Here is a 50,651-nt window from a genome sequence, read left to right as displayed (position 1 = left end):
GGCAAGATGGAGCAGGTCCCTTCCCCCACTGGGTTTCTCTTCCAGCAGGGGATCTGGATATTGCATAAACAATGATGCAGATAAGCATTTAATTGCAGCTGTGATCACTTCTATGTAGGAAATGAAACTGAAAGAAATTGCAAAGAAAAATTTCTAATCCTGAAATGCGGGCCTCCTCTGGCCCCAAAGTCCATGTCACTGGACCGGCTGAGCGTCCCTATCACTTCCTATTTTTTCCCTTGAACACAACATTTTCTTGTCTCTAGTCCACTATGTAAAAAACATTTGGGACTAGTCAACTCCCCTTTGGTCTTGATGTGCAGCCCCCCCCACTCCTTCCACTTCAGCACCCAGCAGCACCCAAGGGACCCACTGAAAAGCTTGGTTTCTTCAGTCTGGGCCTTGTCTCCTGCAAGGGACAAGGTGCATCAGGATTCTGCTTTTTCCAGCACCTCCCACCCCGGCTTCCCTCTCTCAGCACTGGCTGCTGCCTGGCTCACTGACAATCCGGAATCTTCTGAGGATCACATCCACACTGTGCACTTTCCCATCAATTTGCCCTTACTCCTGTGATTCTCTGTCCTGAATGATTATCTATACCTAGCAAACTCCTAACCTTCCCTCAAAACCCCAGTGCAGATGTACTGCTTCCTGGCAACCTTCTCCGCCTCCAGAATGAGCCCTCTCACCCTACCTCTCAGATTCCTCCAGGTTGGACATCCTTCCCACCTTCCAATCACCAGTGCCCACGGACTGGGAGTGTCTGTTCCTAACTTCACCTCTATTCCTACTCCAAGGCCAGGGACAGGGTACTCTGGATCCCCAGAATCTGAGCAACACCCAGAATGGAGGGGAACAAATTGAAGCCAGGGGTGCCTTACTAAGCTACCTCTCCAACTCCCCCCCTTTTTGAGACAGGGTCTCACTACTTTGCCGAGGCTCGCCTCAAACTTCTGATCCTTCTGCCTCAGTCTCCCAGTACCTGGGATTTCAGGCCCATACCACTGTACCCGAATAGAGTAAAAAAATAAAATGTTTAATTGTCAAACATAAGAATCCTGGTTGGCATTGTTTGTTTTTCTTCTTCCTCTTCCTCCTCTTCATCTTTTGGTACAGGGCATTATACCCAGGGGCTCTCTACCACTGAGTTACACCCAGTCTTTTTTATTTTGTGGCAGGGTCTCCCTGAGTCTCCCAGGCTGATCTAGACCTTGTGATCCTCCTCTTTCAGCCTCCTGAGTCACCGGGATTAGAGGCCTGTGCCACCATGACTGGCCAATCATTGAATGTGGCAAAACGTGGGAACTTTACCTACAGTTTACTGAGGGCTTATCTCATGGCTTAACCTTGTTGTAAGGATTTCACTGCGTGATTCATAAGGTGAAGCCGCTTGCTCAAGGCCATGCAGCTAGGATGTGATAGACCTGGAATTAGAATGCAGATAAGTCTAATTCCAGGATTTTTAAACAGTCTTTCATGTGCCTGAGAACGGTTTTTTTGTTGTTGTTTTTTCAGTACTGTTCAGTACTGGGAATTCAACTGAGGGGCGCTATGCCACTGAGCTACATCTCCAGGCCTTTTAATGATGGACCTTTTATTTACTTATATGTGCTAGTGCTATGAATCAAATTCAGTGCTCATGCACGCCAGGCAAGCACTCCACCACTGAGCCACAACCCCAGCCCAGGCCTTTTTATTTTCGAGACAAGCTCTCACTAAATTTCCCAGGGTAATCCTTGAACTTGGGATCCTCCTGCCTCAGTCTTCCAAAAACCTGGGGTTATAGGTGTGCACCACCATGTCCAGCTGCAGTAGTTTTTATTCTCTACAGTTGGCCCTCCACATCTGGTGGTTCTGTATCCTCGGATTCAAGCAACCTTGGAATAAAAATATTATTTCTTTGCAGAGGGCAGGGGTACTTCTGGGGATCCAGCCCAGTTGCACTCTACCACTGAGCTACATTCCCAGTCCTATTTATTTATTAATTTATTTTTGAGACAAGGTCTTGCTAAATTGTCCAGGCTGACCTTAAATTTGGGATACTCTTGGGCTATGGATGTGGCTCAAGCGGTAGCGCGCTTGCCTGGCATGCGTGCGGCCCAGGTTGGATCCTCAGCACCACATACAAACAAAGATGTTGTGTCCACCGAAAACTAAAAATAAATAAATAAATAAATATAAAAAAAAAAAATTTGGGATACTCCTACCACAGCCTTCTGAGTCACTGAGATTACAGGCATGATCAGAAGGCGGAAACAGGAGTATCTACAAGGTCTGCACCAGCCTGGGAGACTTAGGGAGACCCCGCCACTGTGCCAAGCTGGAACAAAAATATTCTAGAAGAAACTGCATCTGTACTAAACATGTGCAGACTCTTTTGTTGTTATTATTCCCTAAATCACAACAACTCTATGTACACAGCACTTACAATGTATTAGGATTCTAAATCATCTAGATATTATATAAACTCTGCAGGAGGATGTGCAAGGTTCTATGCAAAACTCTCCCATTTTCTATAAAGGACTTGAGGATCCTAGGATTTTGGTATTCATGGTCCTAAAACCAATCCCTCACAGATATTGAGGGATGACTGTACACATTCAGATACAAAAGTAAATATGTGTGTATTGGTTAGTAGATATACATGTACATTTTCTAGCTCTGACTGCTAGTAGGGTCTAGAGGTATTGACAATACAATACAATTGCACTGAGCACACCAAGCACCTAGATCTTTATTTCTAAATACCCCCTTCAAGCAAAGTAACCAAGCTCCTTGGAGAAAGGGTTGATTCTAGGGTTATTTTCACTGCATGGAATATTTTGTGGTACCCATAGTAAAGAAGCACTCATAAACAATACAGACTTGGGCTGGGGATGTGGCTCAAGCAGTAGCGCGCTCGCCAGGCATGCGTGCGGCCGGTTTGATCCTCAGCACCATATACAAACAAAGATGTTGTGTCCACCAAAAACTAAATAATAATAATAAAAAAAAATAAAATTCTCTAAAAAAAAAAAGTAAAGGTATTGTGTCCATCTACAACTTAAAAAGTCTGTATCTTATTTATTTATTTATTTATTTATTTTAGTACCAGGGATTGAACCCAGGGGGGCTTAACCACGGAGCCACATCCCCAGCCATTTTTTTTAATATATATATTTTATTCAGAGACCTTATTCAGAGACAGGGTCTCGTTAAGTTGCTGAGTCTGGCTTTGAACTGGTGATCCTCCTATCTCTGCCTCCTGAGCTGCTGGGATTACAGGAATGTGTCACAACCCCCAGCTGATGGGGATGTATTAAAAGAACACAGGAAGGGCTGGGGATGTGGCTCAAGCGGTAGCGCGCTCGCCTGGCATGTGTGCGGCCCGGGTTCGATCCTCAGCACCACATACAAATAAAGATGTTGTGTCCACCAACAACTGAAAAATAAATATTAAAAAAAAAAAAAAAAAAAAAAACAACACAGGAAAGAACTTAAAGGGGCAGCAAAATAAACAATACTTGATTAATGGTAATCCACAAAATAAAGTACCCGTGAGTTCAGTCATATTAATATTTGAATAAATACATAATCAGAGAAGAATAGACAGCTTCGCTTACGGAATTCCAATTAGTAATCAAGTTAATAAATAGAAAACCACTATGAGGCAAACACCACTACAAGTAAATGTTGCCAGCAAGAACCACAGATGGATGTTAAAATTAGTAGCCAGGAAGAAAAAAAAAAAAAAAAAGCCAAAAAGCCTTCCAAAACAACAAAATAAAACCCACAGGGCATTTGCATGGTCTCCTTTATTCTCCTCATTTTCCTTTCCTTTCCCCCCCTCCCCCCTCCCTCTCCTCCCTCTCCTCCTGGCATGGTCTCTTAAGTTACTAATTGCAAAGGAGAAATCAGCAACTTTACAGAAGAGAAAGTGGCAGACACTGTTTCAAGCAAATAATCAAGTTCAATATCACCAGCAATGAAACACATCCACACCCTGCGCCTCCAAAATACGGTCTGTCTAATCATGAGAGGAAATATCGGACAAACACACAGATGGACGTTCTGCGAAACCAGTACTCTTCAGAAATAATACGGTGAGGAAAGACAAGGAAAGGCTGAGAACTGTCACACATTAAGGGAGACTAAGAAGACGAGACTGGATTCAACGCAGAATCCTGGATGGAACTCCGGACCAGTCACCAAAAGCGGAGCAGAGATTTATGAACCCGGATGAGACCGATTTCCAGCCTTGGGAAGCAGAACACCTGGGTCTGATTCGGCTACAGCTCACTTAAGACCTTGGGGGTACTTTCTACAGCTCTTGGGCCTCAGCCTTGCCATCTATATAATGGGATGTCTCTCTCAGGTTTCCCCTTTTGGGGCTGCTTTCGATCTCAGACTTTGAACAACTGAGCAGGCGCGACAGGAACTGTTTGATTGGCTATTCTATGTGACGCACCAGCGAACAGAAATTACGTATCAGCCCCACCACTTCCTGCCGCGCCTGCACGCACGCATGTCGGTCCCAGAATACGGCGCCGCCACGCGCGCTCTCACGCACGGTGCGTGGTGACGTAGAGGCGGCGAGGGCGCCATCCCGGAAGCGCGAGCAAGGCTGCCAGATGTGCAGGTGCCGCCGCCACCGACGCCGGGGCTGAGTTTGGGGTGGGGGCTGGGGACACCGGGGCCGCGGGGGAGCCGGGCCGGGTCGGGCGCAGCACCCGGGCTGCCGTGGGGTGGGGCGCGCCGCTGGCCACATCTGGGCACTCCTGCTGCGCACAGGCCTCAGTTTCCCCAGCTGCGCAGTGGAAGCGCGGGGCAGTGCCACGGGCCGGAGCTGGATTCGGAACCCGGGCGCGGGAGTTGGGGCCTGCGCCCACTTTGTGCGGTGTCATCCGGAGCCGCGCGTTGCTGTGCTCGTACCTCCAGTGTCCCCAGTTTGCCGGGGGCGGGGAGTGAGTGCAGAGTGGAGCCCCGCCCCACTTGGGGTAATTTTGTTAGCTTGGGAGGCGAGTTAAAAGTTTGGGCTGGAACCGCGGCGTGTCTCTGCTGAGCTTGTGACCTTGGGCCACTGAGTCCGCCCCTGTGAGCGTAAGCTTCCCTCCGAGAGGATATTATCTGCCTCGTAGTGGTGTTTTAGAAAAATTCATTGAAGTGTTTTATCATATGAAGAATCAAATATAAGTGATCGCTCCTGTGGAAGCACCTGGGAGGCTCTTGTTAAACTGATGATTCCCGGGACTTCACATTCCAGCTGGAGGAAATAGCCTGCTCAGAGATCTGTTTTTTTCTTTTTTCCCCTTGCTTTTTGTTTTGTTTTGTTTAAAGAAATGGGGTCTCCTTGTTGCCCAGGCTGGCCCCGAACTCCTGCGCTCAAGCAGTCCTCCAGTCTGGCCTCCGGAGTAGCAGCCGCTAGAGGTGTGCGCATTGGCGACCTGCTGGAGCTCTCTTTATCGCACTGTGAGATCTTGAGTCTATTCTCATTTTCTGAGACTCAGGTGGAACCACACAGCCTCCTCCTGTGCGTGGCGGCTCCATCATCCCATAATGTATTTGGAGCTGAGCAGATCCCTTGCTGGATCCATTCTGCTGTGTAGTAGCGGTCGGGGAAGGTTTCCTGAGGCAGCTGTGGGTGAGGGGGAGGTTGCTGCAAACCCCTCAGTCTCACTTCTGGGAGCCAGAAAGACAGGGGGGGATAAAAACGCTGAATTTCTTTCTTTGTGGTACTGGGGATTGAACACCGGGGCATTCTACCCTTGAGCTACATCCCCAGCGCTCTTTATTTTGAGAGCAGTTTAAGTTACCCAGGCTGGCCTGGAACTTGCTATCCTCCTGCCTCAGCCTCCCAAGTATATGGGATCGCAGGCATGTGCTGTGGCGCCCAGTTAGAGCCCCGCTTTGAAGCAGAATCATCTCTCTGGAGGTCTAAATCCTGGCTTGACAGGGGCTAGATGTGGTCCTCTCCCCCACGAGTGCTCTTTAAGCATTGCTCTTTTAAATGTTCTTTATACATGGTCATGTTTCTGGAAATGTGGCAGCGTGGTGACCTTGCCTGACACATAATAAAAGCCCAGTGAACAGATGGGAGGAAGCTTACACCTGATGTGGTAGCTTATTATTTTTTAAATTTATTTATTTTGCAGTATTGAGGAATGGAACCCAGGGCCTTCGACATATTAGGCAAGCATTCTACCACTGAGCTGTGTCTCCAGCCCCAGCAGCTTATTTCTAGAAGAAAAGCAGGGCCTGTAAACTACTAGCCAGATTCAAGGCACAAATAAATATTCTTGGCCTCCGTGATTTTTTTTTTTTTTCTGAAAAAAGTATTTGTTGCTAACATTTGGAAGTGAGAAAATTTCACAGAGGAAAAAAGAAGAAGACCCTATTAGCATTTTTTCCCATAAAAATATCTGAAGTCAGGCCAAAATCAGCTGCTGCTTTAAGAGGCAGCCTTCTGGGCTGGGGTTGTGGCTTGGCAGTGAAGTCTTGCCTAGCACATGTGAGGTACGGGGTTTGAGTCCCAGAACCACATAAAAACAAAGTAATTTCTTTTTTTCTTTTTTTTAAGAGGCAGCCTTTTTGTAGCAGGTGGATACTGACCTCCTATTCAGATTCCCACCTTTGTGGAACCTGCAGACTGTGCATTTGAGTTAGGACTCAGGTTCACTGGCTGTGTGGCCAGTTCCATGGCCCAGTTCCTCAGTCTCTCTGAGCCTCAGTTTCCTCATTTGTAAATAAAGATGATAATAGTTCCAAGTATTTGAGCTTGGTGCCTTAGGATATAGTAACTACTCAGTAAATTGGAAGGTAGCCAGATATGGTGGCTTAGCCTGTGATCCCAGTGACTCTGGAGGCTGAGATGGGAGGATCACAAGTTTGAGGTCAACCTGGGCAATTTAGTGAGATCCTGTTTCAAAATAAAAAGCTGAGCTGTAGCTCAGTGGTAGAGGATTTCCCTACCATGTGTAAGGACCTGTATTCAGTCTCCAGTACCACAAATAAATAATGAAATGGGAAGATAGATTAAATGGATTCAAACATTTTGCTGATCCTGTGTAAATTTTTCCCCCCTTTTTTGAGATTCTGGGGATAGAGCCTAGAGCCTTCTGTGTGCTAGGCAAGCACTCTACCATTGAGCCATACCCATAGCTCCTACGTGTGACAATTAATCAATCAGAAGTAAACCTTCTGTTGTTCTTTATTATTATTATTTATTGGTACTGAGGATTGAACCCAGGGGCACTACAACTGAGTTGCACCCATAGAACATAGAACTCCCAGACTGAGGGTGGTCAGAAGCAGATACTGGCCCTTCTGGCCCCATGGAGTCAGGGCCAGAGTAACTTTTTTTTTTTTTTTTAATGTGGTGCTGAGGATCGAACCCAGCGCCCCACGCATGCCAGGCGAGCGCACTACCACTTGAGCCACATCCCCAGCCCAGGAACATATTTTTTGAGAAAGGGTTTCACCAAGTTCCCAAAGCTTGTCTTGAACTTGGGATCCTCCTGCCTCAGCCTCCACAGTAATGGCTGTTACAGGCATGCACCACCACGCCTGGCTCTGTTGGTCTTCAAATGTGTGATCCAAAAAGTCAAGCTATCTCAAGGTTCTAGATTTTTCCCAAGTCCCTCGGAAGGGTCAGTTCTGTGTCCCCCTCCTACGTGGCCTGGAAAGCCCCCTCCCTCTGGATAGGGAAAGTCCTCGCATGCCAGGCAATCTGGGAGCCGCAGAGCCATCTGTGTTGCTGTGGCCACTCCCGGGCTGTGAATGCCTGAAATTCTTGGCTTTCATTTGCTCATAAAAGTCTAGTGTCAGAGCTGAGTTTCAAAATTCTGTTTGCCTGTCCAAAACAAAGCTCTGACAATCCCTTGCCAGGTTCTGGGCCTGGGTGACAGACAGCTCTCTCTTGGAGCTAACATTGGTATGGAGGGAGCTGTAGGCAAACGGGTCAACTGGGAACTCAGGTAATTTCAGAAAGGGTAATTTCACTGAGTGACCCAAGCTGGGTGTGTTAGCACAACTAATGTCAGTGATCTGGGAGGCTGAGGCAGGAGGATTGCAAAATTGAGGACAGGCTGGGCAACTTAGTAAGGTCTGTTTCAAAATCAAAACAGTTAGGGATGTAGCTCAGTGGCAGAGCACTTGCCTGGTATGTGCAAGGCCCTGGGTTCCATCTCTAATATGGCAAGAAAAGAAAGAAAAGAGTGACCCATGTGGGGTTGTCAGCAAAGACCTCTCGGAAAAGAGACACTGGAAGTGGTGATGTGATGAGGCAGCCATGGTGTTCTGCTAGTGGGGACAAGAAGGAGGCTGGCAGATCCGAAAGGGGCTGGGCCTTGGACAAATGAACAGCAGGTGCTCTGAAAGTTGGGGAGTGGGGGATTCCAAGGTGCTTGTGTGCTATTCACAAATAGGACCCCTTTTGGTTCCCAACACTCCAAGTTCTGGGATAATAACTCTGAGGCTCAGTTGGCATGGCTGAGTCACAATGCTTATCCCCACTCGGGGGCAATGGTTGAGTCAGAACCCAACCCATGAGGTTCCCAGTCCCACCTTAGGGCCCACGCCCCTGGTGCCTGGCATAGACCGCAGATTGTGGTTTCCTACCTGTGCCAGGCCGTGGAGGAGGAGGAAGAGATGGACCCCCCGGACTCGGCCTCGAGGGTCTTCTGCAGCAGAATCCTGAGCATGGTGAACACGGATGACGTCAATGCCATCATCCTGGCCCAGAAGAACATGTGAGTGTTGGCCGCAGGGCCCCAGGCGGGGAAGGAATCCACTCCTGGCCAGTCCCCACTCCAGACCCACACTGGTGATAAAATGAAGGAAATGAGCAAATCTGCCTGCTGGCTCCAGAGTCTGTCCCTTTGTGGCCTGGAGGCGAGGCCTTGGCATAGGAAGCAGGACTTTCAGAAGGTCTTGCAGCTGTGACTGGCTTGGCAGGGGTTGGAGAACTGGAGGGATTTTTTTTTCCTTTTAGTAACTGGGGATTGTACCCAGGGACACTCTACCACTGAGCTACATCCCCAACCCTTTTATTTATTTATTTTTTTAAGATAGGGTTTCATTAAATTGGTTAGAGCCTTGCTAAGTTGCTGAGGCTGGCCTTGAACTTGCAATCCTCCTACCTAGGCATGGTATTTCAGGCATGTACCACTGAACTGGCTGTGGCTTCTTTTGGTCCTTAACCCAAAGGCTTTCCCACACTGTATTGATGACCCGGCACAGACCTCATTTCCTGCAATTTCTCACTCTGTGCCTGGGCTCCTGGGTGAAGAATCTCAGCAATACCCATCTCACTTCTAGTTCTTGAGGGCAAATTCACACCTGACCTTTGGGAACTCCTGGACTGAGGGTGGTCAGAAGCAGATATGGAGTCAGGGCCAGAGGAACAACTTGGGGCTGCGGGAGTCTGCTTAAGGGAGAGATGAGAAAGTCTTAGCTTTCCGTCACTGTGACAAAATACCTGAGATAAACAACTCAGAGGAGGAAGGTTTATTTTTGATCACATGTTTTAGTGCATGGGTCCCTGGCGTATGGCAGCACAGTATATCATTGTGGAAAAGCACAGGAGAGTAGGCCTGTTGACTTCATTGTGGCCAAGTAGCAAAAAGATGACAGGAAGGTGCCAGGGTCCTGAAAGCCTCTTTGAGGGCATTCCCCCGGTGACCTGACTTTCTTCACGAGGCTCTGCCTTCCAAATATTCCATCACTTCCAGCAACACCAGTCTGGTGATCAGGCCTTTAGCACATGCCCTTTCAGGGACATTTAGGATCCAAACCCTAACAGAAGGGTACACTTCAGTAGGATTTTGAAGGTTGAACAGCAGTTTTAACTGGGCAGGCCAAAGAAACAGCACATACCCTGGTTGTGAAGCAAGTAAGGCCTTAGCATGGTCAGGCAGCAAGGGCCCTGGAGGCGGGGCAAAGAGCTTGTGCCCTTTCTCTGCATCAGGCTGGACCGTTTTGAGAAGACCAATGAGATGCTGCTGAATTTCAACAACCTGTCCAGCGCCCGCCTACAGCAGATGAGCGAGCGCTTCCTGCACCACACAAGGACGCTGGTGGAAATGAAACGGGACCTGGACAGCATCTTCCGCAGGATCAGGTATGTGCTTGACCCCTCTGTGGGATGGTCCTTTCGAACCCTGGAACTGGGAGGTTCTGCTGTTTTAATTGTTGTTGCTGTTTGGTACTGGAGACTGAACCTGGGTGCTCTCCTACTGCGCTCTACATCCAGCCCTTTTTGAGACAGGGCTTCACTAAGTTGCTGAGGTTGACCTCAGCCTCCTGAGTCACTGGGATTACAGGCATGAGCCATTGGGCCCAGCCCCAGCTCTTTTTGTTTTGTTTGGGTTCCAAGGATTGAACCCAGAGGCACTTGACCACTGAGCCACATCCCAGCCCTTTTTTATTTAGAGACAGGGTCTCACTGAGTTGCTTAGTGCCTTGCTTTTGTTGAGGCTGGCTTTGAACTCACAATCCTTCTGCCTTAGGTTCCTGAGCCGCTGGGATTACAGGCGTGCACCCGCCAGCCCCAGCCCTTTTTAATCTTGTTTTGACACTGTGTTTTGCTAAACTGTCCTGCTGGCCTCTAATTTGCCACCCTCTGGCTCCACCTTCCCAGGTAGATGGGATTACAGGCGGGTGTCTCTGTGCTAGTGCTAGTTCATTTCAAGAGGCTTTGTTGTGCACTTAAGTGTCCCAAGAAAATCTGAGCTGTGAGATAAAAACCTTGACTTCTTGAGGCTGGGCCCCAAGGCTAAGCTAGTAGAGCCCTAGCCTCCCTCCCTCACATAGCAGAAGAAAGAAAGGAGACAGAGCATTTGCCTAGCATGTGCGAGGCCCTGGGTTCAATCCCCAGTACGGGGGTGGGGGTGGGGCAACAACAAACAGGCAGAGGTAATCAATAGTTTTTGTGGGTCCTTCCCAAGCTGGTTTCTGTAAGGACAAGAAAAGACAATCTCCAGTCCCTGGGCACCTCATCCCTCTAGATGGCATCCAGAGCCACGTGATTGCCTTTTACAGCTGCAGCCAGCAAACTGGCTCCCAGGGAAGACAGTAACCTGTTGTATTTACATAAGACTATGTGCCACTTCCTCTGTTTCAGGGACAGCTGCACCTGCTGGTAGGCTCAGGGAGCAGGTGCCAAATATTGAGGAAAACATGTTTCATTTTTTATTTTATTTTTATTTTTTGAGGGGAGGTTTAGAGGATTGAACCCAGGGGCAGTTGACCACTGAGCCACACCCCAGCCCTGTTTTGTATTTTATTTAGAGACAGGGACTCACTGAGTTGCTTAGTGCCTCTCTTTTGCTGAGGCTGGCTTTGAACTTGCAAGCCTCCAAAGCCGCTGGGATTACAGGTGTGCACCACCGTGCCCTGCTGGAAAACACATTAAAAAATATATATATTTTTTGGGGGCTGGGGATGTGGCTCAAGCGGTAGCGCGCTCGCCTGGCATGCGTGCGGCCCGGGTTCGATTCTCAGCACCACATACAGACAAAGATGTTGTGTCCGCCAAATACTAAAAAATAAATATTAAAATTCTCTCTCTCTCTCTCTCCCTCTCTCTCACTCTTTCTTTAAAAAAAAAAAATATATATATATATATATATATATATTTTTTAGTTGTAAATGAATCTTTTATTTGTTTATTTTTATGTGGTGCTGAGGATTGAACCCAGGGTCTCACACATGCCAGGCAAGTGCTGTACCACTGAGCCACAACTCCAGCCCCACATTTCTTTCTTTTTTTTAGATGTTGATGGACTTTATTGTCTTTATTTTTATGTGGTGCTGAAGATCCAACCCAGTGCCTCATGCAGTTGGATACATTTATCTATTAATTTTTTATGTTGTGCCTAGGATCGAACCCAGGGCCTGGCACATGCTAGGTAAACACTCTACTGCTGAGCCACAACCCCAGCCTTGGAAAAAACATTTTTTTTTTAATATTTATTTTTTAGTTATAGGTAGACACAGTATCTTCATTTTTTATTTTTATATGGTTCTGAGGGTTGAACCCAGTGCCTCATGCATGGTAGGCCAGTGCTCTACCTCTGAGCCCCAGCCCCAGCCCCTGGAAAACACATTTTATTGACCAAACTCTAGGTCAAAATCATGAGTTACGCTGGTTAAGCCCCCCTTTTTTTCTGAGTCGGAGTCTCACTATGTTGCCCAGGCTGACGTTGAACTCCTGGACACAAGTGATCCTCCTGCTTTGGCTTCCTGAGTAGCTGGGACTGTCAGTGCCTAAGACGGCGCCTGACTCCTTATAATTTATAACAGCACATGTTTTCTGGGGCTTCATATCAGGTTTACTGCCCAGATGGTTTGGGGTGGGGGGAGCAGGGATCTTTTTTTTTTTTTTTTTAAAGAGAGTGGGAGAGAGAGAGAGAGAGAGAGAGAATTTTTTTTTTTTAATATTTATTTTCTAGTTCTCGGCGGACACAACATCTTTGTTTGTATGTGGTGCTGAGGATTGAACCCGGGCCGCACGCATGCCAGGCGAGCGCGCTACCGCTTGAGCCACATCCCCAGCCCCAGGGAGCAGGGATCTTGAGGGTTGATAACCACGGCTATGTGTCCCCGTCACCCAAGAAGGAGAAGAGGGGTTGCCACCTGGCCTGGAACCATCAACAGTAGTGGTACTTATAAGGCCACAAAGATAACCACCTACTTTGAAAACCTCCTTTCCATTCTCTGCAAACACAGCTGTGGTACTTTAGGAAAAAGAAGAACCAGCTAGGGGCTGGGGATATAGCTCAGTTGGTAGAGGGCTTGCCTTACATGCACAAGGCCCTGGGTTCAATCCCTAACTCCCAAACAAACAAACCCACCCACCAAACCAGCAGTTAAAAAAAGAAGAAAATTCTCTAAGCTTCATTTTGTCCAAAGGTAGAGGAGGCTAACATAAGGGGGCACTGCAGGGAGAGGGCCCCTCTGCCTGGGCTCAGGGACCAGACCCCAGGGTGCACGTCTGCCCAGGTGTTCCCAGGCCTGTTGGGCTGAGCATGGGGCAGAGAGAGGGAGGCTTGGTGAATGGTGAGGGCCAGGTTCCTACTGCCCACCCAGCAAGGGCTCCCTAGCGAGTGCCAGGCCCAGCCCATCTGATCAGCAGTTTCAGCCCCTGTGCCTTCCCTTCCCTGCAGGACCCTGAAGGGGAAACTGGCCAGGCAGCACCCGGAGGCCTTCAGCCGTAAGTGTCACCCAGGCTAGTGAGCCCGAGCATGCCAGCTTCCTCCACTCAGAGCTGGCTTCCCGAAGGTCACCTTGGGCTGAAATGCAGCCCAGGCCCTGGTGGGTGGAAGGTCCAGAGAGATGGGGGTGGGGGGCAAGGGCAGGGTGCTGGTGGGATGCAGTCTCCTTGTCCTGGGTTGTACCCATGTAGTACCATGAGCCAAGCTCCGCCCACAACCACCTGTGACCGGGGACTATGAATATCCTGATTTCAGAGGGGGAAAATGACGCCCAGAGAAGCACGATTGTGGGAGGAAGTGCAGCTGAAAAAGGAGGGGGATGGAATCAAGTTCACATCTGTCTAGTGACAGCCGTAGTGGCTCTGGGCCACCATTCTGTGTGGCCAGCACCTCAGAGGGTTCCCTGTTGCTGAGCCTTGGTTTACCCCATCTGCTCAATGGGCCAATAGCTAGCTCTTCATCCCAAAGCTGCCGACTACCATGGGCATAAATTCCCAGTTTACAGAGCAGGGTGGGCAAGAGGGGTGCATGGGCCAGGTGGCATAGTAGGGGTGAGGAAGGACAGAGCCAGCTCACCCAGCCTAACCTAGGAGGCTGAGGCAGCATCCCGACATCCCTTCGTGTGGAAGGGATTCCTCTTACCTACTGGGCCTTGGTTTCTTCCTCTTCCTCAGTAAAATAGGCTAAGTCATGTACCCACAGGGCAGGGAACCCGTCAGGTCACACACACAAAGTCCCCCATCTGAGTGTTTGACAAGGCAGCAGAGCAACTCCTGGGCCTCCTTCCCCAGACATCCCAGAGGCCTCCCTCCTGGAGGATGAAGACGAGGACCCCATCCCGCCCAGTGTCACCACCACCATTGCCACCTCGGAGCAGAGCACAGGCTCATGCGACACCAGCCCTGATACTGTCTCACCCTCCCTCAGCCCTGGCTTCGAAGACCTGTCCCACATGCAGCCTGGCTCTCCCACTGTCAACGGCCACAGCCAGACGGATGACGAGGGGAGGCCAGGAGAGTAGCCCTGCTCCAGGCACCCAGAGGTCTTGGGCAGCAGTAGCCATCCCCAGGTGTCTGAGGTGGCAGTGGGTAACCCCGCCTCACCATCTTCACCTTTGCCACCCTGTTCTGTCATCCGGGGCTCTCTCCTGGGGCTGTGGAATTCCTGGGGTCTCTAATTTCCTGCTCCTTCTCCTGGGAACATAACCTCATGCCAGGGCACAGCCATCCCAGCTGGAGTGGTGGGGCTGGGCACAAGGGATGTTTTCAGAGCCAGGCCTCAGATCTGCTCTGAACAACAGTTAAGAGGTGACCAGAGCCAGATGCCCCCTATCCCCTGGCTAGGACCTCCTGGAGGTGGACAAGATCGTCACATCATCCTCTCACCCTGCACCCACTAATTCTGGTTTCCCTGCCCCTTCTTCAGACTGAAGTACTGAGTACTTTCTCCAGTTAGTGTCTCCAGGAGGTTTCTGACACAGAGAAGGAAGTTAGAGATGGAGGCTGGATGGCCACTCAGCCCTGGGCCTGTGAGGCCTGTGTTTGAACAGAGGTGTGGACCTCAGAGGCCCCACAGGCATCTCCTGGGTTTCCTGGAGCAAGCCACGCCACCTTGGAAAACAGTTTAGTGGAATATTTTTGTACCCGATGTTTACAGATGCTGTTGGGAAGTTATCAATAAAAAGACTCTGTTGCTAAAAAGGGAAGAGCACATCTCCCTGGCTTCTTTCCATCCTTGGGTCTAGCAGCTGAGAAAGTGGACACGTGCTGGATGGAGGACATGGAGTCCTTTTGTCAGGGCCTGCAGACAAGCACACACCACTGACCTGGAAAGAGATGGAACTGACCACCAGGCTGCGTGGCTGTGCCTGCAACTCCAGCAACTTGGAAGGCTGAGGCAAGAGGATCTCGCAGGTTCCAGGCCAGCCTCAGCAACTTAGAGGGATTTGTCTTAAAAAAAAAAAAAAAAAAAGGCTGCAGCTGGCGGCAGAGCTCCCTGGTTAAATCCCTAGTTACCCCCCCCCCCCACACACACACACAAAAGAAAGATGGGGCTGTTCTTCGTGGAAGTCCCTGTGGTGGCAGTCCTAACAACCCAGGTTCACACTTCCCAGGTGATCACACCTTCTGTTGGTACTGCTACCAACACTTCCCTTTCCCCCTCGAATGACACCTTTAGATTGCAGTGTGTGTGCGTGTGGGGAGGGGCCTCAGGCAGCCAGATTGGACCCCATTCCCCGTTAGACTCTCCCAAAGTCGCCTCACCTTCGGAGCTCTTAGAATTTATGTTAAAGGAATCTGCTGGGTGCGGTAGTGGCTGAGGCAGGAGGATGGCTTGAGCCCACGAGTTTGAGATCAATCTGGGCAGCAAACAGCAACACATTGTCCCCAAGAAAAGGCACCTTCCCAGGTATGAAAGCTTCTCTGCCTCTGCGTGACACGCAGTAGACACTAGAAATGTTCCCAGGAATAACGAAGCACGTTGACAAACTCACACGTAACTTCTCAGTCCTCCCTTTTCCCTGGTCCGGTGCCATCCACAAGTTTCAGTCCCAATCCAGAACACGCCGGGTCCCACGGGGCACTTTTCGCCAGACCCTACTACCTTTTCCTGGAGAAGGCACTAGTTTCACCGGCTTTCCCTGCTCCCATAGACTCTGCCCTTAAGTCCGTCAGTGCACAGCGGCCAGAGCTTTCCAGCAACAGGTTCCGGATGTTGAGTGTCCGCGGTGGCTCCCATGGGTTTCCTGCCACTTCTACCTTCTCATTTCAACCCCTGCATCCTGCACACACTCTGCGTGACGTCTTTGCTTTAGCAGAAAAGTCTCTCCTCTGCTCTGTTCAACAAGCATTCCCAGAGCATCGGCCAAGCGCCAGGTAACGTCGGGGACCCGGAGACCGTGCGCCAACACCTGGAGGGGCGCGACCATCGTCACGTGACTCGACGGGCGCCGTCCACACCCGGAAGAAGGTGAGAGACGCTGGCCCACGTGCGCCGGGGCTTCGTTCGCCAGCACTCAACATGGTGTCGGGGCGGGGCCTGGGGCGGCACCCGATGCGAGACGCGAATTGTGACGCAGACGCGCGGCGTGCTCGGTGCGCAGGCGCTGTCGGTGGCGAATCGGCGGTTTCCGGTTCCGCCGCCCTCTTTTTCTTCAACGAGGCTCCAGAGCGGGTCGGTGGCCAAGGTTGTGCGGGTTGGCGCGGGGCGGCTTGCGGGCGGTGGGCGAGGTCTCGGGAGGCGAAGAGGGAGACCCCGAGCTCGCTCGGGCGGCGCAGCCTCGGGGGTGGCGAACGGGCGCGTGAGCCCAGGCTCCCAGCTGGGACGGGGCTCCCCGAGGCGGACGCGGCTCCGGAGAGGAGCCCGAGCGATCCCTCGAGGCGGGAATGGAGCCTCCTGGATGGCCCCGGGTGGATAGGGAAGGGGCAGTAGGCGGTGGCGCTGCTGTGTTGTGCGCCGGGCCTTTGGAAAGGATTGGATTTCTCAGGTTGGGTGCTCGTACTTCACTCTACGTCAATAGACGTTAATTTTCTAGAGTGTTTCCTAAACTTCTTTTAAAGTGAAGCGTTATCTAAACAGATACTTGGCACGTGTTTGGCAGATAATAAGTGGTAGCTTTTGTTGTTTTTGCTACTGGGGATGGAACCCGGGGCCTCACGCTTGTTAGGCAAGCCATCTGCTGCTGAACTCCATCCCCAGTCCTCCTCATTATTGCTTATCAGTTGGAGCAAAGGCAGTAAGTGGGATCTGGGGAGTTTAGGTCTGAGAAGGAAGCCAAGAGTGTTGGACATCTCATCTTTATGTTAAGAAAGGAGAAGGGGAGTGTGGCATGTTGGAGAGATGACTACTGGGATGGCATTCCCGTGTAGGTAGTAAAGGAAACCTGTAGGACAGTCCAGGAACTTGTCGAAACAGGGGTTGATGGCACCATCCTCAGGGAAGATATGCCTGGCAAAGAGAATGCCTCGGGGTACTTGTCATGCATATCAGCAAACACTGAAGGGGATACCTCCTCTGCCCAACTTGAAGGACACTCCTGCAGGCTTGTGGGTGTAGCTTAGTGGTAGAGCACTTTCCCAGCATGTGCAAAGCCTGGATAACATCTCCAGTACCTGGGGTTGTGGGGGAGGGCATGGCATCCAGAGTAGGGCGGAGGAATTGGTCCCTTGGTACAGGACGGTTTAGGCTAAAAACCAGAGTGTGTGAGAAGACAAGCCCAGAAAGGCCAGGGTAGATGGAAGACCAGCGCAAGGCACAGGCCTGAAATTGTGGTCAGTGCAGGTACAGGAGGGCTGTCAGGCCTGCTATGCTCACCACTCCATCCTGCCTTCCAGCAGACGCAGAAATGCAGATCTTTGTGAAGACCCTGACGGGCAAGACCATCACCCTCGAGGTCGAGCCCAGTGACACCATCGAGAATGTCAAAGCCAAAATTCAAGACAAGGAGGGTGAGTTGGGCTGGGTCAGTGGGGGCTCTGTCCTGTGAGCTAGGTGCTGGATTTGGACAGACCCCAGGTTTGCTATTGTTTCCCTGTGATCCCTTGGAAAGAAAGCTTCATCTTTAGCTCAGTTGTCCTTTTGAAAGATTGGGATTGGTACTAGAGCACCTCTGCAGGGGAGGGCCCACTAGTAAAGTGTTGGATAATTTTAGTAATTGAACTTCCTTCTTTTTCCAGGCATCCCACCTGATCAGCAGCGTCTGATATTTGCAGGCAAACAGCTGGAGGATGGCCGCACTCTCTCAGATTACAACATCCAGAAAGGTACTAGGGTGGGGCTGCTAGACCAGGCTCCATGAGCCCTCAGTCCCTGGACAGAGCATTAGTGGACTCAGTGGCACTTTAGAGGGAGGCAGTTCTTAAGACGAGGGGTCGGTACAGTGCCAGGTACTCCAGAGGATGAGGCAGGAGTGTTGATGCTCTAAGTTAGCCTGGGCAAGTATAAGCCCTATCTCAAAATTTAATATTAAAAAAGGGTGGAGGGTTAGGGTTGTAGCTCAGTGGTAGAGTGCACCTTGATTCCATCACTAAAAATGAAAATGGGTTGGGGAGAGAAATTGAGTACCGGAACTGGGATTGTGTGGTAGATAGCATACAGGAGGGCAGGAGGCCTTGGATTCTGTCCCCAGCACCCCCACCCCCCAAAAAAGTAATTAGGGAAATTTTTATTACTATTATAAAGAAAATTAGTGTCTCGGGCTGGGATTGTGGCTCAGTGGTAGAGTACTCTTCTAGCACGTGTGAGGCCCTGGGTTCCATCCTCAGCACCACATAAAAATAACTAAACATAGGTATTGTGTCCAATTTCTTCTAAAAAAAAATTAAATATTAAAAAAAAAAAGAAGAAGGGGTTGGGGTTGTGCCTCAGAGGTAGAGCGTTCGCCTGACATGCATGAGGCCCTGGGTTCCATCCTCAACACCACATAAAAATAAAGAAAGGTATTGTGTACAACTAAAAAATAAATATTAAAAAAAGAAGAAATTTAATGCCTCTTCACTGTAGTAGTTATAATGTTTAAACATCAGAGTTTCCCCGATTATTCTCCATGGAGTGTCTGTGGCAGGTCGGGCCAGCCCTTTGTGTCCATCTACACATAGACCACTTGGGATCCTGCTTGGAGTTCTCATTATATAGATATATGAGAAGCACCAGTCTACCCGGTGACAGAAAGCCTTGCTCAGTGACTGAGGTGCTAGGACTGGGCTCAGCTGATGTCCTCTGTCTCCTGCAGAGTCCACCCTGCACTTGGTGCTTCGCCTGCGAGGTGGCATCATTGAGCCTTCTCTGCGCCAGCTTGCCCAGAAGTACAACTGTGACAAGATGATCTGTCGCAAGTATGTGTGCTCAGATGCTTGGGTGGGGTGGCAAGAATAAGGGGTAGGGTGGGCCCTCATTAGCCACTCCTATCCCTTACACAGGTGTTATGCCCGCCTGCACCCCCGTGCTGTGAACTGCCGCAAGAAGAAGTGTGGCCACACCAACAACCTTCGCCCCAAGAAGAAGGTCAAATAAAGCCCCTCCACTGGCTCCTTTCCCCAAGGAGTGGCCTCCTGCCCAAGCCCCATGTATGGCCTTGGGACCTCAATAAAATTTCCCTTACATTGACTGGAGCAGTAACTGGTGTCCATGTGACTGTTTTGTCCAGGGAGGTGGCTGAAGAGTGGCCCATCTCCTTTGCCTCTCTGTTACCTTTGGATCCTCTTATCCTTCTGGAGACTAAAAGAATTGGTGGTTCCTGTCTCGTACATACAGCAGGTTTTGAAGCCAAAGCACTAGCAGGTTTCAATTAGGGCTCTGCCAAAGGTGTGCTTTGTCATCTAATATGGAAATTAGGACCTGATGGGGACCAAGGTCTGCTGTGTCATTCCCTGGGATCTAGTTGACATTTGGAGGTGTCCAGGTGTGGATGAGTAGACAGGTAGGTAGACCATTTACTGATAGTAAATGCTTCTTAGTGTTGAGTGGAAATTGTTAGCACATGTGAGACCAGTCCTTCCTCAAGGTTGGTTTTGCTGGGCGTGGACAGGGCCTCATGTGCGCTAGACAAGTGCTTTGCCACTGAGCTGCACCCACACAGCCTACCTTAAGTTTCGATTGGGACTCAATGTAGGTTATGTCAGACATGCCAATGACTCCCTCTCCTGCAATGCCATCTAAGGGCTACAGTCTTAGTCACCCCATTCTTCAGCTAGTCCAGTTGCCACCTTGTTGACTGCCCCTCCCTGGTCTAGGTCATCACCATCTGCTATGCTCCATCCTCCAGAGTCCCAGACCTATTATTTTGAGCCAGGGTCCTCACTAAGTTGCTGAGGCTAACCTCAAATTTGTGATCCTCCTGTCTGCCTCTAGAGTTAGTGGGATCACAGGTGTGGGCTGCCACACTTGGCCCATTTCTCCTTGGAAAGTTCCAAAACCACCTCAACACTTAAAAATGCTTTGCTATCCCTGTTCTTGCCTAAGGCTCCCACCTCGGGGCCTTTGCATAGGACCCCTAATTCAGCTCACTTTTTGGACACTTACCACAGTACCTGCCAGTAAATTATCTCAGTGGGCCCGGATGTTATTGGACAAGAAAGGTGTATGCAAAAACCTGAGTTAATATCCTTAGAGTATTTAGAGTACCGGATTCCAGTAAGTACAAACCAGGTGGGCGCCCGCAGGAACTAAGGAAGGATGGGACCTGCTGTCTGCGGCCTGGCCCGTCGCAGAATCGGAGTCCCTTGACCTCCGGACCTGCAGGGGGCGCCAGGCACAGTGGAGCGGCCTGTCTTGGCGTGGCCCCGACTGCGCAGTCATGATCACTACTGGGGCGGCAGCGGAGAATGCCGTTCCCGCGGTGCTTGACGTTGCGGATGCCACCGGAGCTGGGGCACTCGCGGAGCCGGTGTGGCCCTGGGTGAGTCGCGGCTCGAGCGAGGACGGGCGTGGGGCGGGCGGTGCAGGCCCAGGGCGCCGGCTTCATGCCCCAAACTTGCCCCCCCGCCCCGCAGAAAGATGCCCCGATCCGGACGCTGGTGCAGCGAATCCACCAGCTGCAGGATGAGCGCGCGCAGGGCTTCCGCAAACTGGAGGAGTGAGTGCGGGCGTGGGGCCGCGCCGGGCGCGCAGGGTTCAGTCTCGGGCCCAGTTCGGGTATGGGTATGTCAGTGGCCGGAGTGCCCGGAGGCAGAGCTGGGTCCCCACGAGGCTGCCCTATTCGAAGTGGGACGGAGTTTGAAGAGGGATCAGTTCGTAACTAACTTAAACTCTTAAGGACCCGGAGAGCGGTCCCCTCTTCCCTTGCTAGAGTCAGGAAGCGTCTTTACAGTTGGTCGTCCAGTCTCTGGGGTGCGGGTACGCCCCCTGCGGGTTGGTGCGGGTGCCTGGCCAGGGAGCGCGTACTCAGCATCCTCACCTGCTTCAGAGGCCACCGCCAGTACCTGCGGAGCGGCCCGCACTACGACTTCCCTGGCTACCGGAACACAGTGCACGAAGTGACCCAGGCCTTCGCTGCTGCCTCGCGGGAGGTGCTGGCGGTGGAGGCAGAGCTGGCTGGACCTCGCGCGCAGCCCCTGCTCGCGGGCCACGTGCGCAGCCTGCAACAGCTGGAGCAGAGGCGCCTGGCCACGGTGAGACCACGACCTCTTTCCTACGCTGTGTCTGTCACTCGCCTGATGTGCTCATTACCGCCCCTTAGGGAAGGGCCTCAGTCCCTGTCCCACACTCATTTCTGGGAGTCCCAGGCCCCACCCCTTCCTGCCACACCTCAAAACTCCCTAAGTCTTCACTGAGAGATTCTCCGTTGCCTCTTAGCCAACCCGTTTTATTCCAGGTTTTGTTCTTAGTTCAGGACGTGCTCACTTTAATCTAGCCCCGCCTAAACGCAGTTCCTAGAAGTGTGGACACTGCCTCACGACTGCATCCGCTCTGGCTTTTTCATTGCCTGAGGTCCCACCTTCAACTACTGCCCTGGAGAGCAGGGATTCCCAGGCCACACCCACTCCAGTATTCCTATCTCTACCTACTAGTTTTCAGGCCCCGCCTACACTTCTCCTGCAGCCAATCCTAGCCGAGAGAGCTACATCCACGTGTAGCCACGCTCATATTGCACAAGAAGTTTCCCTTCCAAAACCCCAGTATTTTCGACTTACCAAGTCCATTTCAAGTGCGGACTCTGGAGAAACGCTGATGCTGGACTCTTCACACACAAAGCTCCGCCCTTCATGGCCCTACCCTGCAGCTTTTTTGGGGGAGGGGATACCACCCCCGCCTTTTTTTTTTTTTAATTTAGAGACAGGGTTTCGCTGAGTTGCTTAGGGCCTCGCTAATTTGCTGAGGCTGTCTTTGAACTCGAGATCCTCCTGCCTCAGCCTCCAAGCCGCTGGAATTACAGGCGTTCGCCACCGCACCCGGCTGCAGTGTCTTTTAATACCTAATCTTTATTTTTAAGTAGCAGGGGAGGACAGAGTGGTTTCTGTTTTCTGTGACACCCTCCCCACTGCCCATTCTCCCACCAGGTGGCTCTGCTGCAGCTGATGGGGACACCAGAAGTGACTGGGCAGGAGGACACTGAACAGATGCAGCAGCTGAAGATGAAGTGAGCTTTGCTGCCCACTGGGCTGGCCTTGCCAGTTTTGCTGACACCCTTAGGCCCCCCCCAGCCTGCATTTCCTCAAGCTGGCCCAGACACATCTGGCCAGTTGAGCAGCCCCTCTGGACCCGTATACAACCTTTGGTATTTATACCAGTGTCCTAACCTGGTGGCCCCAGATGTACACATTCCACAGAATACATACCCTGTAACTTCACATCAGAGGCACCCTGAGCATTGCCAAGACACAGCCGCCCATCTCAGCACACGCCGAACTGTACTAGAGCTTGGACTAGGCCCCCATGCTCCACTGGCACATGCCTACAGGCTCCTTTTATCTTTTTTTGGTGGGGGATGGGGTGGCACTAGGGAACAACCCTAGGGAGCCTTACCACTGCTCTACACCCCCTGCCCTCTTTTTTTTTTTTTTAATGTTTTGAGATAGGCTTTCCTAAATTTACCAAGGCTGGACTTCAACTTTTGATATTCCCGCTTTAGCTTCCCTACTTGCTGGGAATAAGGACATGTGCCACTGTGCCCTGCACGTCTGCACATTGTCCCTGACCTCCAAACACATGCTCTCATGCACACATGCTAGACATTTGCCAAGTTGTCACTCTGTAACCTCTTGACGGCATGCTCGCCTCTCCCCCAAGAGAGCCCACTGTGACCCAAGGAGCCATCCCTCTTCAGGCCCCCTCCCAGGCTAGTGCTGCCTAGAAGTTTGGCGGCGGGCAGGAGGGCCCAGGGCCTGCCACAGCCCCCTCCGAGCTAGTTGCTCGGTGCCGGCTAATCCGCCCCATCTGGGTCTTATTTATAGTTTCCATCCGTTCTTGTAGGGTAATTAAAACCATGGAGGCCATCAGTGAGGTTCTCCAGGACCTCAGGTTTGATGCGGAATCTGCCGAGTGACGGTGGCTCTCCAGAGATGTTCAGAGGAGATGGGAAAGGAGACCAATGACTTCCAGCCCAACCCTGACCACCTGGCTGAGGTCATGCCCCTCTGGAACTGCGGACCCTGCTCCAGTTCAGCGTACCTCACAATAAAGAGTCCTTCCTCTGCTAACTCTGTGTCCTGCAGTACTGGGGTCCCTGTATCTGGGGAAGGGATTCCTCAGGCCAGAGAGGGCCGGGGAAACTCTCACCCTGCCCCAGAACTGGTGTTTTGTTTTTTGAGATGTGGTCTTGCTGGTCTTGAGCTTGTCAGTTTAAGCAATCCTCCTGCCTCAGCCTCCTGAGTAACTGGGACTATAGTCCCCACACCCCGCTTGAAACTGGTGTTTTGAATCACACCCTTGAGGAGTTCAGAACCAGAGACTGTGGATCCTGGAGAAAGTGTCTGAAATTCTGGGAGGTGGGACTTCTGGGGGGGGGGGGGCTTCTAGTGACCATGGGGTCATTAGGATGCCTCACAGATCTCCCCAAAGCCCACAGCCCCCACACCCAGGCTTCAAACTCACCTTCACAATCAGAGCACCTAAATAGCCCATTTATTTTAAAATATTCTTTTGGAGGGTTACCGGGGGGCAAAAGTAATGGCTTCTCTTTACTCCCAGCCCTGTAGGGGTGCTGGGTAGCTCAACCAGCTCATGTCCCAACATAACACCGGAGGTGCACCCAAGGGTGGCCTGACATGGGGGCCAGAGCTGTCCGAGCTCAGAGCACCTGCCCCAGCTCCTGCTGATGGTGCTCAGGTGCCCTAAGGTGAGAGTACAAAGGTGGCCCCAGTTTGAGTTCAGCCTCTGGGTCTCCACTTGGCCGTGAAGATAGCCCCATCCCTAGAGTTTATCTGGCAGGACCTGCAGACAAAAGGGAAGCCAGGTTAGACAGGTAGCCTGGGCAGGGTCAGCCTTCAGGTCCTGTCCCCTACGACTTTTAGCTGTGTGTCCCTGGGCAGAATATTGCACCTCTCTGTTCCTGTTTCCCCATCAGAGAAGTGAAACTGATCATCCTCTGGGCTATCCTGCCAGTAAAACCCTTGGCAGGGCCCAGCATGCAGTAGAAGCTCATATGTGTTAACTAGGGTGAGTATGTTCATTCCTGAGGATGGGATTCCACCTGCAACATTACCCGCCAGGCACACAGTAAGTGCTAAGTAAATGCAGATGAGTAAGAGGAGGAGGAAGGATTCCATTTGGGCGACTCAGGTTGAGTGTGCTGGGCAAGGCTCACAGTCACCCCAGATACTCCCACCCACCCGGGCCCACCTTACCTCTCGCCGCGCCCCGTCTGCCCGAGGGCAGGATCCCCTCGTCCTGTGCTTGGAAAGAAGACAGCAGTGTCGTGGCGGGTGCTGCAGAACTGGCCCCCAGCCCGCTCCCTCTCCTTCCGCCTTCCTCTCCGGCCGGTCCTCGCAGCTCCCAGCCTCCGCCCTCCTCCCGCCCACCCTCCGTGCCCGCAGGTCCCTCCTTCCTACCTGGTTGCGGGTCTTGTGCGACTTCTGCATCCAGGCTCGCCACTGGTCGTAGAGGCGGAAGCTAAGGTTCGAGCAGTACGCGTGCTTCTTGAGCCAACCCAGGAACTGCTTGAGCTCGCGCCGCACCGGCCCCGAGCTCGGCTCGCCACCCCGCGGCTCGCACGCGCCGCCGCCGGGGCCCGGGCGCTCTAATGGGAGCGAAGCATCAGGGTCGTGGCGCGGCCGGCAGGGGGCGTGCGCGGACCGGAGAGGGAGGGCCCGGCGCGCGGGACCGCGTGCCCCTCGAAACCCTCGGCTCCCCGGACCGCGTCCTCCCCGCCGCCCTGCACAGCAGCCCAGCTGCGCCCCTGGCCCAGCTGCACCCCTGGGGAGGCAGGGGGCAAGGAAGGGAGTCCTCCTCCACGTCTCCTCCAGGGACCCAATTCCTGTGGCCAGAGCCAGGTGTAAAGGGAAGGAGGGGGGAGGAGAGGGGGCCGAGGAGATGCCGAGCAGGCGGCGGGAAAGAAAGGGCGAGAAGCCGAGGAGACAGGGGGGTGGAGAGGCAGAAAGAGTGCGAGACGGGGACAGAGGCGAGATCCAGGGAGGGCGACATTTGGAGGGCGGAGTGATGGAAGAAAGGACAGGATGGGGACAGACTCGAGGGACACTGCCCAGGAAAGAATTCTCAAGGCAAAGCAAAAATTAAAGGGAGCAAAAAAAGGAAGAGAAGGAGAAAAAGAAAAGACACGGGGCAACAGTGACAAAAAGATGGAGGGAGGCAGAATGCAAGAGGATCCCAAGGGGACAGTCGCCAGGATGAGCCTGGGAGCATGAGCTAGTGCGGCAGGGAGTGGGCCCAGAAGGCCAGGTGGGAGGCGCTCCTGTGGGCCCAGCCGCCGGCCGCAGCCAGCCCCAAGCAGGCCGGCGGATAAGGACATCGGCCTCACGTCATAAATAAAGCCGGGGACCCGCTGACAGGCCCTGGCACGGCCCCGGCCCAGGCCGCCCCTGCTGGCCTCCCCCGGCCTCCCCAGCCTCCCCGGCGGACTCAGCCGCCTGCTGGCTCCCGTGCAAGAATCGCAGGTGCTGGGCACGAGCAGGGGCCAAGGCTCAGCCCCTCCCAGCTGTGCTTGCTCCCTCCCATCCCAGAACCTGGAGGGGCCCAGGGCTGGGGGCTGGGGAGCTAGCTGGAGCGTGGTTCTGCCCCTCCCTGAGTCCGGACGCTCTCTGTGTCTGGACCTCAGTTTCCCCACCATCCCACCAATGTGGGCCTGGAACTGAGTCTAGATCCCTATGTGCTCTTTTAGGGCCTCAGTGCCCTCACCTGAATAAAGGGGGCCTCCCTCGGGGTGAAATCAGGGGGGAGTGTGGGGGATGGGAGCTTCCTTACCTACTGGCAGCAAATACTAAGGTGGCAACTACCACCATGTGGGCACTTGTCATGAATTCTGTCACCTAACTCTTGCAACAGCTTGAGGCAGGTGTGGCTCTCAACCCCATTTTGCAGATAGGAATGCTGAGGCCAGACATTCCAAGTAACTGATTTTTATCCATTTCCAAAGGAGAGAATACAGGCTCAGAGAAACTCCCGATGACCCTGGATGTCAGACCCTAATCTCTCCAACACCCTCCTCACTTATTGATTAGAAAGGGACACCGAGGTCATTGGCCTCACAAGCAGGGATCTCTAACTCACTTGCTCTCAGGGCTGAAGATGGGGCAAATGCTGAGGGGCAGTGAAGGGGTGACCACTGCTGTGGGGGCCACTCAGCAATATGGGCTGTCGGGTTGCATTTTCTACAGAATTTCTTTTTTTAGGCAATCTAGGGTATTTGCGTAAAAACGTCCTGTTGGGTCAAACTTCCAGGTGGGTCAAACTCCCCCGCCTCCAAATGACAGACCAAATAGGTTCAGGGGCCACCTTGGGCCCTGAGGGCCAACAGTTGGAGACCTCTGCTATCTAGAAGAAAATGGGGAAACAGAGACCCAGATGCGGTCTGGTTTGGAGCAGCCCAAGGAGCACCCCGGCCCTGGGAGGGTGCTCACCGCTGCGGGGCGTGGAGGCGGCTGTGGGGTGGCTCCATTCACTCCATATCCCCGCCTTCTTGGAGCCGTAGATGCCAAAGGGGTTGCAGCGCACTTGCACGAAGTACACGGTGCCTGGCTTCAGCCCCGCCAGGCGGCACGAGGTCTGATTGCTCACGTCATCTACCACCTGGACAGTGAGGGTCAGGTCAGAGGGAGGGCCTGGGGCCCAGGGGCAGGGCTGGGGAAGGGTGGGCACCTTCCAGTCCACGCTGTCCTCCACGCGGTAGCGGATCTGGTACTTGGCTTGGAAGAGAAAATCCTTGAGAGCTGGCGGTGAGACCCAGCGCACGCTCAGCTGGTCCTCCAGGCCCCCAACTCGGCTCACATGCACGTCGGGTGGGGGGTCCGTGGTCACTGCGGGAAGGAGCAGGGTCTGGTCTTCTTGGTTGGTCCCATGAGAGCCTGGGCATGTCTGGGGTCCAATCCCCCAAGAGTGTAGTCCAGGACACGTGGCTTAGGTGGCACCTGCCTCAGGCCCCCCTCTTTCTCCCACTGCCAGGATGGATGGATTACATGATATAATATTCCAGAAACACTCAGCACCTAGGAAGGCTCAATTAATGTCAACTGTTATCACTTTTTTTTTTTTTTTTTGGTACTGGGAATTGAACCCAGAAATACTTAACCCCTGAGCCCCATCCCCAGGCCTTTTTGTTTTTATTTTGAGACAGGTTCTCACTAAGTTGCTTAGGGCCTTGCTAAATTGCTGAGGCTGGCCTCAAACTTGCAATCCTCCCACCTCAGCCTCCTAAGTAGCTGGGATGACAGGCATGCACCATGAAGCCCAGTTTGTTATCATCATTAGTATCTGATGGGGGGGGAAACATAATCCTGTCCTCAAAGGGCAGATAAGAGCAGACTCTTTGGGGCTGGAGGTGTAGAGAGTTTGCCTGGCATGTGTGGAAGCCCCAGGTTCCATTCCCAGCACACCCCAGGGGAAAAAATTAGACACTGCCTGGCTAATGACATTATCGTTTTCAGATCCAGGGGGCTGGTGCCCAGACAGACCCCTGGGACCCTCCTCCACCCACCTCCAGTTCCTTCCCATTTCAAGCTTGCTGGGTGCGCAGAGAAAACCGAGGTAGAACTTGCTCACTGGAGCTTAGAGTGTGAGGAGGGGGAAATAGGCTTGGGGGTGGGGCCACCAGCCAGGGGGTGCCCAGGCCTTCTTCTGCGGGCCCCGAGGGCAGTAGGCCAGGCTGGTGTCTCCCACTGAGGCCTGGGTGAGGGACAGAAAGGGTTAAAGCCCAGGCCTGCTTGGGGCTGAGAAACACCCTAATTAGATTAGGCCCAATTCTGCTGCAGATCATCCACTTCCTGCCTCCCACCCGCGCCCCCCAGCTCCAGGCCTTGGCTTCCTGGGGTGCCTCCAGACCTGGGAGCCTCCTCCCCGCTCCCCGGGGCCCTCTCCTGCACACCTGGGCTGCCGAGGGGGGGGGGCGACCAAGCCAGGTGTTCTCTGCAGAGCAGGGACATCCTGGCTGAATGAGCAGACTTTGAAATAAGACGTGGATGCCCCGCTGCGCCCCCAGCCAGCAGGGAGAGATCTAGAATTGGAACCACAGCTGGGGGGGGGGGTTCAGGGGGGACCTCAGGAGTGGGGACAGAGGCCATAGCTGTGGCATGCCTGGGGGCTCACCCACGTCCAGGATGTCCAGCGTGAGTACATCAGAGCGCGCTGAGCCCAGGCGATTGGTGGCCTCCACCCAGATCTCATAGGGTGTAAAGAGAGCCAGGTCCTTGGGGATGTGGCAGGAGTGAGGGCCCACTGTGTGGTACTCCTCACACGTGTTGTCCTGCCCGTACCACCTGCAGGGGCAGGAGGGGAGCCAGGACACATGAGGGTGGCTTCTGGTCCCCAGACCTCACCAGGGGAGCCCCAGGGTATAGATAGGGACATAGGGGCTCAGAGAAGGCAAGCATTGTTCCAGAGTCACACAGCAGTCGGGCACAGGCCCTCGGTGGGCCATCACCAACCTCAGCTTGTACTTGAGGGAGTAGTTGGTGTGAAGGAAAGTTTCCCCGTGGGCCCCTGGAGTCCAGCGGCACGTGAGGTCCTTCATGTTCTTGGACCAGCAGCTGATGTTGAAGGGCTTCTCTGGGGGCACTGGGGAAAAGGAAGGGTGCAGAAGGCTGAGGGTCTGAGCTAGCTGTGCAGGTGGCAGGGTCCTGATGGCTTGCTGGGCCCCTACCCTGAAGTGGAAAAAGGACAAGGAAGGCAATCTCAGCCCTGCTGCCAGAGAGGTGAGGATGACCACGCGCGTGGGCCCTCCCTCCCTCCCTCCTCTCTCATTCTAGAGATGGAACCCAGGACCTTGCATTTGCCTTGCATATTCTCTACCACTGAGCTGCACCTCCAGCCCCATGGGACCTGGAGAATGAGGGGTGGGGCCTCCAAGTTCTCCTCCCACCGGAGACATGCGCTTCTGAACCCACCCACTGCCCAGCCCCAAGCCAGAGGACCCAGGATTCGTGCTCCCCTTCTCCAGAGGGTGATGGTGCTCCTAGATCTGACCCTGGATGTCCTGGGGACCCACTTACAGCCAACATAGAGGCAGGAGCCAGCTAGGATGCTGCCGTCGCGGGCGTGGCACACAAGGTTGTCCCCAGACTGCTGTCTGGACCCGTTGAGGTTGGCCAGAACAAGGGCCAGGGTGGAGGCATTAAGCACCCGGGAGAGCTCAGGGGGCAGGCGACGCCCGTTGAGGGTCCAGTAGAGACCCTCGGCCGTGGTCCCAGGAGGGTCCCCGTGCAGCGAGCACGTGGCTTGCAGGGAGGAGCCGATGAGGAGCGTGGGGTCCTGAGGGCTGATCACTGCAGTGTCTGGGATCAAAGAGGAGTGTTTGTCAGCCGTGGGGAAAAGCCGACACGAATCCTCCACCAGGCCAGGACTTCCAGGGCCCGTGGGAGTCCTGAGACGTTGTTCACCCCCATACCCACACTCACACGTTTTACAGATAAGGAAACTGAGGAGTGATTAGGTCAAGTGCCCAGTCCAAGGTTGGTGGCAAAGCCAAGATCAACCCCCATCTGTCTGACTCCACAACTCAGGTCCTTGCAAGTCACATCATCACTGACTTGCTCAAGACTCTCTGAGCAGTGAAAAAGTCAGACAGAGCTGGGCACAGTGGCGCACGCCTGTAATGCCAGCAACTCCGGAGGCTGAGGCAGGAGGATCGAAAGTTTGAGGCCAGTCTCAGCAAATCAGTGAGGCCCTAAGTAACTTAGTGAGATGCTTATTCAAAATAAAAAAATAAAATGGGTTAGGGATGTGATTTAATGGTAAAGTGCCAATGGTAAAGTTTAATGGTAAAGTTCAATCCCCAGTACCAAAAAAGCAAGTCAGACAAAAAAGCCCCACAGATCCAAGTGATCTTGCTTTGCACATAGTCTGATAAACTTTCTTTTTCCTATTTTCTTCTTCTCCTTCTGCTCTTCTTCTTTCCCTCCCTCTCTCTCTCTCTCTCTCTTTTGCAACTAGAAACAAAATTTGTGAGTTCTATCTTTGACCTCCCAGAGCCTCACACATAGTAGGTATTTCTGTGGAGGGAAGGCACTTTTAAAAAGAGAGCCCTGTTCCTACTAGATGAACCATTAAGGGCACCGTTTATTGAGCACTGTTGACTTTTAAATACTGAGTGGGTCTGTAATCCCAGCTGACTTGGGAGACCAAGGCAGGAGGATCACAAGTTTGAGGCCAGTCTCAGCAACTTAGAAAAACCCTATCTCAAAATATAAAATAAAAAGGAGGGGCTGGGGCTGTAGCTCAGTGGTAGAGCCCTTGCCTGGCACGTGTGAGGCACTGGGTTGGATCCTCAGCACCACATAAAAATAAATAAATAAAATATAGGTATTGTGTCCATCTGCAACTAAAACAAATAAATACATAAAATAAAAAGGACTGGGAGGGGGTAGCTCAGTAGCAAAGTGCCCTCCACTTCTGCATAACACGCATGCACACCGGGCCAGGACTTTCCCTGCATTTTCTCATCAAATCCTGCTCATCTTAAGCAGAGGCTCTGAAAGTTCTCTTGCCCTAGTTCACCAACTGATGGAGGGATATACTAGTTAAACCCAGACTTGTCGGTCTCCAAAGTCCTGCTCTGCAGTCACTGGAGATGAAGGTGGCAGTGGCAAGCTCCAGGCCCTGACTCCCATCCAAAGGGACTTTACACTGTTGCTCTTTCCCTCGCCTCAGTTTCCCTAATCTGCAAAGGAGAAGGGAGAAAGGTCAGGTGGGAAGGAAGGCCCTCAGCTGGGTTGTGAGAGTTGGGGGCTGGGCAGGGTGCCTCTTTTCCTATCACACTAGGGCAGTCAGCAGTCTCCCTTTCTGGTGATCAGAACCTAAAAGGAACCTATTAGCCAATGGGAAACCGAGGCTCAGAGAAGGGAGAGGGGATGGGCAGGCCAAGCCCCTGACGCCTCTCTGAGTCTCAGTTTCTCCTTGTGGAAGTTCATCCTGGTATCAACCCCAGCGCGTTGTTTGAGGGAGTGAGAATACTGTCTGAGGGGACATCCCTGTGCCAGGCTGAGCTGGGCTTGAATGCTCCTAGCTCCTGAGGACCTCTGACTTGGTGGCTTTACTTCTCTGAGCCTTTGAGAAGGGCTTCTTAGCAGCTATGAGGGCCCGTCCAACTCACTGATTCATCCGTCATCTATTTACAGAGAACCTCCAGTGGTCTAGGAGCTGGAGACACCCTGAGGACTAAGACACAAAATTCCTGCCTTTGTGGGCCTTACATTCAAGAAAGCAAGGGGGGGGGGAACAGGAGGACGAGGAGAAAGAGGAAGAGGAGGAGGACGAAGAAATATCTAAGAGAAAGAAAAAGGGACAAGTGAAGCAGGGGCCATAGGGAGTCAAGTCAGTGAGGGCAGTTTGGATAGGCCAGGAGTCCGGTCTGGGGAGGAGACATTTGAGCTGAGACCAGAATGAAGAAAGGGAGGTAGATGTGAAAACGTCTAGGAGCCAGTGCCCTACAGGTGAGTGCAAAGGCCCTGGGGCAGGGGTGTGGGAAATGAAGTTTGGCAGGTGAGCAGGGATAGCGACCTGAGGGAAGGAAGGAAGTTATTCCAGGATTAGAAGCAGGGAGCCCTGCGGTTCCATTTATATTTTAAAAGGACTCCCCAGGGGGCTGTGAGGAGGGCTTGAAGGGGCACAGGGGCAGTCCAGCTTCTCAGAGATGGGCCGCCAAGGATAGGGCGATCCAGGCCCCTAGGGAGGCCCCTTGAATGCCAGTATCTGCCGGCCCTGTCCCTCAGCCTCACGGCCCCAGATGGGCGAGGTGGGACGCACACGGCTCTCTGGCCTGGCCCTGACAATTTTCCGGGGCAAGCTTGGCTCGAGGGCCCTGTCTTGCTGGAGCCTGGGATCGCAGTTGCGTTTGGGGCTTGGCCCAGGGCTCGCCGGAGGTCTCGGCGTCCGTGCGAAGGAGCCGGCAGAGCAGGCCAGAGCCGGGGAGGCGGGGGCGGCCAGGGGGCGGGGGGCCAGGGGGCCGCCCCGGAGGTCCCAGGCAGCCAGCCGCCCGCTAATTCGGAATTCCTTCGGCATGAACTCGGGCGTGCCAGCGTCTCTGCCCCGGCCCACCCACCGCTTCCTGCCTGGGCCCCCCCAGCAGGGTGGGAGGCGCGGCCGGGCCTGCCCGGACCCCAGGCCCACTCTTAGCCCTCCCCGGTGGGTCCCGCCCTCCTGCTCCCCCACCCGCAGGCCTGGTCTGGCCAGAAAGGGGCTCTCTGGGGGGTCTTGGCTGGGGGGCACTGCCCCTCTGCCACACCCGCCTGGCCTGGCGTGGCCCGTTTGCCAGCAGCTGCAGCTGCCCTCCCAGGGCTGAGGGAGGGATGGAGGGGGGGAACAAGGCTAGGCTGGCCGGACCGACAGGCCAGCTCCCCACCCGCTCCACCCCAGCAGGAAAGGTCAGGGGGACGCTTCCCCTCCCAGCCCCTGAGTACCTGCGCACCTGGCTTCCCGCTCCCGGTTCTCAGTCTTCTCCTCCATATAATGGGGAGGAATGCATTCTACCTGCTGGTGCACACTCACGGTGTCAAGAGGACCTGGCGCCTTAGCACCGAAAGACCACAGGGTTACAGCCCCTTCCAGCTCCGGGGTCCAGGCGGGATTGGCACTCTCTCCAGGCCTCAGCAAACAATGGGCCAAGGCGATGTGGGACTGGGACATGCACACTCCAGGCCAGGCAGAGGAGCTGCTGGGATCAGCCCACTGAGCCTGGGAGAGGGGCTTGGCCTGGTTTGGGGGACCTCCTAGAGGAACCCCCTAAAGCAGATCCCTAGCTTGGGCTTTTGGACAGCCCCCCTTCCCTACTTTCCTGCCGAGCTGGGGCCTTTACAAGTTTTTTCTCTTCCCCCTTCCCAATCCGGAGCCACTGCCGTTATTAAAAAGGAACACCATGTGTTTTAAAAGGGAAAAGTGTGAGATTCTCTGAAAGCCGAGCGGGAGGGTGGCCTCTGTCCCAGGGTCCCCACGGGGGTCCCCATCTCCAGTCCCGCTGGTACCTGCAGACACTTTATGACCCACCCGCCTGCAGATCAGGTGCTAAGACACACCGTAAGTAGAAACATATTGCCGAGGTGTGAGAATCTTTTATTTAATTTCTTCCCCCTTAAAGGAAAAAACACACACACACAACACTCCCACCCCCCACCTTCGCCTGTTGCTCTAGGGGCTGGGAAACAAAGCTTGAAGCTATTGGTGGCACTCACAGGCTCTATCCTTGGCCTGGCAGAGTCATTAGGACCCCAAGAGGGCCCTGGGTAGCCCCCCACCTGCCCAGGTGCCTTGAGCAGGCTAAGCTTTCAGCGAGTGTCCCCAGAGGGTGCCGGGACCCTACCCTTTTTGGAGGAACACCACGAGAAAGAGTATGGGAGACAGGGAGCAGTATGTGTCCAGTCCTTGGCCTGTACCCCTGGATGGGGCTCATGGATGATTGTGAACGTCTGGGGAAGACTTTCCGAGTGTGCCCCTGTTGCCTCCCCTGTGGAATGAATGTATGACCACGAATGTGTGTGTGTCAGGGATGGAATGTGTGTGAGCGCCACGATGGTGTGCGAATGTGCATCTGGGATGCAGTGTGCGCGCGTCTGAGGGCGAGGGTGACGGGACACAAGCCAGTGTGAGTCTTTGTGTGTCTCTGGGTGTGTCCCAGAGCGGGTCTGGATGTGGAGTCGGTATCCTGGCGGGGGTGTGCATTGGGTGAGGGGGGCCGGAGAATGCCTGAGGCCAGGAGCTTTCTATAGAAAGAAGGTTTCTCGGATTGCGGGTTCCCAGTGGACCCCCCCGAAAATATGGGCCGGCGGTGCCCGGACTCACTGGCTCCCGCTCCCTCTAGCTCTCACCCACACGCTCACAAAGATTTCTCTCGCTGGAGGCTCTCAGCCCAGGGCAGCCTGAGTGAGAAGAGTTCTGAGAGCCGCCGGTGACAGACTTCGAGGACTCCAGTGTGCGGGGTCCCGTAGGGGGAGGGCGCCGGCGCCGGCCCGCAGAGAGGCACGTCCCTGGGGACCCCGGGCCGCGCGCCAGGCGGTCAGAGCGGCCCCCTCCCGCCCCTCCCTCCCCGCGGGGCTCATCCCTCCGCCCGAGGGGGCCCACTCCCGGCCCGCACCCTGCGCCAACCGCGTGCGCCCCCGCCGGGGAGCGGTGCCCCGCGATCCCGTGGCTCCGCGACCGCGGACGCAAACGCGTGCGCTCGCTGCGTTCCAGTGTGCAGAGGGTCCAGGGCCGCGGTTCCTCCGCCCCTGGGGGCCTGGCTAAACGCCCTTGGCCTAGCGGCCCAGGTAAGAAGGCCTCAGGACCAGAGGCCGGACCCTCGGGCCGGAGGACTGCGGAGCGGTGCGCCCCGCAGGTGAGGGCGCCCCGAGGGCGGCGCCGGGGGCGCCTTCCTTTGTTCCCGGGGCCGTCCAGGTGGCGCCCGCGCCCCCTCCCCCCGCGGCTGCCCCCTGGGCGCCCGCTCTCGGCTACGGCGCGAGGTGGGGAGCAGGACGCCGGTACTCACGGGCTCCTGATCCAGCTCGCGGCGCCCCGAGGACGCAGAGCAGCAGCAGGGGCAGCAGCGGCGGCGGCCGCCGCGCGGATTGGGCGGCGGGGCCCGGGCGGCCGGCGGGCATGGGGCCGGCGCTGCCTGGGGAGCGCGGCGGGCGGTGGCTGCGGCGGCGGCGGCGCGGGGCGCGAGGAGTGGACCGGGCGCGGGAGGGCGCGGGTAGGGCAGCCCGCACGTCGCTGGGCGCGGACGCGGAGGCCGGAGCAAGTCTGAGCAGCCGAATTGACAAGGCGCTAATGCGCCGCTGGCCCCGCCCGGCCCCGCCCCCGGCCGGGCCCGGCCCCGGGGGGGCTACGGGCCCCGCACCGGCCTCCCCGCCACCCGCCCGCCCGCCTGCGGGCACCGCGCGTCCCGCCCGTCCGGCCTCCGCCCCGCAGCGAACCCTGTGCGCCCGGTCCCGCCGCCCAGAGCCCCCCACCCATTCCTTACCCGCCAGGGACCTCCCTCTCCAACCCCGCCAGCGCCAGGCTCCCCACCCCCAGTCTGGGACCCAGCGCCCGGAATTCCGTTTCCATACCTCTGTCCACTTTCCCGCACCCTGCCTGTGGCCCAGTGCTTTTTCAATGTCCCCTGCGGCCCCCAACCATGTCCCGTTCTTCGCTAACCCCCTTCCCCAGTCCTCCCTCTGGGCCCCCACCCCAGTCTGGCCCCGCCCCCCCACCGAGCGGTCTCTGAGCCCCGCCCACCCCAACTTCCAGCCCCTCTTCCTCCCTAGGGGCTTGAAAGTCGTCCCCAGCCCCACGCCTTCGGCGCGCGGGTCCCACCGGTCTGGGCCCTCCCACTTCATCCCGCCTCTCTTCGTTCCTCGGTGCGCAGCCTCCTCGGCCGGCCCTGGGCTTGGGCTGGAGGAAAGGAGCAAAAGCAGGAAGGCAGAGTCCCCGGCCCTCGCGCTGGCTGAGCTGTCCCACTTGCGCGGAATGGTTTTGGGGTTGCTCGAGAGGCGCCCCGGAGCCTCAGGAGGGGGCTACTACTTGGGCAGACGGGGAAACGTGGGCCCCCGTGGGAGCGGGAACCGGGTCCGGCAATCGGGATAGGAGGGATTCCCATGAGCAGAGCGTAAGGAGGACTTCTCCTGGGACACATTCACATCCCCCCCACGGAAAAATCCACTCAGCGGCCCGCGGGTGGGGTGCGCCACGCGGTGAGTAATCGCTCCGGCGGCCTCCGCCCGCCAACTCCAGGTATCGCCGGCTGCCTGGAGCGACGCATAGTTTATCTTCCTTTTTTGCGCTAAGATCCTTCTCCGTGTTATTATTTTTGGCCACTGCTCGGGTTTCGGGACCCCTCCCGGCTCCGGCGTCTTATCCCCCTCCTCTTCATCCCCACCCGATCCGGGCGCCCACGAAAAAAGGTTACTGGCCTCCAAGGCCACCGCGAAGGGGGCGCTTGAAAAGAGAGTTACGGGGTGGTCCCAGCCCTACGGGTGGGTCAGAGCCCCACCCCCAGCTGCAGCCAGGAGAGGGAGAGGGCTGTAACTTGCCCTTCCAGGGGTTTCTTGAAGAGGTATGGACCCTCCCTCCATGTCCCCAACAGGACGGGGCTGTGGTCTGAGGAGGGCTCAGGCTTCCCCACCTTGTCTGCTCATGACTGCCCCTCACCCTCTCCTGGGATCCCCAGCTCAGACTTCAGAGTGTCAAAAAAGATTAATGGATGACTTGGGGATGCAGGGCATCCCCCTCATCTGGACTCTCGATGGGGCTTTGGGGGGAGGAGGTGTGAGGAGAGTAACCAAGAATGAATACTGTTGTTTCCTGCAACAAATCAGGCCTCTTTTGCCTCAGTTTCTTCTTCTGAAGTGGACAACTGGGGCCAGTCTACAGGTTGCCAGAGGAAAATGCAATGGAGCAGAAGTCCCCAAAACCTAAGCCCTTAGGTTTTAGATAGCCAAGGCATATTCCCCAGAGCAGAGGTGCCCCCCAGGTCTATTTATCTCCTCTGGAAAATGGGGCCATAGTGCCGCTGCCAGACCCAGAGAGTTAAGTGGAAGGGGCGATTCTTGACTGTGTTTCCAAGATACCCACCACCCCTCCCCCATTGCCTCTGCCTTGCACATGTTCCCAGTGGGGGTAGTGATGTCTGACCCCTTCCTGGGAGGACTTGGGACTTCTGGAGCAACATCTTTATTTTTCCCCCATCTCTGCTCCTCCCCCAGTCATGGGGGTGGGGGAATGAGCTAGCTCTCCCTTCCACCCAGGTGCTCAGGCCAGAGACCTGGAAGCGTGCGTGACAACTCTCTCCTTCGCTCTTCCCACACGTCCAATCCATCAGCAAATCCTCTTGGCTCTGATTCCAAAACACATCCCATTCTGAGATTCTGATCCCTTCTCCCTACCTCATCCTCGTCCAGGTCCCCTTTGGGATGGGCCCAGCCTCCTCTGGGGCTTCTCCCCCTAATCTTCCTGCATCTGTCTGAATACAGAGTTTTTAAAAGAAGCAAAACTAACTTCTCTGCCCCGCCACCCTCTCCCCTTTCTCCCCTTACTCCTTCGCTTGCACCAGCCCCTGCAGCCCCCTTCCCCCAAACATGTCAGGCTCTTTAGTACTGAAGGATCTTTGCACATGGGCTCTTCCTTGCACCAAGATGCTGTTCCCAAAATCTTCCCCTATATTAGCACCTTCTCCTGTGTGAGGTCCCAAGTTCTCAGAGAGCCCCCCCCCCATCCTTCCCTGGTACTCTCCATCCCTGTCACTTTTATTGTCTATATATCACAGTTCTTTAAACAACTGATTTCCTTCCCCACTTATTTTCTTAAGACCCTGAGTACCGTGAGTGTCCTTAGGACCCCATGCTGAGCCCAGAGAGGGCCAATAAAGAGCTCAATAAATATTTGCAATATGAAGGACCAAGGAGAGTTCCAACTAGCAAGAAAACTCTTTTCCAGCAAGCCATGCTGCCTCAGATCCCAGAATGGCCCCTGACTTGCTGTGTGATCCAAACTAGTAGACGTCCTTCTCTGGTCCTTACCCATAGAAAGGTATGAACCATTTCCCTAGTCTGTTCATCTCCATCTTGAAATGTAACCTTTGACTTATGACCCCAAGACGCACCCTTCCCTGTCCTTGGTACCCCAGCAACTTAACCCCTTCTTCCACCTTTTTTTTTTTTTTTTGGTCAGGAAAAGGAACCAGGGATGAAGAAACTTCTGGCAAATATTGACCCAAGTCCTTGAAGGTGGCTGGGAATGTACTGAGGGGAAGATGAAGGGAGGGTCCCTCCATGGGGTGGGGGAAGGGCTCTTCCTAGGTCCTCCAACCAAAAGTCACTTCTGGGTCAGGATGGGGGTGTTTCAAGTCCCAGCACCTGGTAATGCCAGGGCACTGAGGAGGCATCAGGGTAGGGCAGTTGCAAAAGGCACTTTCAGGGTCCTGTGGGACCCCAAAGCAGGTAGGAGTGCAGATAGCAGAGAGTTGCCTCTCCCAATCTGCTACCACCCCATCCCCATGGCTGCTTTGAAGTGGAGGCTGGTTGTCCTGGGATAAGGGTCTGGTTGTCCGTTTCAGGCCTGTGTGTGCCCCGGGCTGTGTAATTTCCACCCTGGAGGCTGAGCTTGGGGAGTCCCTATTCCTGGGTCTCAGAGTTAGGTGCTCTGAACTTCAGGCTCTGGAGGGGAGGCTTGGGGAATACCAGAGCTGCGCGGGGTCCTGGGCTGGGCTGGTGTGCCTCAGGGCAGGGGAGGCCTACGTGCCCTGCCCCTCTGCACCCCGAAGAAACTCCAAAGACTGGAGGGGCACCGCTGGCTGGAGAGCGGCTGCACCCCTCTTTCCCCTTCAGCCGTCAGCAAACCGCGGCGCCATGGTGCCTTGCCTCCTCCCCAGCTTGGACCCGGCTTGGGGGTGGGGGTCAACAGGGTCGTGGTGAGGGCGGAAAGGGACAAAGGGCGCTTGTCCGCCGTCCGCCCTGACCTCGGCTGCCGCTTCCCGGAGGCCTGGCGGGCCGCTGATTCACACCGGGGCCGGCCGCAGTGCCCCCCGCCCGCCGCCCCCGCCGGGCCGCCCCGGGGGGTAGGAAGTGGGGGGGGCAAGGGGCGGCGCCGAGTCAACTTTCCCTCTTAAGCCCCGAAGGAATGTCGGCGGATTTCCTGAAACCCGACCCCGGCCGCCCGCCGGCCCGCCCGCCCCTCACCTGGACCGGCTCCCTCGGGAACTGCAGGAGGGGCGCGGGGGCTCACCTGGGGGGCCGGGGTCAAGTCTTCTTCCTCTCCCCTCCAGCGTCCTCCTGGCGCGGAAAGGCGGAGGAGTGGGCGGCCAACTCTCTTCCTTGGCCCGCGGGCAACCTGGACCAAAGGTCTAATACCTCCAGCCTCAGTTTCCCCTTATGCAAAAGGGTGCGAGGGGTCCCTCCTTCCCTTTGCGCTTTCAACAACACTTATGTCTGAAGTCCCCCCATCACACACCCTACGAGGAGAGCCAGCTCTGCCGGCCTCTGTTCTCTGACTTGTCACCTGGGCCACCCGCTGGGTTCCAATTTCCTAATTTGGAAATAGGACAAAGCCACTAGTACCTATCTTAGAGGGCTGTTGCGAGAAGTGTTTTGTTTGGAATGAATGAAGGACAGGGATTGTGAAAGGGTTAAACGCTCGGGACTCTGAACTGGCATGTGTGGACTTGAATCCTGGCTCTGCCCAAGAGTCTGGGAGTCTAAGTCTCCCACCTGTGAAATGGGGGACAATACTGGTACACTGGGAAGCTTCCGGAGGCGTGGGCCTGGCGCAACGGTGGGTTAGCTGCCGGGTTCCCGGGCTCGATTCTCCAGCAAACGCAGGGCAGGAGGCCTTCACCGCTGGGTCGGGGCGGCCTAGCCTGGGAGGGGCGGGGCGGGGCGGGGGAGGGGCCGCGCCGGGATCCAGATGTTCGGGGTCCGCCAGGCACAGCCGCGCCTGATTAAGCCACTTGGGGGCCGGCTGGGGCCGCGGAGATGAAAGCGAGACGGCCGGCCGGGGAAGGGGGCGCGCCAGCCCGCCCCCCAGTCTCCTCCTTCCCAGCCGGAACCTGCGGCGCCCTCTGACCCGCCGACCCTGCAAGGCAGCCGCCCCGTCTGCGGGGGCGGAGCGTCGATGGGGACTTGCGGGCCTCGGCTCAGCGCGGCCTCTGCAAGCACCTGCGTCAGGCACGCCAGCGAGACCTGGGACAACTCTCAGGGGACAAGGTTTAGAGGCTGCGCCCCCCTTTCATGCCTAAAGGAGAGGAAGCTGAGTGGACCGCCTAACCCGATATTCTTCTCTTGGAGATCCAATCTGTCACTATGGGGTGTGACAGCTATGAAAGCCAGAACTGTCCCTATTTGCCCCCCAAGTTTTCCCACGAGAATTAGACATTGCAACAGTTTTGTGTACATCTCTGTGTCCCTTCCCACTGAGTCCTAGGGCGAGGGCTCCCAGTCTGGGGGACAGGGACCGGTTTCCCCAAGTCTGTATCCAGACTGGGCCATCTGAGGCGAAGCTAGTGGTGGGAGGGGCTAGTGGAGAGGCAAAAAGGGCTTCCTGGAGGAGGCGCGCTGCGCACAAGGCACCACCCCTCTGAACTGGCTTAGAACATGCCAAAGGAGAAGATGCCAGCTTTCGCCGACCAGGTCCTGGGGCTCTCACCTTTCGATTCCCCTCTCTAGCTCGGCTTCAGCCCTGCGATCCTCCTACCTTCCCTCCTTTCAATGAGCTCTTCCCCGCCCCAGGGTCCTGGCTCTTCCCTCTGCCTGAATTGCCCTTCTACGTCCCGCCGGCTCAAATGTCGCCTTCTAGGCGAGGCTCTCCTTGACATCCCTGGAGAATTGACCCCCGGCTCATCACATCACCCTATTTGTTCTCTTTTGTCCCCTAGGGCTGGCAGAGATGCCCCCACTCATGGGACCCCCAAGGTGGCACAGACGTTGGTGGCCGAGATCCACCTGCCCCACCCCGCCCGCCCCCGATGGTGCCGCAGCGCCGCTCTCCGCACGGGTTCTCCGCATCCTCCACCCCCCCTTCCCAGGCTGCCTCGCTCGGGTGACGTCAGCGTCCCGGTCCCCGCCGCCGCTGCATCCTCGGCTCCCGCCCCGGAGCCCGAGTCTCCCGCGCCCACAGCGCATCCCCTTGCCATGGCTGCGGTGGCGCTGATGCCGGCGCTGCTGGTGCTACTCCTGCTGGCATCGCCTCCAGCCGCCTCCGCGCCGCCCGCTCGCGACCCCTTCGCCCCACAGCTCGGGGACACACAGAACTGCCAGCAGCGGTGTCGCGAGCGCGACCCCGGCCCACCGCCCTTGCAGGTGAATCGCTTGCGGCGCCAACTGGGGAGACCCTGAATCTCTCCGATGGGGGAGGGGCTGGGGAAGCGGTTCTCTGGGACCAGAGCGAGAGGGGAGGAGTCGAGAATGGAGGGGTCCCAACGGTGGGGGAGAGGCTGAGGGTCCCTCCGACGGGGATAGGGGTATTTCTACGCGAGGAGGGGGCTACGGGAGTCCCTCCAGTAGGGGCTTTGGGGATGCAGATCCCTCGGATGAGGGCCGTGTATGCCTGTGTGTGTGGGGGTGGGTGGGGGTCCTTCCTAGCGGGGGTAGGGAGTGGTAGGGGACATGGGACTGAGGCCACCTCCTGGGATCCCATCGCACTATGCTGCGCAAGGGCTGCTGACAGGCCAGCCCTTGCCTGGTCAGGCCTGATGGTCCTCCCCAACTGACTCCTACATCCTTACCCCTACCTCCCCCTCTGACTTACCAGCCCCCACTCATCATCGACCCCCAAACCTGATACAAAGGGTGACAAAATTTTCGGTCTCTGAGTGCCCTTCCTGAGACTCCTCAATCCTCGTCCTCCCTGGGATCCCGAGAGGGGCCCACTCAGCTCCCCCAGATCGTCCATTGTGCTTCTCTAGCCCCCCCCCCCCGCGTCTCCCGCTCCCTTTCCTCGGAGCTAAGAGACCGTTCCCCCAAATCCTTAGCCTTCTCGAACCTCACCTCAAACTCCCTAGACTGGGGGAGGGGCCAAACCTTCTTCCCCCCCAACCTCCACGCCTGCATCTCCTACCCCCCCGCCCGCTGGCCTGAACCGGTGTCACCCCTCCCCCAGGCGGGGCTTCCGAGCCCCTCAGAGTCCCCGTATGACCAGGCCGTGCTCGTCAGCGCTTGTGAGCGTGGCTGCCGTCTCTTCTCCATCTGCCGATTCGTGGCCAAGAGCTCCAAGCCCAACGCCACCCAGACTGAATGCGAAGCAGGTGAGGGCCGGCGGGGCTGGCCATCTGGGCCAGGGTGGGGAGAGGTGGCCTGGGAATGGCCGCTCGGGTCACGCCTCCCACCCCCGCAGCCTGTGTGGAAGCCTACGTGAAGGAGACGGAGCAGCGGGCCTGCCGCGAGGGCTGCTGGAGCCAGTCCCCTGAGCCGGAGCAGGATCTTCAGCTGGAGCAGAAGGTGGGCTCCCTCCCAGTCCGGCTCCTGGGCGCACCCGGTCATCTGAACCTACATCCGGGTTCCATTCCAGGCCTACTAGGTGACCTCAACTGAGCCCTGTCATGTCTCCAACCTCAGTTGTAAACTCTGTGACACGGAACTTATCGCCCCTCCTGCTCTCCTCCCCGCCACCTTCCTAGGAGTAAGTGGCTGTAAGTGGCAGATCATAGTCACCGTTCATCAAATATTCATATAGCTCCAGGCCTACTGTAGCCTGCACCAAATTCCTCAAGCCACTCAGAAGCACCAGACTGTCACCCTCATTTGGTGGCCCAAGCAGCAACTGCCCAGGTCACACAGTTAGGACTGTGCAAGAGTCAAGATTGATGCCACCACGGCATGTGGCTGCCACCAGGCCACCAGAGTTACCTGGTGCTGGTCGAAGCAGTTTTCCTGTGACAAAAAGGAAGCCATTGTTATCTGGAGGGGCTTAGAGCTGAGGTTCAGGGAGGCCTGCGCTCCCAAGCACACGCACAACTGGGGGCAATAAAAACTGTCCTAGGTGCAGCTCTGGAGGCTGAGGCAGAAGGATCATGAGTTCAAAGCCAGCCTCAGCAAAAGTGAGGCACCTAAGCAACTCAGTGAGACCCTGTCTCTAAATAAAATACAAAATAGGACTGGGGATGCTGAGTGCCTCTGAGTTCAATCCAGTACCCCCCATCAAAAAAAAAAAAAAAAAAAAAAAAACCTGTCCTAGTCTATCAATAAGGCGATGCATCACCCCATCCGGGGAAACTGAGGCTCAAGAAGTCATGTGACACAGTCAGAGACTCTCAGACTAGAACTCCCCAGAAAGTCTCCCCCTTCACCCACATTGCTCCCCCCCTCCAGATTTCTTCTGTTCAGAAAAGAAAACTGCAATGTCCCCTACCCATTCAGGACTCCTTGACACCATCCACATTTGAATAATTATGGAATGGGGGCGTGGCTCAGTGGCAGAGCCCCTTGCCTAGCAGGCGAGAGGCCCCTGGGGTCCATCCCCAGTACCAAAACAGTAATAGTAATAATACTAATGACGATAATAACAGGGATGAGATTTTTAGTAATAGTGGCTACTCTTCCTTAGAAGCTTGTGCTATGCCAGGTGCTTGGCAGACATCCTAATGGAACTCTTGTGGCCATCCCATGAGGGAAGAGACTCATCCCCATTTTAAGGGTCAGAGAGGGCGATCCATTCCCCCTGGGGCACACTGCAAGCCAAATGCTGAGCAAAAGTCTACATTTATTAGATGGAGTCTTTGTTGCCCCAAACCACTCAGCCACATCTGAACACAGAGAATTCCTCTAGCCCTCTCCACAAGGGCTAATGCCCTTCTCTGTTGACATTTTCATGTTTGGGTCTCCCTTCACCAGAGAAAGGTCCTGGAAACTCCTAGTGGGGCCCTGTCCCTCCTGGACTTATTTTCCACCCTCTGCAATGACCTCGTCAACTCGGCCCAGGGTTTCGTCTCCTCCACTTGGACGTACTACCTGCAGACTGACAATGGAAAGGTGGTGGTGTTCCAGGTGAGAGCTCTAGAAGTTCTAGAAGGAGTGCTAGGTGGGTGGTCAGGGTGAAAGGTGGGATGTACTGACTCTTGGCTCATGGAATGCAAAGTCTAAGGTGAGAAAAGCTTCAGGCACAGTTGGATCCAGGAGCTCAGTGTTTTACTCCACCCTTGACTCAGCTTTCCTCTGTAGTGGCTTCATTTCCAGGCATGCCTTTCCCTCCTGACCACAGGGAGGGTGCTGGAGGCTCTAGACTACAACCCCTCTAGGGTTTTTACTGAGATGGGATTTATTATGATTGGTCCTGGCGGGGTCATTTGACCATACCAGCCAATTTGTTATTCTGTTGGCTTGTCCTGAGTCACCTTGCTATTTCATGAACTGAAGGATGGTGCTTAGGCAGGTGGAGGGGTCCAAGAAAGCAGGGAGTAGCATCAACCCACTGCCCGTGGGGTGAGGTCCTCCCTACCTTCCCCCTAATGGAACTAGGTATCAGCCTGGCAGGAGACATTGTAGCCAACTGGGACCCAGCGAGGTGCCTGCAGGGCTCACGGTGCCCTTGAAGCAGCCTCTCTGTGCTGTCTTGTTCTCGACCCAGACCCAGCCTGTAGTCGAGAGCCTTGGGTTCCAGGGGGGCCGTCTGCAGCGAGTGGAGGTGACCTGGAGGGGATCTCACCCTGAGGCTTTGGAGGTGCACGTGGGTAAGTGGGCAAGGCTCAACTGCACCAGTGCTTTGTCCCCGGTGTCCCCACTGTCACAGGATTCCTCTTGGCAAGAGAGCCTTATAGGATCGGGATTCCCATCCTCAGTTCCTGGGTTTCACAGTCCCTCTCCCAGGGTCTCAGGGTCCATCTCCATGGTTCCTTGTATCTCCAGGGTTCCTTCATCCATCCCTCAGGGTTCCATGGTCCATTTCCCAGGGTCCATCATCAGCATTCCTTGGTCCATCTCCCAGGGTTCCATAGTCCATCCCCCAGGGTCCCATGGTTCATCTCCATGGTCCATCTCCCAGGGTTCCATGGTCCATCCCCCAGGGTCCCATGGTCCACCCCCCAGGGTCCATCTCCAGGGTTCCTTGATTCATCCCCCAGGGTTCCTTGGTCCATTTCCCAAGGTTCCTTGGTCCATTTCCAAGGTTCCTTGGTCCACTTCAAGGATTCCTTGATTCATCTCCAGGCCTCCGTAGTCCATCCTTCCGATTCTATGGCCCATCTCCAGGGTTCTGATCTCCATTCCAGAACTCCATGCCCTACTGCCCCAGGCCCTGGCCTCCCTTCTTCACTCATGATCTCTTGGTGGAGGCCTAGGGGTCCCTGAGAAATGACCTCTGTCTCAGACCCGGTGGGCCCCCTGGACAAGGTGAGAAAGGCCAAGATACGCGTCAAGACCAGCAGCAAGGTCAAGGTGGAGTCTGAAGAGCCGCAGGACAACGATTTCCTCAGTTGCATGTCCCGGTGGGTGGCAGGACCCTGGGGGTGGGCTGGAGCGGGGAGCGGAGGAGAGGTTCTCCCTGAGCCCTGCAGCCACCTCTGAGCGGTGCCTGCGGGGCGGGACAGGCGCTCGGGGCTGCCTCGCTGGATCCTGGCCTGCTGCCTCTTCCTGTCTGTGCTGGTGATGCTGTGGCTGAGTTGCTCCACCCTGGTGACGGCACCAGGCCAGCACCTCAAGTTCCAGGTGGGCGGGGCCGGGGGCAGGAGGGTGGCAGAGGGACTGTTCCCTGGTTCTCGATTGGGCCATCCTCTCCTGGCACCAGGCCCTGGCTAGCTGGGGCACTCAGCAGCCCTTCTTGCCTTAGCCCCTGGCCCTGGAGCAGCACAAGGGCTTCATGGTGGAGCCAGACTGGCCCCTCTACCCTCCGCCATCGCACACCTGTGAGGACAGCCCCCCGCCCTACAAGCTGAAGCTGGACCTGACCAAGCTGTAGGCCTCGGTTGGCCCCGAGCATAACCACGTTCAGAGGCCCTTCTGGCCTCGCTCGCCCTGCGCCTGGGAGTCCAAGGTCAGCGTGGGACCGTCCTTGGGCTTCCCCGCCTCCAATCCTTCTCTCCCCCAGTCCCATCCCTCTCTCCACCAGGTCCTGGGGCACGATGCCTGGCGGGGTGGGGTGGCCTGGCCCTGTTCCTCCATCCTGCTTCTTTGGGGTGTGCTCTTCCTGTCCTTCATCGTGTGGCTTTCTGAGTATTTGAACCCGTTTTGTGTCACCTTTCTTCTTTCTCTCTCCCCTCTCTGGGGGGCTGAGGGCTACAGGGGAGCCACTTCCTATCAGGGCTTCTCCCTTCTTCCCCTCCCTATTCTTGGAGACCCAGCCCCCCAAGAGAGGGAGGGAGGACGCGGAGAGGGGTGACTGGGGCTGGAGAGGAATAAACCATGTATATAAAGGACCTTGGACTGAGCCTGCTTCTGTCTGTCCGTGTGCTCTGGGAGAAGTGGCCTGAGCGTGGCCGTGTCCCCTGCCCGCTGTGCCCTTTCTGACACAGGAAAAGTCCCCGGAAGTTTTCACGGGCAAGAGGGCCACAAACCAGCCGCCTTCTCCTGCTGCCTGGTGCAGATTGCGCTCCCAGTGAAGGCATGGCCCTGAGAGAGTGGCTCGAGCCACCTGCCTGGTCTGGGTAGACAAGCGCCCCTTCCCGGGCCCCAGGGCCCCTGGGAGACATCTTGAAGAGGCTGCCCGGTGATGTGACCACCTGGCTTCCGTTCCCCTTTCTTTGAGGGACAGAGTTCCTGTCCACTGGGGAGAGTCTCAGGGCACTGCCTGTGCCCTCCCCGGAGGTCACCCAATGTGGCGTCTTCCCTCTGCACCTTGCGTCCGGGAGGACTCAGGAAGGGTAGGGGTGTCTTCACCGTGGTATGGGCACATCCTGCTTAAAACCCAAAGATACAGGGCTGGGGCTGGGGCTCAGTGGCAGGGCACTTGCCCAGCACGTGTGGGGCCCTGGGTTCGATCCTCAGCACCGCAGAAAAATAAAATAATAAAATAAAGGTATTGTGTCCATCTACAATTAAAATAGAACCAAAATGCAATCAACCAAAAAAAAAAAAACCCTGCAGATTTCCCCAGATCCTTCCAGATGACCCCTGTAGCCTCAGTGGGCTGGCGTTGGTCTGTTGAGACTCCTGGCTGGAGCTGGCCCTAGCCCCTAACAAGGTGTGGGATAAAGGACTGGTCCTGGCTCACAGGCAGTGGCGGGGCAGGTTTCCAGGTTGACTGATGGACCGTGGGGGATGGTGGGAGAGCAATGGCAGCCGGAAGCAAGTCAGAAGGAGCCCAGGACTGGGTGTGAGCTCCTCTTCCCTTCATCTGGCCCTGTGTCCTAGGAGGTAGATTCACTTGGGTCCTCTGCCTTCCCTTGCCGGTGGGGGATGAGGAGAGAACAGGAGGTGTCCCTCCTGGCATCCCCAGATCCGAGACTACAGCTCTGGCTGGGTGTGGTGGTGCAGATCTGTAATCCCAGCTCCTCAGGAGGCTGAGGCAGGAGGATCACAAGTTGGAGGCCAGCTTGGGCAACTTAGTAAGACTATCTCAAAACTAAATTAAATTAACAAATTAAAAAAAAAATCACAGCTTGGCTGGGCAGCCCACTTTCTATTCTGTGTCTGGGGGTCTTCAGCCTGGGCATGGGGACAGCTCCTGTTCCCACTCACCCTGCATGCCACACACTCCCAGTAGTTAGCCAGGCTGTGGCCTTTATCATAACTCTCCTGAATCATCCGTTCTGTCTGCTCTGAGCATTGCTTGCTGTGGGGCTCTGCCTGGTTCGTGAATATCAAATCAACATGGGCCCTGGTTGGTTGTCATTTGAAGCCCCATATGAGATTTCAGCAGTCCGTGGAAAGTCACCCGGGAAATGACACCTGGGCAGAGTTGAGAAGGAAGCCGGCCAGCACCACTTGGAAGAACTTTCTTTGATGATGGAAATGTTAGGAACCCATCACCTACAACTGCCTGGATATGTGATTGGTAGAAGTGGGATTTTTCTCTGTGTGGGGTACTGTGTATTAAGCCCAGGTGTGCTCTACCACTGGGACACATCCCCAGCCTTTTCTATTTTTTATTGAGACAGGATCTCACTAGGTTGCCTCACTAAGCTGCTGAGGCTGGCCTTGAACTTGCAATCCTTCTGCCTCAGCCTCCCAAGATGCTGGGATCACGGGCATGTACCACTGTGCCAAGTTCAATTTGTTCTTTGTTTTGGGGAGCGGGGTACTGGGGATTCAACTCAGGGACACTCGACCACTGAGCCACATACCCAGCCCTCTTTTGTATTTATTTTGAATTTTATTTATTTATATACAGGGTCAGGGTCTCACTGAGTTGCTTAGCACCTTGCTTTTGCTGAGGCTGGCTTTGCGCTCACGATCCTCCTGCCTTAGCCTCCCAAGCCACTGGGATTCCAGGTGTGCACCACTGCTTGGCTCAATTTGTTCTTTTTTTTTTTTTTAATATGTATTTTTTTAGTTATAGATGGACAAATACCTTTATTTTGTTTACTTATTTTTATGTGGTGCTGAGGATCCAACTCAGGGCCCTGCACGTGCTAGGCAAGCGCCTTACCACTGAGCCACAACTTCAGCCCCTCAATTTGTTCTTAATTGGTGTGTGGACAACCAACCATGAGTTACTGATAGATGTTGCTGTTGTTATACTTTCTTAACAGTTTGTAGCTTTCTTCTTCTCCTTCTCCTTCTCCTTCTCCTTCTCCTTTTTCTTCAATTCTGATGATTGAATCAGGGGTGTTCTACCCCTGACTCACAACCCCAGCCCTTTTAAAATTGATTTTGAGACAGGATCTTACTAAGTTGCCCAGGCTAACCTCAAACTTGCGATCCTCCTGCCTGAGCCTTTTCAGTTGCTGACATGACAGGTGTACACCACTGTGCCTGGTGCCTCTATTTTTTTAAATTGTGGTAAAATATACAGTCATTCCTCTAGTTCTACATATTCCAAATCCTTGGATTCAACCAACTGTGGATCAAAAATCTTTGGAAAAAAATTATCTTTTCTGGGGTTATAGCTCAGTGGTAGAGTGCTTGCCTACCATGTGAGGCACTGGGTTCGATCTTTACCACCACATAAAAATAAAATTTAAATAAAAAAGCTCTTGTGTCCATCTGTAATAAAAATAGATCTTACAAATTTGCATTTTCGGGGCTGGGGTGGTGGCTCAGTGGTGGAGCGCTCGCCTAGCACGCATGAGGCACTGGGTTCAATCCTCGGCACCACATAAAAACAAAACTAATGTATCCACCTAAAACTAAAGATACATACATAAATAAATATTTTAAAAAATTTGCATTTGGGGGCTGGGGATGTGGCTCAAGCGGTAGCGCGCTCGCCTGGCATGCATGCGGCCCGGGTTTGATCCTCAGCACCACATACAAACAACGATGTGTCCGCCAAAAACTGAAAAATAAATATTTAAAAAAAAAAAAAAGAAATTTGCATTTGGGGGCTGGGTTTGTGGCTCACTGTTCGAGCACTTGCCTTGCATGTGTGAGGTACTGGGTTCAATTCTTGGTACCGCTTATAAATAAATGAATAAAATAAAGGTCCATCAACAACTAAAAAAAAAAAAAAAAGTGTTTTTTTTTTTAATTGGCACCTGTATTGAACATATATAGACTTTCCACTCATCCTTATTCCCTAAACAATATAGTCTAACATCTATGTACACAGCATTCACATTCTATTAGTATTCTAAGTCATCTAGAGATGACTTAAAGTCTACTGGAGAAGCCAGGTGCAGTGGCGCAGGCCTGTAAGTGCAGCGTCTCAGGAGACTGAGGCAGGAGGATTGCAAGTCTGAGGCCAGCCTCGGCAACTTAGTGAGACCCTGTCTAAATAAATAAGTAAATAGAAAAGGGCTGGGGGTATAGCTCAGTGGTAGCGTCCTCCTGGGTTCCATTCCTAGTCTCGCATAAAAATAAAATAAAGTCTGCAGAAGATGTGGAGAGGCTCGATGCAAACACTGTAACGTTTTCTATCAGAGATTGGAGCATCTGTGAATTTCGGTATCCATGGGGGGTCTGGGGACCAGTGCCTGACTGATATTTTGGGATGATTATATAACATGACAATTTGCCATTTTGATGATTTATTTATTCGTTGTGCAGCGCTGGGGATGGAATCCAGGGCCTCACATGTGCTAGGCAGGAGCTGACTTCAAACCAGACTGAAAAATCCAGACTTAGGAGTTTTTAAGTATACAACTCAGTGGCCTGAAGTTCGTCCCCAGGGGCTGGATGCAGCTCAGTGGGGGGTGCTCAGCACGTACGGGGGCCCAACACCCAGCACCGAAAAATAACAGAAAAACAGAAGCAGCACCTCCACAATGTCGGGCAGCTGTCCGGTCCATCGGCTTCGGTGGCTACGGGAGGGGTCAGCTCAGCTCTGAGGGGCCCTGCTTGTCCCGTCCTGCCTCCCACCTCCCAGCCTCATGGTCCTGGACGCCTGAGCAGCATCTTGATTGGTCCTACCCCCTCTCCCTCCATCACCAAAGAGTGTCCCAGCACCCGGCCTCCAAAGCATCCCTCCAGCCCACGCGTGGCTTGTTGTTCCCATGGCAACCTCGCAGGCCCAAGCTGTCATGCTTCTTGCCCAACAGTTGCACCTGTCTCCTCTCCAGGCCCCCTGCCCACCTCCAGCTGGCCGCCGGGTCCACCTGCTCCAAACCAGGCCCCACCCGAGGGGTCACACTACAGGTCCCCGTCCCCATCTGCCGCTCTCACCACGTTGAGGACCAGGGGGTGAACCCAGGGGCACTGAACCATTGAGCCGCGATTTGATAAGGCCGTGGAGTCAGACCATGTCCCTCCTCTGTGACCGTCCCCCCCCCCATGCATGACTCCCTGTTGCCTCAAACGCCACCTAATTTCTTTTGTTTTTGGTACCGGACGGGGGATTGAACCCTGGGGTGCTTAACCACGGAGCCACATCCCCAGCCTATTTTATATTTTATTT

At 54.8% G+C, this 50,651-nt stretch overlaps 5 protein-coding genes across 12 annotated transcripts; 4 read left to right on the top strand and 1 right to left on the bottom strand.

The window, feature by feature from the left end:
* The first annotated feature begins 4,494 nt into the window (after nucleotides 1-4,494).
* On the top strand, nucleotides 4,495-14,890 carry Kxd1 (KxDL motif containing 1). 5 transcript variants are annotated; one of them, XM_076846050.2, is made up of 6 exons: nucleotides 4,495-4,618; nucleotides 5,341-5,406; nucleotides 8,605-8,726; nucleotides 9,944-10,096; nucleotides 13,143-13,189; nucleotides 14,118-14,890. In XM_076846050.2, the coding sequence occupies exons 3-6, from the start codon at nucleotides 8,626-8,628 to the stop codon at nucleotides 14,393-14,395; spliced, it is 579 nt and encodes a 192-aa protein (XP_076702165.2). In that variant the 5' UTR covers nucleotides 4,495-4,618; nucleotides 5,341-5,406; nucleotides 8,605-8,625; the 3' UTR covers nucleotides 14,396-14,890. The 5 variants fall into 5 exon arrangements, with proteins under 5 accessions (XP_076702165.2, XP_076702157.2, XP_076702183.2 ...); XM_076846042.2 differs by lacking the exon at nucleotides 5,341-5,406 and having other exon boundaries at nucleotides 4,496-4,618; XM_076846068.2 differs by lacking the exon at nucleotides 5,341-5,406 and having other exon boundaries at nucleotides 4,499-4,618; nucleotides 13,982-14,300.
* Nucleotides 14,891-16,285: 1,395 nt separating this feature from the next.
* Nucleotides 16,286-19,307, top strand: Uba52 (ubiquitin A-52 residue ribosomal protein fusion product 1). Of its 4 annotated transcripts, none has more exons than XM_076846147.1 (5): nucleotides 16,286-16,364; nucleotides 17,528-17,638; nucleotides 17,867-17,953; nucleotides 18,922-19,024; nucleotides 19,109-19,307. In XM_076846147.1, the coding sequence occupies exons 2-5, from the start codon at nucleotides 17,536-17,538 to the stop codon at nucleotides 19,200-19,202; spliced, it is 387 nt and encodes a 128-aa protein (XP_076702262.1). In that variant the 5' UTR covers nucleotides 16,286-16,364; nucleotides 17,528-17,535; the 3' UTR covers nucleotides 19,203-19,307. The 4 variants fall into 4 exon arrangements, with proteins under 4 accessions (XP_076702262.1, XP_076702252.1, XP_076702272.1 ...); XM_076846137.1 differs by having other exon boundaries at nucleotides 16,288-16,364; nucleotides 17,525-17,638; XM_076846157.1 differs by having other exon boundaries at nucleotides 16,300-16,377; nucleotides 17,525-17,638.
* Nucleotides 19,308-20,454: 1,147 nt separating this feature from the next.
* On the top strand, nucleotides 20,455-23,326 carry Rex1bd (required for excision 1-B domain containing). Its single transcript, XM_076846099.1, has 5 exons — nucleotides 20,455-20,586; nucleotides 20,681-20,763; nucleotides 21,094-21,298; nucleotides 22,187-22,266; nucleotides 23,100-23,326. The coding sequence occupies exons 1-5, from the start codon at nucleotides 20,485-20,487 to the stop codon at nucleotides 23,170-23,172; spliced, it is 543 nt and encodes a 180-aa protein (XP_076702214.1). The 5' UTR covers nucleotides 20,455-20,484; the 3' UTR covers nucleotides 23,173-23,326.
* A 435-nt stretch (nucleotides 23,327-23,761) lies between these two features.
* On the bottom strand, nucleotides 23,762-32,291 carry Crlf1 (cytokine receptor like factor 1). The gene is made up of 9 exons (XM_076856864.1): nucleotides 32,009-32,291; nucleotides 29,285-29,566; nucleotides 28,721-28,850; nucleotides 28,383-28,552; nucleotides 26,940-27,097; nucleotides 26,702-26,870; nucleotides 24,677-24,864; nucleotides 24,473-24,515; nucleotides 23,762-24,059 (listed from the first exon to the last, which is right to left on the bottom strand). The coding sequence occupies exons 1-9, from the start codon at nucleotides 32,289-32,291 to the stop codon at nucleotides 24,046-24,048; spliced, it is 1,437 nt and encodes a 478-aa protein (XP_076712979.1). The 3' UTR covers nucleotides 23,762-24,045.
* An 8,570-nt stretch (nucleotides 32,292-40,861) lies between these two features.
* Tmem59l (transmembrane protein 59 like) lies at nucleotides 40,862-45,874 on the top strand. The gene is made up of 8 exons (XM_076845934.1): nucleotides 40,862-41,029; nucleotides 41,829-41,973; nucleotides 42,063-42,166; nucleotides 43,559-43,711; nucleotides 44,292-44,394; nucleotides 45,030-45,147; nucleotides 45,250-45,367; nucleotides 45,489-45,874. Exons 1-8 carry the CDS (start codon nucleotides 40,862-40,864, stop codon nucleotides 45,615-45,617), a joined length of 1,038 nt encoding a protein of 345 aa, XP_076702049.1. The 3' UTR covers nucleotides 45,618-45,874.
* The last annotated feature ends 4,777 nt before the right edge of the window (nucleotides 45,875-50,651 follow it).

The sequence above is a fragment of the Callospermophilus lateralis genome, chromosome 1, assembly GCF_048772815.1.
Source record: "Callospermophilus lateralis isolate mCalLat2 chromosome 1, mCalLat2.hap1, whole genome shotgun sequence".
Lineage (NCBI taxonomy): Eukaryota > Metazoa > Chordata > Mammalia > Rodentia > Sciuridae > Callospermophilus > Callospermophilus lateralis.
Note: the sequence above shows the minus strand (reverse complement) of the source record. Positions and strands in the feature narration are given on the sequence as shown.

Coding starts and splice junctions, on each gene's coding strand:
- Rex1bd (XM_076846099.1), top strand. CDS start 20,485: ATGATCACTACTGGGGCGGCAGCGGAGAATGCCGTTCCCGCGGTGCTT. Junction 20,764..21,093: donor GGCTTCCGCAAACTGGAGGA/GTGAGTGCGGGC, acceptor CACCTGCTTCAG/AGGCCACCGCCAGTACCTGC. Junction 21,299..22,186: donor AGCAGAGGCGCCTGGCCACG/GTGAGACCACGA, acceptor TTCTCCCACCAG/GTGGCTCTGCTGCAGCTGAT.
- Crlf1 (XM_076856864.1), bottom strand. CDS start 32,291: ATGCCGAAGGAATTCCGAATTAGCGGGCGGCTGGCTGCCTGGGACCTC. Junction 28,553..28,720: donor TCCCTCAAGTACAAGCTGAG/GTTGGTGATGGC, acceptor CTGCCCCTGCAG/GTGGTACGGGCAGGACAACA. Junction 24,865..26,701: donor CGCCTCCACGCCCCGCAGCG/GTGAGCACCCTC, acceptor CGCTCCCATTAG/AGCGCCCGGGCCCCGGCGGC.
- Uba52 (XM_076846147.1), top strand. CDS start 17,536: ATGCAGATCTTTGTGAAGACCCTGACGGGCAAGACCATCACCCTCGAG. Junction 17,954..18,921: donor AGATTACAACATCCAGAAAG/GTACTAGGGTGG, acceptor TGTCTCCTGCAG/AGTCCACCCTGCACTTGGTG. Junction 19,025..19,108: donor GACAAGATGATCTGTCGCAA/GTATGTGTGCTC, acceptor TCCCTTACACAG/GTGTTATGCCCGCCTGCACC.
- Tmem59l (XM_076845934.1), top strand. CDS start 40,862: ATGGCTGCGGTGGCGCTGATGCCGGCGCTGCTGGTGCTACTCCTGCTG. Junction 41,030..41,828: donor CCGGCCCACCGCCCTTGCAG/GTGAATCGCTTG, acceptor CCCCTCCCCCAG/GCGGGGCTTCCGAGCCCCTC. Junction 45,368..45,488: donor GCCAGCACCTCAAGTTCCAG/GTGGGCGGGGCC, acceptor TTCTTGCCTTAG/CCCCTGGCCCTGGAGCAGCA.
- Kxd1 (XM_076846050.2), top strand. CDS start 8,626: ATGGACCCCCCGGACTCGGCCTCGAGGGTCTTCTGCAGCAGAATCCTG. Junction 10,097..13,142: donor AGCATCTTCCGCAGGATCAG/GTATGTGCTTGA, acceptor CCTTCCCTGCAG/GACCCTGAAGGGGAAACTGG. Junction 13,190..14,117: donor GCACCCGGAGGCCTTCAGCC/GTAAGTGTCACC, acceptor ACCCTCCCTCAG/CCCTGGCTTCGAAGACCTGT.